Source organism: Pseudochaenichthys georgianus, chromosome 5, assembly GCF_902827115.2.
Source record: "Pseudochaenichthys georgianus chromosome 5, fPseGeo1.2, whole genome shotgun sequence".
Taxonomy (NCBI): Eukaryota; Metazoa; Chordata; class Actinopteri; order Perciformes; family Channichthyidae; genus Pseudochaenichthys; species Pseudochaenichthys georgianus.
Genome location: NC_047507.1, coordinates 17,977,427 through 18,047,784, shown reverse-complemented (window position 1 = coordinate 18,047,784; position 70,358 = coordinate 17,977,427). Strand labels below are relative to the sequence as shown.

Here is a 70,358-nt window from a genome sequence, read left to right as displayed (position 1 = left end):
ACCTTAGAAGCAATATGTTATAGTGAATCATGATCAATTTTATATTTATTAGCTAATATAATGAGCTTGATAGCTATGTGTGGTGCATTTCCTTTTTTACTTACTGGATGAATTGTGCTGCAAAACCAGTGTTCTTTTGTCTTTCTGATACTACCAAAATAAAATTCAATTCAGAACACACTGTAAATACTGTGTGTTTCTTTTTATATCCCCAACAAGCGATACTTTGTGTTTTGAGTTTATCAGTTTGCACTTATGTTAAAATGTAAAACTTGATTCACCTTCACTGCTCAATCGTGCTCACTGTCCAGTAAATCCTGCCTTATTTTGGAAGTACTTCCTCTCTGTTAACGTCACTTCCTGAGGAGAGAATGAAGATTGGGCCATTCTCTTTAGTGTTTGCCCTGTTCTCCCAATGTCCACCTACTCACCGCCCGCTTTTTGATACAAAAACAACTTAAACTGACTCTTGAAACCTGCCACTAACAAAAGCAAACGTTAGTAAATCAACGTATACTATGGAGTAATTTAAAACCCGACACCAAGGAGCGACGAGGTGAGGTTTATTTTGTGCAGTGACTTATCCAGAGTCGGGCTTAGCTAGCTAGCCAGATAGCATTTACGCCGGCTATTCCCAGACTCCCTGTGATTTATTTGATCTGTACCTATCTTATAAAATAGTGTCAAGTGCTGCTACTAATGTGTTGGGTTCACATCTTCAGAGGGCACCATTGCATCTGCCATTTAGGATATGTTTTTAAAGAAGTGTGCTATTTTGCCCATCCCTGCAACTGTAGTCTGTAAGCTAGTTGGCTAACGTGGTCCTCGGGAAAACTTGCATAATCGGCCTGGTTAAATTAAACGCTTGTTAATGTCCTGCTGACAATAATGTCTTCTTTTGGAGACTTTCATACTTATGGACACTTCATCAGGATATATGCAATCCCATTGTTGGGAAAGACATTCTCTTGTTTGCATATCTGCTGGCAGTGAAAGCTGCTTGCTAGCTAGTTTACCGGCTAATCTTCTTTAAACATCAAGCAAATGTTCAAGTTGACTTTATACTAATAATATAATGTATTGGTTAAAAATAAGTGCATGGTCATTTTGGTTAGATAAGATTAAACCCGAGGCTCCAAGGACCGACAACACCCACTCTGATGGACACCACCCAACTCTGTTACAACATCATTACAAAGTGTGTGGATCAGTAGCATCTTTAATTGGCAGCTAATGTACAGCAAACAATGTTAATGAGGACTTAATATAACCCAGTGGCAGTGGTGGGTTTAGCGTTGGTTTCCATCTGTCCACAGTCCACACGTCACATTTCATTGTTTGGTGGTCCTGGGCTGATCAATACAGTTGCCTCTATGATGTTGGCATTCGGGGTGTCTACCTGTGTTGGGACTACACTCAAATCTGTATGTGCATTTTTAAGGACCAATACAGTTCTCAGAGACCTTCATGAATGTTGTGGAAACACATTTGTGAGAGGCAGTTATCATCCTATCCTGTAACAATACTGCTCTTAAATTAATTTTACCTTAATGTCATTTTTATTATTTTTTATTCTAACTTTTTTTTTTTAAATTAATATAACCATATGTTATTCAATATGCTCCTTAGATATATTTTTATTTGTATTTGTTTTATTATTTTCTCCTTATAGCATTGTGAAGCACCTTGAGATGACATTGTTTTTATAAATGAAATGTATTATGTTGGTGTAATAGTCACAGGGTAAACAAATACTCAAAATGAATTATTTCACAATTGCCACAAATTGATTATATATGTGCAATATTTGCAGAAAGAGTAATGATATAAATATTGTGTATTTTATTTGCATTAGTGCAGAAAACGGAACTCAAATGAAACTTTATTTTGAATATGTTTTATATTGTACAGTAAAGGAATTGACTGTATCAAAGGAAGGCTTATATACTGCATGTATCATAAGCTGGGTAATAATTGGCTCTCAGACCATAGCCAAGCGGTCCAGAAAATGATGTCAGTGGATTATGGTCTCTTAATTCTTACCTGCATGACCAACATTCTCCTAATCCTTTCAAATGTTGATCATTGTATTAAATGATATGGGCCTGTTTCAGTTTAACGATCACACTAATTTGAAAGTGCGTAGTTGAACTTAACTTGCAAAAGCTATGTGTGAAGGTCAGTAGTTAGAAGTGTTGCCTGACAGCAGGAGGGTCTGGTTTCAAGGCTGTCTAGCCGGGGCCTTTCTGTGCTGATGCTGCATGTTGTCCCATCTCTACTTGGGTTCCCTCTCACACCAGGTTCGGTGAACTAGAAACAATTGGTTCATAGACCCAAAGAGATGGAGGAAGACAAGCTAAAGGAAGAAGAGGAGGAAAACAAAGGTGTGGTGTGTGTGTGTGTGTGTGTGTGTGTGGTGTGTGTGTGTGTGGGTGTGTGTGTGGTGTGTGTGTGTGTGTGTGTGGTGTGTGTGTGTGTGTGTGTGTGTGTGTGTGTGTGTGTGTGTGTGGTGTGTGTGTGAACATCAGGCACAATACACAGGGTTGAGGAATATGGTCAAATGTTAATGTGGTATTCATTTGTAATAATTCTGTATTTCTTATCCAAAGAGGGTGAAAAAGCCAAGGACCTGCCAGGAGAGAAGTGGCAGTCGGAGTCTGAGACGGGGCGCGTGTACATTCAGAGCTGCAGCTTTGAAAACAGCACCTACCACGTCGGGGACTTCGTCTATGTGGAGCCGTCTGAGCCCAAGCTCAAGTCGCACATCGTCTGTATCGAACTAATGTGGGAGGATGAAGCAGGTAACATCAGTTACTAACTCATACAGCTATTTATCTTACTATCACACACCCAAGTCAACATTATTTTGATTTATTTTAATCGTTTATTTGGCAGGGACAATGCACAGCGATGAACACTTAAAACATAAAAAATGTGTCAAGCGTAACCGTGCCAGATTTAGCTTTGAGCTCATTTCCATTTCCCTCACATAAAACATTTTAGAAGTTTACATTTTACAAACATAGCAAAAACAAAATACATGATATACAAAAAGTGCGCAAGAGCAGCATACACAATTATTTATGACATGGTAATACAATATAGCAGCAACGACATGTAAAGTGCAAGAGAAGATACAAGAGCTACCTAAAGTGCAAGAGGTGTTAAAGTGCATTTAGTGGTCTGTTTGTTTCTCATCCATTCTTTGAGTTGACCTTTGAAGCTATTGAGAGTGAGACAATCCCGTATCTCAGTTGGGAGGCTATTCCAGAATGAGCTGCCTTTAATGGAAAGAACCTTTTGTCCAAAAGTGGTCCGTCTACGGTGGACTTCAGTCTCCTCTGGTTTCTGACCTAGTGCAGCGTCCAGTGTGCTTTTTGTGGATGAATTCCCCTCAGGTATGAATGTGGCTTTCTGTCAAACACCTGGATAGCTCTCTTGTACAGCTGTTCTATGGGTTTCAGGTTTGTGGCACAAGCAAACGAACAGTTTGTAAAACAGTATTCAATGTGGGATAGAATCATGCAGTGGAGGTATGACTTTGCAGCATTGACAGTTAAGAAAGGTCTAATTTGTTTAAAAGGTTGCAAGTTGAATTTAATGGTATTTGATACTTTCTTAATATGTTTCTTAAAAGTCAAGTCAATTAATAGGTAATTGTTTTTGGAAAGAACACTAAACTAACTTTTTGGTAGATGTTTTTAATTTTTTTACTTAAAGGGCACCTATTAAGCAAAATCCAGTTGTTCATGTCTTTTATACATCAACATGTGTCCCCTCTGTGTGAAGAGATTCTGAAAGTTTCAGGAAAAAAGATTCTCTCTCTTTCTGTCCTGATCCATTTCTATAAAAACCTGTCTGAAAATGAGCTGATCAGATTTTGGCCACTTTATGATGTTATAACGATGTTTTGGCTTGTGTAACCATTAGCCAATCACCAAGGGAACCCCCCCCCACCTTATCACCTGAATCTCCTCCTAGAGCACCATTGTGTTATCACATTGGTGGCATGGGGAGTGGCTCCTTATTTTCATCTAAAGTAACAGACAGAGAATCAGCACTTTTGAAACAGGGCTGAAACAGAGGGGTTTATGGGTAATGCTACAATGCATGATCTGTTTGGTATTTCAAGCCAAACACTTCAGAGACATGTTTGTATATCTGAGACCTGTAATATATTGATGAAAAAACACTATAATAGGGGAGTTTTGAGTCTTGTATTGATTAATTGTTAATGCTTTATATGTAAAGGTGGGAAGTGGCTCCATGGCTGCTGGTTCTACAGGCCAAGTGAAACCTTTCACCTGGCAGCTCGCAAGTTTCTGGAGAAGGAAGTCTTCAAGAGCGACTACTACAACAAAGTGTCCATCAGTAAGGTTCTGGGCAAATGCGTTGTCCTGTTTGTGAAGGTAAGACACTCTCGAATAACAAACGGAAAGTCGTTTTTGGTTTACACACAAATCTGTTCCACTAACCACAACTCTGTTTCTGTCATCTTTAGGATTATTTCAAGATGCAACCTGAGGGCTTTAGAGCCGGGGACGTGTACATCTGCGAGTCCCGTTACGCTGCCAGGAACAAGTCGTTCAAAAAGATTAAGATATGGGCCGTGCCTCCCAGCACTCTGAAGCTGGTTCCTCGCGAGGTGCCGCTGCCGGTTGTCCGCGTTGCGTCCATGTTTGCCAAGCCTGACCAGGACAAACTGACCATTTCATATGCAGGCAGTGGCGGTTTTATTGACAAGGTGAGAGGAAACGTCAGGGTTAGGACATGGCAATATATACACTTTGTTGATTTGTATTTATCCCTTTATGACATTAAGATAAGATGTATTACTTCACTTGTGTCTTTAACAGGAACATTTGCTCTAAAAAGGTTAATGTTCCTCTCAACTACTTGTAATCCTGTGTTATCCAAATGATAGGTACAGAAGTTGAGGGAATACCAGACTTGAGTATTGAGCAACCTTAGGCATCCCCAAACAGGACACAAGTCCTTTAGTCTGCTCTAGTTCTGAATGAAAAATCCAATTAAATCTGCAGTAAGATAAGAAGTACTTTATTGATCCCAATATGGGAAATGTTTGCATTGCATCAGCCTAAAAAGACATCGCATTGTACATTGCAAATGTAAAGACTAGAAATAAACATTACAAAATGTAATTTAAATGAATAAGACACAGGGAGCTGCTGCAACAGGCCTAGCATGGCGCCAACAGCAGGGGACATCGTCTCCTAGCGAGAGCCCGGTCGACTAGTCCACGTCAGGGGATTCTTTAGCTCACAGCGTGGTAGCAGGCATGTCCTGACATGGGCTGGGGGAGCAGAGGAGTTGTTAGTTCTCAGAATGTTTGTTTGTCACTATATGAATAAACATCCGAGTCCTCTGTGTGTCCTTGTCTATTCGCTCAGGACAGAGAAGAGGTCATTATGGAGATGAGTGGAGCAGAGCCCGGCTGTCAGCACTTTGAACAGCAACGCCACAACAACATGTGGTTCAAAGTGGGAGACTGCGTTTACATCCAGTCACATGGTCTGTCAAAGCCCCGGGTTGCCAGGTTGGTGAAAATACTTCTTTTGTTTTTACCACTGATTCAAATTGATGTGACATGGTCGCTAAATGATTATTATTGAGTTATTGGCTACTGTTTACATGTCTCTCTTTCCTGCGCTGCAGGATAGAGAAGCTGTGGGCGAAGAGCGGATCTACCTTCTTCTTCGGACCCATCTTCATCCACCCTGAGGAAACGGAGCACGAACCTACAAAGATGTTCTACAAGAGAGAAGTGTTTCTGAGCCATCTGGAGGAGACCTTGCCCATCACCTGTGTCATAGGTACTGCTTTATCATCATCAGTTCCCACATCTCAGTGAGCCTTCATCAGGGTTCCTGCAGGGTTCTAAAAAGTCTTTGGGAATCCATGAGTCTAATAATAAGGCCTTAATTGCTATAAACATGTCTTCAATCAATTTTCAATATCTTGCTATGACAAAAGAAGACAGAAATGATTAATTGTTTTCTGGCGTGAAATTAATACATCTCAAAATGTTGGGAATTGTATTTATTCAAAATCATTAACCAAAGGAGTTGCACATTAACGCCATGTATATTCAGCATTTATTTTTCCTTAAGCAACCCTGTTTAATGTCACGCATACAAAAAACATTTTTTATGTTCACGTTGCTTTTTTTATAAATTGACCTCCCATTACTCCTGACTTCTGACTCTACTTTTCACATTTTATGAACATACAAGTTTATGTGTCCCTTCTTCTCTCCAGGCAAATGTATGGTGTCCTCCTTTAAGGACTTCCTGTCCTGCAGACCTACCGAGGTTCCCGAGGAGGATGTGCTGCTGTGCGAGAGCCGCTACATCGACACAGAGAAGCAGATGAAAAAGTTCAAGGGTCTGAAACGCTTCTCCTACTCTTCCAAAGTGGTGGAGGACGAGGTCTTCTACTTCAGGTTGGTCCGTCAGCAGAGCACCGTTTCTATTCAAAGAAGTTTCCTGCCCAGTCTGATTTCCGTGTTTGTTCTCTTTTGTGCTTGATATCTGACGCAGGAAATTGATGGTGCCACAGAAGGAAGCCTCTCCCTTATTGGACAAGAAGATCAGCGAGCTTGAGGTCAAACTGGCAGATGTAGAGGACGATGATATCGAAGACATGGAGGACGAATTGGACGCTCCACGGACGCCTTTGATGCCTCAGATGCAAACCCCTATTACCAGCGATATGGACTCCATTGTTTACACTCCCTCTCAGGTACCTTCAAAGACCTTAACCCAAGAAGTGAGAATCTTATATCCAAATTCTCCTAAAAGTTTAAATAAACCCGTCGGCTTTTTTAATGTCAACAACGTCTTTTTTCCCCCTGAAGACTACTCCCAAGGTGAAGGGCTTATCCAAGAAGGAAGGGGCCAAAAGGAAGATCAACATGAGTGGGTATATCTTGTTCAGCAGTGAAATGCGAGCGGTCATCAAAGCTCGACACCCAGACTTCTCCTTCGGGGAGCTGAGTCGCCTCGTGGGCACCGAGTGGAGGAACCTCGAGTCTACCAAGAAAGTGGACTATGAAGGTGAGAAGAAGCAACTTGTCTGTGTGAGAAAGTTCTCTAAAGTGAACTGAAGTTAAAACAGGATTTGTTTTTATTTCAGAACGTGCAGCCAAAATCGTGGATCAACAGGAGCGGGAGAGACCCCACCCGAAGCAAGTGTCCCCTAGAGCAGGTACCCCTGTAGGAGCACTGATGGGGGTGGTGCCTTCGCCTAGCACAATGGGAATGATAAACCAGACCATGACACCTGTGTCAGGTAACCCCTCTCAGAGAAAGCACAAGTGTTTGACAACAAGGCAGCAGAGAAATAAGGCTGGATCGTTAAAAACCGTAATCCTCTTTTAATTTTCTAACCATTTGAGGCCTATTTGTCCCTAAAACTGCATCCTTCTTTTGCTGCCGTTTCACATTTGTTTTATGTTCTTTTTGATTTATCATTAGCTTCATATCTGAAAACGCATGACATTGACTGCATGAATTGAAATATATACTTTTTTATTTCATTTAACATTCATGCTTGGTTTGCCTGCTAACATTCTTGTTAACATTCGCATTGTCTGCCCCTTTCACACAATGAACCGTAACCATCTTCAGCTCTGGTTATTTGTACGAGGCAGTGGTTTGTTGTTAGCCTCTTATACAAGTCTCCTTTTTTGTCAGTTGGTTAAAAACGAGTTGCAAAGAAAAGTACCACAGAAATAACCCTTCACATTTTCACCTAGATGATTGATTTAAAAATGTTCATTTCTATCAAACAAATGAAATCGTTCGAGAACATTGTAACAACTTGAATGCTTTACACAGGGATATGGTTGTTTCCTGTTCCCATTAGAGTGGTTGTTACTCATTAGTCAAATTCCAACTAGCGCTAAACCAACAATTAAAACGGCCAGAGCTTTTCTGGCTAAAGGTGCATGTGTGAAAGGGCCACTGTTGGCAGAAGTAGTGCATGTTATTATAGAATCAGTTGCATGTCACTTATGCATGGATATGTTGTTGTCCTCTCCTTGCCCTCTTCCCCAAGGCATGATGACAGCTTACGGCCAACATTACATGCCCATGCAGGGCCCCCATGAGGGCTTGTTGAGTGTGGCCACAATGCCACCTTACCATGCAGGGGGGCCCTTCCTGCCTCTCCACCATGTCCAGCAAGGTATGCCTGGGTACCCTGGCATGCCTCATCAGGGTAAGGGTCACTGTCCTAGTCACATCCAGTCGTGTCTCTCCTGCTGGAGGGTTTACCTGGTCCACATGCTTGAAAGTAAGCTTTTGGGTGTGCTGGGAGAGTCACACAGCCTCAGTTTCCTCCAGGAAGTGTAAGGTATGGGGCTAGTACCATCTGTCACTGAGCAGTCAGAGCTCTCTCCTCTCAAACAATCACATGTCACACCAAAAGCATACAGGATCCATACACATTTACAGATATAATGTATGTATGTAGCCTAGCCACTAACATCAAACAGATATTCAAAAACTAACATCTTCACTTGTCACTGTAAAACAGGGTTGTCTGTCTACTAAGTTACAGAGTCACTAAATGCAAACACACTAACAATTGTCCTTTTAACAGGTATGATGGGTGCTGGTATAAATGGCATGGCAGGAAGTCCTTCTCAAGGAAACTTTATGCAACAGGTGAGCCCAAGTCCAGAAAATACTACAAAGTTCTATACTTTTCAACTTCATATGACTTTCGGTCACTGCCTTTTCATTGATGGATGTTACGAAATGGAGTAAGATTTGTATTGTGTGATTTATTGTCATTGCCATGTTATTTTTAGGATTCAATATTAAGCATTTTGTGAACATACTTTAAAGTACCTATGCATTGTCACATTTAGCCCGGGATGTTCAGCCCAGGACCGCAGGCTCCTCCACCGTATCCCGGACAGGGCCAGCTGGGCCAGCCCTCACACCTGCAGCCCACCACTCCCATGTTTGTGGCCCCACCACCAAAGACCCAGAGGGTGCTCCACTCCGAGGCCTACCTGAAGTACATCGAGGGCTTAAATGCAGAGTCCAACTCCGTCAGCAAGTGGGATCAAACACTGAGAGGTGGTGTTTCTTAAATCGTCTTATCATTTGATTTGTGTGTGTAGAAGTGTTTTTGTGGATAAATGTTGATAATACTGAAACTTTATATAATACTACGATTCCCCCCCAGATTATCTGATTAGATTTGTTCATGCCTCTCGTGTGCTAAAAATATTGAGATATCATTCGACAAGTGAAAATAATGTGCCTGTTAGATAAGTACTTTCATCAAATAACCCTGTGTTTCCGGCACAGCTCAAAGACGTGATGCTCATCTGACCAAAGAGCAGGAGAGCCGGCTGCCAGCTCACTGGCTGAAGAGCAAAGGAGCCCACACCACCATGGCGGATGCTCTGTGGCGCCTGCGTGACTTGATGTTGCGAGACTCTCTGAATATACAGGCGTACAACCTGTAACCTGTAGGACCAACCACTATAATCAGCTCACTCACTGCTCTTTCCCTCAGGCTATAGAGTTTAAGAAGGATCATAGACCTTAGAAGCAATATTTTATAGTGAATCATGATCAATTTTATATTTATTAGCTAATATAATGAGCTTGATAGCTATGTGTGTGTGCATTTCCTTTTTTACCTTACTGGATGAATTGTGCTGCAAAACCAGTGTTCTTTTGTCTTTCTGATACTACCAAAATAAAATTCAATTCAGAACACACTGTAAATACTGTGTTGTTTCTTTTTATATCCCCAACAAGCGATACTTTGTGTTTTGAGTTTATCAGTTTGCACTTATGTTAAAATGTAAAACTTGATTCACCTTCACTGCTCAATCGTGCTCACTGTCCAGTAAATCCTGCCTTATTTTGGAAGTACTTCCTCTCTGTTAACGTCACTTCCTGAGGAGAGAATGAAGATTGGGCCATTCTCTTTAGTGTTTGCCCTGTTCTCCCAATGTCCACCTACTCACCGCCCGCTTTTTGATACAAAAACAACTTAAACTGACTCTTGAAACCTGCCACTAACAAAAGCAAACGTTAGTAAATCAACGTATACTATGGAGTAATTTAAAACCCGAACCAAGGAGCGACGAGGTGAGGTTTATTTTGTGCAGTGACTTATCCAGAGTCGGGCTTAGCTAGCTAGCCAGATAGCATTTACGCCGGCTATTCCCAGACTCCCTGTGATTTATTTGATCTGTACCTATCTTATAAAATAGTGTCAAGTGCTGCTACTAATGTGTTGGGTTCACATCTTTCAGAGGGCACCATTGCATCTGCCATTTAGGATATGTTTTAAAGAAGTGTGCTATTTTGCCCATCCCTGCAACTGTAGTCTGTAAGCTAGTTGGCTAACGTGGTCCTCTGGGAAAACTTGCATAATCGGCCTGGTTAAATTAAACGCTTGTTAATGTCCTGCTGACAATAATGTCTTCTTTTTGGAGACTTTCATACTTATGGACACTTCATCAGGATATATGCAATCCCATTGTTGGGAAAGACATTCTCTTGTTTGCATATCTGCTGGCAGTGAAAGCTGCTTGCTAGCTAGTTTACCGGCTAATCTTCTTTAAACATCAAGCAAATGTTCAAGTTGACTTTATACTAATAATATATGTATTGGTTAAAAATAAGTGCATGTCATTTTGGTTAGTAAGATTAACCCGAGCTCCAAGGACCGACAACACCCACTCTGATGGACACCACCCACTCTGTTACAACATCATTACAAAGTGTGTGGATCAGTAGCATCTTAATTGGCAGCTAATGTACAGCAAACAATGTTAATGAGGACTTAATATAACCCAGTGGCAGTGGTGGGTTTAGCGTTGGGTTTCCATCTGTCCACAGTCCACACGTCACATTTCATTGTTTGGGTGTCCTGGGCTGATCAATACAGTTGCCTCTATGATGTTGGCATTCGGGTGGTCTACCTGTGTTGGGACTACACTCAAATCTGTATGTGCATTTTAAGGACCAATACAGTTCTCAGAGACCTTCTGAATGTTGTGGAAACACATTTGTTGAGAGGCAGTTATCATCCTATCCTGTAACAATACTGCTCTATAAATTAATTTTACCTTAAGGTCATTTTTATTATTTTTTATTCTAACTTTTTTTTTTTAAATTAATATAACCATATGTTATTCAATATGCTCCTTAGATATATTTTTATTGTATTTGTTTTATTATTTTCTCCTTATAGCATTGTGAAGCACCTTGAGATGACATTGTTTTATAAATGAAATGTATTAGTTGGTGTAATAGTCACAGGGTAAACAAATACTCAAAATGAATTATTTTCACAATTGCCACAAATTGATTATATATGTGCAATATTTGCAGGAAAGCGTAATGATATAAATATTGTGTATTTTATTGCATTAGTGAAGAAAACGGAACTCAAATGAAACTTTATTTTGAATATGTTTTATATTGTACAGTAAAGGAATTGACTGTATCAAAGGAAGGCTTATATACTGCATGTATCATAAGCTGGGTAATAATTGGCTCTCAGACCATAGCCAAGCGGTCCAGAAAATGATGTCAGTGGATTATGGTCTCTTAATTCTTACCTGCATGACCAACATTCTCCTAATCCTTTCAAATGTTGATCATTGTATTAAATGATATGGGCCTGTTTCAGTTTAACGATCACACTAATTTGAAAGTGCGTAGTTGAACTTAACTTGCAAAAGCTATGTGTGAAGGTCAGTAGTTAGAAGTGTTGCCTGACAGCAGGAGGGTCTGGTTTCAAGGCTGTCTAGCCGGGGCCTTTCTGTGCTGATGCTGCATGTTGTCCCATCTCTACTTGGGTTCCCTCTCACACCAGGTTCGGTGAACTAGAAACAATTGTTCATAGAGGTGAATGTTATGGTTTGTCAGTCCTGTGATGGGCAGCCGGCCCAGTGCTCTCTTTGGCTTGCCCATCAGGAGCTAAGGACTCCAGTATATGTGAAAGTGACAAGCAAGTGTTATTTTCTTCAAACTTAATAATTGGTACATCTTACCTAATTATCTCATATCCTCATTTTCCTTCATTTTCCAGGCAGAGCTTACATCCACACCTCCTCAATCAACAGTTCCTTTCACCTCTGGCATTCACCTTTGCTGCACTTCAAAGTTCTTATCCTGACCTCGTCCTACTTTACCCGTACAAGGATGTCCCAGCTCCAGTTTCAGTGTCCCACAAGTCCCATCCCTGCTGCCTCTGCCCCCCTGCAGCTGGGGCAGCCTCAGCTCGGCTACAGCATCCACTGTGCTGCCGGCACTCTGCCCTCGGAGAGCGCAGGCCAGCCAATGAGGAGCTCCGCTCTCCCTGCCGGCTCAGCCACCCCCTACAATAACAACACAGGTTTGTTTAATATATCTGTTTTTACAAGATTATTGTTTTTTGTTGTCATATATATATTTTTTTGTCACAGTTATCAGAATCAGAATACCCACAGAGGGGACATTTACATTTGTTAGAGCAGAAAAGCAGAAAAGAGCCAAAGACAGCTTAATGTTAACTAAGGAGCATGCATAAGAAACATATTAAAGATTTAAAAAAAATAATAATTACACAAAATACACATCCTGTAACAGTTCTGAAGATGTAGCAGCAAGGTATATATTACACACAGGTATACGTACCCTTTGTTTAGCCACTATAATCATGTATTTGATTGCTACTTTGTATTTCAAACCCATATTTTACTGTATAAAAGTCTGTACCCCACCAGTGCTTTGGAAATCTTTAGGTTTTTATGATTTTAGTTTTCAAATGTTAATAAAGCCCCGTGTGTCCCAGCAGTCGGTTTTTGTGTTTATGATCATGTCCATTTGCTCAGTTGTGAGTATTCTAAACCTTTTTTCTTTTCTCACAGTATCTAACATGGCAAACCCTAAAGAGAAGACCCCCATGTGTTTGGTGAATGAGTTAGCCCGTTTCAATAAGATTCAACCTGAGTATAAGCTGCTGTGTGAGCAAGGGCCGGCTCACTCTAAGGTACTTTGGGAGTCATTCTAACAAACTAACAAACGGTGCTGTTGTCTTCTTTGTCACATGGCGGTGCCAATGAACACAAATCTATTGTATCTCTGCATCTGCCAGATTTTCTCAGTGAGGCTCACACTGGGAGAGCAGCACTGGGAGGCAGAGGGGACCAGCATCAAGAAAGCCCAGCACTCGGCTGCTGAATCTGCCCTCGCTGAGACAACACTTCCCAAACCTACCATGAGGACGCCTCGCAACACAGGCAAGAACCCAGGTGGGCTCCTCCCACTGGCCCTGTCGCACTCTTTGTAATGTTTGTTAGCACCATGCAGTAATAGTTTTCTAACTTGTTGTTTTATCTGTGTTTGCCTTTCAGCAGATGGCATGACACATACCATGGAGTTAAATGCACTATGTATGAAGCTTGGTAAAAAGCCTATGTATAAACCTGTTGACCCGTATCCTGGGATGAGACCTCCAAACTTCAATTACAACGTCCGGGCTCCAGGACCTTACCAGCGCCCTATGCAACAGTGAGTTGTCCTTTTTTTGAAAATAAGGAAATATCTTGAATTCTTCTCCTGATGGTATGTTTGTGAGATAATACAAAAATGGTTTCATTTTAATTTTGTGTGTGCAGGTATTATTACCCATTTCCTCCAGTGGGACCAATGCTATACCACATGGAGCTTTCCATCGGAGGCCAGCAGTTTATTGGAAAGGGACGCACGCGGCAGTTGGCCAAACATGAGGCTGCTGCCAAGGCCCTGAACGTTTTATACAAAGAGCCAATACTGCAAGAGTTACCAGAGGTGAGAAAAGGAAGCAGAAACCTGGCATTAAAAAGTGCTACAAAGAAATTGGATTTAGACTTGAATGGCTTTTCTTTCTTTAATATGCTTTCTGCTCCTAACAGATGAATGGAGAGCCTGAGGAGGAGAACCTCAACAAATCAGAAATCAGCCAAGTGTTTGAAATTGCACTTAAACGCAACTTACCTGTCAACTTTGAGGTGATTACCTAAATGAAATACATTTGAGCATCAGTTTAGTGATACGTCGACAAGATGTTTGTCCTAGCCCTGTTTCTTATCAAGTTTAAATGTAGAACATGAATGCTCCTCTCCATCATAGTTTGTCACTGTTGTTTTTCAGGTTTTAAAAGAAGACGGCCCCCCCCATATGAAGAGTTTTATAGTGCGCGTTGCAGTCGGGGAGTTCACTGGAGAGGGTGAAGGAAAGAGTAAAAAGATTGCCAAGAAGTTGGCAGCAGCATCGGTGCTGGTGGAGTTGAAAAGGCTACCACATATACCCAGTGTGGAAAAGACGCTGCCACGCATCAAAAAGAAAACCAAATCCATCATCAAGGTAAAGGGAGCTGTGAGCAGCAATACGGAAAAGCACTAACGGACCCTAAAAACGCTTCGCTCACTTTTTGTCCTGATCCATTTATATAAAAACCTGTCTGAAAATAAGCTGATAAATGGTTTTGCCTTGTGTAACCATTAGCCAATCACCAACCAAGGGAACCCCCCCCCCCCCTATCACCTGAATCTCCTCCTAGAGCACCATGGTGTTCTTTTTAACCAAATATCTCTCAGAGGGGCGTGGGGAGGGGCTCCTTATTTTCATCTAAAGTAACAGACAGAGAATCAGCACTTTTGAAACAGGGCTGAAACAGAGGGGATTACGGGATGCTGCAATGCACGATCTGTATGGTGTTTCGAGCTAAACTCTTTGTATATATCTGAGACCTCTAATATATGGATGAAAAACAGGATGATACGGGACCTTTAAGTGACTTTTGACCTCACAGCTGCAGACCAGCCCAGAATATGGCCAGGGAATGAATCCCATCAGCCGCCTGGCTCAGATCCAGCAGGCCAAGAAGGAGAAGGAGCCGGAGTACAGCATGGTGACGGAGAGAGGTCTGCCTCGGCGCCGGGAGTTCGTCATGCAGGTGATTCAACAGCAACGGATGCATTCCCTTAACTTCTGCAACTGTCTCTGATTTCCTCTGCTTCGCTTGTGGATTTCTCCCCAATCATCTTTTTCATGTGTTTTGCTGCATGTTTTCTGCCACAGGTGACGGTGTGCGGTCAGACTGCAGAGGGAATGGGGCCCAGTAAAAAAGTGGCCAAGAGGAACGCAGCAGAGAAAATGCTGGAGCTCTTGGGTTATAAAGTGCCTCAGCCTCAGCCCCCTAAACCGGCTCTGAAAACTGATGAGAAGGTACTGCCTCGCCTCCTGTCAATCATTGTAAACCTGGCAGACAAGGAAGATTTCATTTGTGACATTCTTTTGTATTGTTTAGACCCCAGTGAAAAAACCAGGTGATGGGCGCAAAGTGACCTTTTTCGAACCTGGCTCTGCAGAGGAGAGGACATTGAGTAAGTATCAACATATCTGCTGGACTGAAATATTTAGCTGAGGTCATATTCATTTATTTCAGTCAATAATACAGCCCTTATAAATGTGCTTTTTCCTTTGAAGTGACCAAGGACCAGGACTTCCGCCTGCCTTACATGAACCACCACCAGCAGCTTCCTGCCGGTATCCTTCCCATGGTCCCTGAAGTGGCTCAGGCAGTCGGAATCTGCCAAGTGTCCCAGGACTACAGTCGAGCTGCACCCAACCCCGGCATGGCCACCATCACTGCTATTATTGCCAACGAGCTGCTCTACGCAGGGACGTCACCGACTGCTGAGACTATCCTACAGAACAAGAACAACCTGAACCAACTGCCCCACGGACCCCTCACCAGGCCTTCAGAGCAGCTCGGCTTCCTTTCATCGGTGCAGAACCTGCAGGTAACTGACGGCATGTTCCACTTCGGGGAGTTCAATAACGCCCTTAGATTCAAGGCGTTTATTGTCATATGTACATAGCCACAGTGTAGTTATGACAATGACATTCTTAGGTCACAGGCTCCTCCAACAGTGCAACACAATAAAAGAGATAATAGTGCAAAATAAAATAGAATATAATAGAAATTGTATAAGTTACAACCAGATGAATGTTATGGATGTTCTTTCAACAGTTCTTAGTGTGCATGCATTTGATTTGGACAAAAACATGTTGAGATTTATTGAAATATTGTATTTTCTGCAGGTGGAGTACAAAGATTTCCCCAAAAACAACAAGAACGAGTTTGTGTCGCTGATTAACTGCTCCTCCCATCCTCCGCTCATCAGTCATGGGATTGGGAAAGATGTAGAATCCTGTCATGATATGGTGAGTGTTTTTCTAAGTGTGAAATGTATTGTAACCATTTATTATCTATAGCATGTCCCTAAACTTACAATGCAAGTAATCACATTGTGTTTGAGAGAAATGATGGAGGCCTCAGATTGGGCCAGGATATCCCACTAATAGGAGAATGCTGGAAACAAGGGGCTTCAAGAGGGGTCACTCACCATAACAACATCCAATGTTGACAAAGCTGGACGGATTAGTTCTCGGTGCATCATATGCTGCCAAGCGTATCATTAAGCCCTACCTTTTCCACAGCTAATTACTGCTCTTGCACAGAACAAAGCAAGTGTTACGATAATAGCTGTCTGAGTTTTCTTTTATTTCCTTTTGTACAGAGTAGCATTTGGGACAATGCAATAACCTTTAACCTTTACTGTTCTTCACCTCTTCAGGCTGCATTGAATATATTGAAGTTGCTCTCGGAGTTGGACCAGCAGTCAAATGAAAGGACAGGAAATGGACCAATGTCTCGGTAAGCTGTGACCAACACTGTCTCTCTGGCTACTTATAGCTGTTTAACATAAACCTTTCATCGTGCTAATGAACAGAATCAGTAATCAAGAAAAGGCTACATGTAAACACTTCAATCAGCATTAAATGGTTTGCTCTGAAGATGTTGCTTGTCAATTTTCCAAGTGCTGCATGTTTCCCAGGGAACCTTAGGAGATCATCTATTAATGTGCTGAAGATAGCCAGACACAGCCCCTGCTTAATAACCCACAATGTATTCTGCTGTTATTAAAGAAGTAGCTTGTATGAAAAGCACAGTGTTAAACTGGCAATCGTTGTCGGTACTCAACACGTCTCACAGTCTAAGGCTGCATTTGGTGGTGTTGCTGTTTATTCTTTAAAACATGACCCAGCGCACATGTACATGCTACACACAGGTGCACGGAAACACAGCTATCAAAGTCATATGTTGGGTCAGATGAACTGTTAACACTGACTCTGTGTGACTTATTCTCCTCAGGTGTGGCAAGCAGGAGATGGAAGGTGACTTGCACCTGAAACAGGCGAACTCAAGCACATTGACACAGACTCTGGACGGCACCGTTTAGATGATCAGTGGTCTGTAAAAGCACTAGAGAAAACTCTGACACTGTGTTCTTAGTTTTAGACGTTTACAGGAAGCTTCCGGGTCTGTAGACGCTAAACCATCACTGTTCATATTCACCTTTCCAAGATGTTAAACAAGATCGATAGGAAAAATAGGTCCCTCCCCTTGATTTTGTTTAATTTGTACACAGTATTTATTTTTTTGCTTTTAGAAAAAGTAGCTGCATCCTAGCCAATGAGTGTGGGGTTTATTTGGTGGGGGGGAAAAGACGCGACTAACTGTGAATTCTGTTTTGTTTAGCCTAGAACTTGTTTCCTCTCTGTAAGAACTTTCTTCTTGTTTTAAGTATTTTACGTTTGATCCCCTGCTGAGGTAGTTCATTAAACTAGCTCTCATAAAGGTCACAACCCCATCTTTGTCTCGGGTGCAGCTGGCGAACCTCTGTTGATTTTCCTAGAGTGCTTTACATAAACAACCACACGTGTTATTGACATTACCATGTAGGGCTGGGATGAATTTGTTACTAAATGTAGCGTTTGATGTAATGTGACGTTGTCTCTGCTGTGTGGCAGCGATGTTTCCCTGATGCTTCCTCTCTCTCTCTCCGCTCCCCATGGTAATAAACTCATGTGCTTACTTGCACAAAACTAAGTCTTCTCTTCTCTTTTTTCCTTCTTGACATGGGTAGTATTAAACCGAAAAGTAAATGTTAGGCTGTGCGACAATTCAATATTTATTTTTGCATAAACCTTTTGATGATTCGCTTGAATTGCTTTGAACAGCGTTTGACTATTTAACATGTTATTTTGTATGCATTTGGCATATTACTGGTATTAGTATTGGCAAAACTATTTTAGATATTGCTAAAATAAGTTGTTCTGAAAATGGCCCCAGAAAATCCTTTGTTTTAGGAATTGTGATAAAAGTAGAAAAAGGCACTTTTTCACCTCATTCATCCTTACCATGGTTTTCGCTCATGTATGAGTCATGTAAGAGTAACAATAAGCACACAAATCACAAGCACTCGCCACACACTGAGTTTGGAGAACTGTGGTTTTTCAATCATTTCATTTAATGTAAACATAATACAGCGCAATATCCTGTTACATTATTAAATGACAGATGTTAATGACACATCCCCTTGGCCAGTCCAGCATCCAGTCACTTTTAAGTGCTCATCTTGCAGGTTTATGGAGACATCTGTTTGAACTGTCTATAAACTTCATCTGAACATTGATGTGTGGGTGCTGATGGTCACTTGGCTGAGTTGTCATCTCGTACACTTCTGAAGCTCACAGTCAGCTTCATTCGGCCTCAGTATTACATTGGTCCAATCGGTTCTTAATGTAGCTGGGCAGTTTGGCCCACTGTTGTCCACACAAACGGAAGGATATTCTTATTTAATTTAATGGTTTTGACTCCAAAATTGGCTTCAGAATGAAATGCATGTTTCACATTTGGCCCTAATCCTCTTCTGTACAAAGGTTTTCTTAACAGTACTAATGTGAAATTATTCAACCTTAACGGAGTTATTCAACAATAGTTGCTTCCTAGCCTCAATGAAGGGGTACATGCACTTGTCAGAGCCCATGAAACGATATGTAACCACATTGGATTCCCATGGCAACAATCTGAAAAGAAACAAACATCGTGAACATCAGCTGCTGAGCAGTGTTGAGTTATTTATAGTCTCTGATTGGTCTGAAGGTGTAGCTCTGTACTCACGCTCTGGAGAGGAACGGCAGGTATGTGAGGCGAGGGATGCACACTAAGGGCTGGTCCACCAGGATGGCGTTCATGGCCTGCTCCACACAGTACTGGGGGTCCAGAGGGGACAGGAGGAACTGTTCCACCTCCTCCCTATTAGTGGCACCAAAGGACAAACAGGCAGTCACAGATGAGTAAGTGTGATGGAAACTTCTGAAGCAATGGAGACGAAACTCAGAGAGACACAGGGAGAGCAGGAACTTTGATGGTTTATTTGGAGTTCGGCCGGAGAATTCACAAGACATGTCGTGTGCCACGAGTTGACACAGCGGTTGCCAAACCAATTCTGAAGATCTCTACCCCAGACCCATGTATTTAGCCGGTTCTGAGAGAATCATCAACATGCTGCATAACAAGATAAAACAGGCAAAGCACAATAACACCTATCAGCTGACGCCAACAGGCAGGCATAGGGAGACAAAACACTGAGAGCATAGCCTGCGCTCACTGAGGTCAGAACAAACTGATAAACTGGGTCAAAGTTGTGGACCTAGGAAAATATTTCCCCAACAGTAAGTATGCAGCACTTTCAAAGCACACACAAACCAAAGCATCCACTCGTAGACCAACCTACCCTTATCAAAGTGTATGGTAATAGACAGGAGTTTTAATTTAGAATATCAACAGAATAACCCAGGGTCATAATAGAAAGACTTGTTATGCATCTAAACTAGTGACTGTGACTGCCAGGGACTGCGGTCGTCTTTCAATCAGGAGGTTGTGCGTTTGATCCCAGCCCTTGCAGTCAACATGTACCCTTGGGCAAGATACTTAACCCCGAGTTGCTCCCGGTCTGTGTGACAGAAATTGAACTTCCTAGAGCAAGTGGCACTGTGTTCTGTATGAATGAGGTGTGAATGAAATTGGGATTGAATTATGACTTGTATTCTTTAAGATAAATAAGATAAGAAGTATTTTATTGAACCCAATTTGGCACATTTTTGAAACAGTACTTTGAAGCACTTTGAGGGGTCGTAAAGACTGGATAAAGTGCTTTATGAATTCACTCCATTTACCAAAGTGAACAAGCAAACCAGGAACACAAATGCTACTGTTGAGCAGTTTTTCCACCATACTTATTTAGGATTTTGTTATATATTCCAGTTTCGGTCTAAATTGCTAATTATAATTATCCGATTTACAGTTTAATGACATGCTGTGATTGGATAAGGTGCTCTTTTTGTTGGCATACCGTATCTTGCAGCCGCTAAACATGCCGGTGTCTACAATGTAGGGGCACACGAGAGTCGTCTTCACTCCATCAACCTCGTCAGCCAGCAGCTCATGGGCCAGAGACTCGTGGAAGCCCACTGCTGCAAACTTACTGGCACAGTAATCCTGTCTCAAACAAAAACAAATTTGGGGGGGGGACATTTACAAAATGATTTACAATTTGATTAGTTTACTTAAGCAGAGAAGTGTGTGAACGTCTGTAAAGTGTAGTTTTCTTAGTGTTGCAGTGCGGTGTTTCCATGTCCATGGTTCACCTCGACACAAGCTGTGCTGAAGAGACCGAGGACGCTGGCGATGGTGACGATGTGTCCATGATTCTGGGCCTTCATCTGAGGGAGGAAGGCTTTCACTGTCTGAGGCACACACACACACACACACACACACACACACACACACACACACACACACACACACACACACACACACACACACACACACACACACACACACACACACACACACACACACACACACACACACACACACACACACACACACACACACACACACACACACACACACACACACACACACACACACACACACACATTCTGTTAGATTGCATCAGGATGTTATGAGGCAACTAGTACATGAAAACAGTTTTTACTTAAATGTTGCTCAATGCGAAGGAAGCTTATGTTACACGAGCAGCTTCACCTGAAGAGGATTTATGTGGGAAACAGTATAGGCCAAAGTGCGAAGGGGATAAAGCTATTAACGCAAAACATTTTACACGTCACACATAACACTGTGCACAATAACCTGCTCTGTACAACAGCTGATGCTGCAAAGCTTGTGTATTGTGAAAAGTTGTATTTCCAGGTCTTAATTCAGGCAGTGATGAATCATTGTCTGTGTTCGACTAAGAAAATGTGCCAACTGCAAAAAAAAGGCAGATTTAATTTTGAGAAGTTAAAATTGGTGCAAATAAGGAAACAGAATGAAAAAAGATGGCAGACAATCAAACCAATCATTGTGTGTGCAGCTTTATAATTTTAGTAAAATCTCACTGCTGTGATGTTTCTGCCAAAACAAGAAAAGTGTTCAATTTTCATACAAACCAATCAAGACAATGACTGAATTCCCTGAAGTGTTTTTCATTGTCTTGATTGTGTAACACATGATTTGCTGCTAAACCCCACTCTGACAATGGTTTCAGTATTATATTTTAATAAAACATGAAGCTACACAAACTTACACACTGTTTTGATCGTTTGCCACCATTTTCCACTCACTCAATGGTATTGAGACAAATTATTAAGTCAATGGCAGCTGGACATCCTGTCTGAACCTAAGGAGGTTTCATCTGGGGGATTCAACACTTAAAGTTTATTTGTTCATATCTCTTTAACAAATGTCATATAGACTAAATAGTTCTCACCCAGAAGAGAGCATGGCAGTTGACTTTCATGCTCCTCTCTATCATTTCATCAGGACAGTCCCACATGCGCTTCCCAGCCACCACTCCAGCGTTGTTCACCAGCATTGTAACGTCCCGGCCCAGATCCCTCCGCACAAGCTCTGCGTTGCGATACACTTCCTGCCTGTCGGTCACATCCACCGTGTACGTGTACGCCTTACCCCCCTTCTCCCGCACCAGCTTGGCTGTCTGCTCGTTGGAACTGGTGTTGATGTCCCAAAGCACCACATCTGCCCCATGCTTGGTGAACTCCTGAGCAAAGATCTGACCCAGACCTCCACCTGCTCCGGTGATCAGCACCAGCTCCCCATCAATGGGCTTGGTGCGCGGGCGCAGGACGAGCCGTATAGAGTTGCGAATGATGAAGTAAATCACATCCAGTATCATCATCTGGAGGTCCATTAGAAAAATCATCTCGATCTTCTGTACTGCTGACGGTCTTGATTGTAGGAAGAAATGTCTCAGTAGTCCACAGCGGGTTAGACTTCACACCTGTGAAGGTGTTTCCTGCGACCTGACAATGTGTTAGATTGTGTGAGTGAGAAAGACGCAGAAAGCCAAGCTGGTGTTTTCCTCCTTCTGTGACCATTGGTCTCCGTCCGTGGTTTATTTAAATACTCTCCTCCCGGATTAGAGGAAATACCTTGAGCTCCTGATAAAAAACACTTGTGTTGCAAGCTTCAGATGTATACTATTCCACTATGACTGAGGGAAATAACACGTGCTACGTTAATACGCCAAGTTAAAGATTCTTGAAGTTCCAGGGTCTTTGTAGGACCCTATTATTCAAAGTGTGCAGCCTGCACATGTGAAACTTAACATAAGCTACCCTTAAATAAGACTACACATTAGTATATAAAAAAGCTTGCACCTTTATCTGAAAGTATATGAGAAATACAATTCCCAATAACTGTGTGAGGATCTCAATGTAGTTTGTCCCCTTGGACTACCAGGACGAATGATAATCTTTCTACTTATATTGTTTAAACTAATTTGGTGTACCAACTTTCAGAGTCAAATGCTGCTAATTTGTTAGTCAGTTCAGAGTTTAGCACTGCGTCCTCACAGCGGAGTTGAAGTAGTGAGATCAAGTTAACATTTTTGTTAACTATTGAGGGACAAGCTTTGGTTCCAGTTCAACCTTGGCACTGCACTGAAATTAACTCATACATCTGAATTTAAGAAGATTATCGATAATGTAAATCTCTGCTTTGTGACGTGCCAAGAAGCCTGCTTACAGTGTGTCACATTTTTGTTTTCTAGGTGAACACTGAAAGCCTTGTTTACCCCGTGTTGGCATAAGAGCCATATTCGGAGAACAATACAATACAGTGTTCTGCATTTAGGTTTAGTGTAGTTATTGTGTGTGATAGTAGAAAATGCTAGTTTAAATGTGTTTTGTTTTTACATTATATTTTAAAGATACTCATATCTAATAATCAACTACATTTTAAATTGGTAAATCTTTATAAAATGATGTCTAGACAAATATTTCTTTATTTAAAATACAGAATATATTTACAGAAATTGGTCATGGCTGTAGGAAGGAGGTTAGATTAAATACTGCCAAGAATGTTGCCCTTCTGTGACATGCTTAACAACTTTGAAACAGTAGCAAAGTGAGCGCCCTATATCTGGTGATGTGGATCCAGCATGGAGCTGTTTGATTGTTTGCCAGCCACATTCTCAATTGGATGTGCTATAAAAAAAGATGCATTTCTGACTCTTTTGCTTTCTACTCATTAGAATCTATCAAAAGCAGGGCAATTTCTGTCTTTTCAGAACTGAGTGTACCGATCCTGCAACTTTTACGACAGAATTCATTGTCCAAATGTAAACATTTGGTTGTAAGAACTGCATTAGAAATAAGATAATTTGTAAGTTTCCTAATGAAAAACTTAGATAAGAAGATAAATAAATCAGGAGAGAACACGTGAGTGGCCCCACGGCTGTAGTGAGATGACTGTCTGTTCAGTGGAGCAGTTAATAGTTGTCATCTCTGCAAGCTACACATTTGTGTAGGGGGGCCACGCTTAGGGAAAAGGATTCACAAATGTCATGTAAATGTTCTCCCTAATGAATCTCCTTAAGAATGGAGCTTATGAAGTTTTGAGCAATATAACATTTCAGTTTCCCCATTTGCCTGTTTCTATATTCTCACTCCGTACACATAGCAGAAGGGAATCTTAGTTTGAGTGGAGGCTTGCATTGTCCACGCTGTTGTTCTTTTTGCATGAATAACCTCAGCCATAGGAGTTTCATTAATCCTTTCTTGTCACATGTTTGAGGCACACATGGGCCTGGGAAGCTGCTGCTTCACCAAGAGAGAGCAAGAGAGGGAGAGAGAGAGTTAGACAATTTAAGTAAACATACTTTTTTACTGCAGTTTGAAGTGAAGGTGGATTTGTCTGTACTGATGGTTTCTTTCAAATACCAACCAAATGCATCCAAGTAAGGTTTTTTTTGTATTCTGTTTCTGCCACTCATTACACATTGCTGCCATAAGCTAATGCAGTAAGGCATATTATCAATATTGTGTAAGGCTGGGCAATCGGTATAAAAAAGCCCATTTCCCGTGGGAGAATACTTTTTTTCCCAGTATTCTTTTTATGATGCTCTGGTTAGATAAGGAAAGCAATGCATTGGTGAGGTATACACAGTATCCTGTAAAAGTAGTTATTGTAAACATTATTATGATACTGTATTTAATAATTTTGTTTATCTAAAGCTAGTCTCATTTAACTTATAGAATGACCATTAGTCATTACCTTGTTTTGTGGGCCACTTGTAATACCAACAGTAGTAAACTGTTCCTTTAAGAGATACAGAGTTGACATATGAATAACTTCCAACTCACTGACCAGCGCCTCAACTGCTGTTGTCCGCTGACCTGAATGACCACAGATGATAAGAGTTAACATATTAAAGAGGACTTTAAAGCACTTTATAGTGAATAACTTCAGACAGGGTAATTAGTAAGTCGTTAACATAGTTGCATGTATGTTGCTGTGGTCCGTCGGGATGACAGTCAGCAGGAGCTCTGTCCCTCTGCTTTGTCTCTCTGTGGCTTTCTTCCTCGTCGGCCCGTGTCAGTCGGGCTGCCGGGAAACAGGACAGTGTTGCCCCGGCCGGGATCCGTCCTGCTCCTGCAAAGGGTGGAGGTCCGACCGCACCTTCGGGACCTGCTACTGTGACCAAGCATGTGTGTCCACCCTGGACTGCTGCCACGACTATGATTCAGCCTGCCCAGGTGCGTATGTGTAAATAAACGGCAAGATATAGGCCACATTAAAAAGGTATTCGGGTTCCAGTTTAAAAGTCAGAATTCTCGTTTAGAGTTTTAAGCTCTGCATTCTGACTTTTCAACTCAGAACTCAATTACATTTGTGACCTTAATCATTTTTCTGTGAGCTACATTCAATTGTGATGGTATTGGTCAAGGTTTAAAGGTCCCCTGTTACTCTTTTTCATCAATATAGGTCCCAGATACAAAACATGTCTCTGAAGTGTTAGGCTCAAATACCAAACATATCACTCATTGTAGCATCCCATAAACCCCTCTGTTTCAGGCCTGTTTCAAAAGTGCTGATGTCTGTTACTTTAGATCATTGGTCTCCAACCTTTTTTAGGATGAGAGTATACTTTCAAAAAATAAAACATGTCGTGAGCTACTTTTTCTCCTCTTTTTTTGTTTTTTGCAGTGTATATATTTAGCACATTTTAACATTATTATACGGTCAAACAAACTCCTTATGAAGTGGTGAGGTGCCGCCAGGGCCGGTCCTAGACATTGTGGTGCCCTAGGCGAGATTATGATTTGGTGCCCCCCCCCTCCAAGCAATACACAATAGAATATAGGAAGAATACATGAAAAATCTCTACAAAAGACCAATACACTACAAAAACGTATTGACATGTTGGTTATATACATAAAGAAGGTTTCAAATGTATTTTTGAAGATTTTAAGTCCAACAGAGAGGCAGCAGCTGCGGGGAAGTAGCCTGCGTACTGCTTAGCCTTCCCTACCCTGAAGAAGAAGTGATCCTTCGTTAGCGTGAAGAGTCTGCTTTATGCGCTCCCCCCTGAACTATCTAAACATTCAGAGTCCTTTACCTCACTGAGCTGTAGTTATCAGCCTCAATCCAACAACAATCCGCGGTACCGATGTGCGCCCTCTCTCTCTCTTGCTCGCTCGGAGGCTCGCTCGCACTTTGGCTGTGAGCTGCGGGTGCCTGATAACTCAACATCCCCCACTTTCATCACTTACAGCGCCCATCGTGCAGGGCAAATGAAAAGTGTAACCGTGGTGAAAAGGATGTTACCTTGACTTAATTATGAATGTTGTTACATCCAGGCTGAAAATCAGGATGAACCTGACTGTTATTGTCCTTGTGTGGCCGGGGCTTGAGAGATGATTGGTTTAAAAAGAACACAATGGTGCTCTAGGAAGAGATTCAGGTGATAAGGTGGGCCAAAAAAACGTTATGACATCATAATGCTCACCACCAGCACACACACACAGTCCCCACCTGTCGAGTACAGCTGTACTGAGGTGTTTTTCCTCCGGAGACGTCGCGAAGAGACAGAGCGGCTCTACCTGTTGCTGCCTGCGATCTGCGATCTACGGAGGCCTGCTCCCACCTGTAGAATACGGCTGTACTGGAGAGGTTTTTACCCCGGAGTCGTCGCGGAGAGACGGAGTGGATCCACGCTTCGGGCTTGGCCTGCTTCCACCGGGGGTGTGCTGCTGTGCGGAGGATGATTTTACCACGGCTGGGGCCTGCTTTCCACCTGTCCTGGTTCTGCTGTCGCAGAGGCCTGCTTTCACCCCGGGGATACCACGCTGCTGCTTTCGCCTGTCCTTTGCTGCTGTGCTGATTTTGCTCCAGGAACATCGCGGATACTGTGTGCTGGTCTGGGAAAATGGCCCATATCGGGATTCTGCTGTGCCTGTTAACTATTTTGGACTAATCAGTCATTCTGAGGAGTCTACTGGATTCAGGTCTGTTCTGCCACCTGCAGTGGGCATCCCCTGCAAAGGTTCGGATGTGTTACACAAACAATTACCGGTTGCCTTGTCACAGTCAATCTGCTCGACAAAATATGTTTGTCTTTTTTGTTTTCCTGCGATGATGGTTCTTCAGGACTGCTTCTTAAGCTCTAATCACACTTTCGCAGACTTTTCCGGTGATTCTAAAGTAGATGACAATGTATGTGTGTCGCTTAAGAGGGAAAGATGCCTGTTTTTGTTGTTGTTATTACTGTCAGGAAATGTACAACCTAACCCTGGTCCGCCCAGTTGTAGTAGTCAGATCGCTACTCCTGCTGATTTTAAAGCTAGATCTGGGTTGGGTTTCATCCACTTGAATGTGCGCAGTCTGTTAGGTAAACTAGATTTTATCCGCATTTGGGCAAGCTCGACTGACGCTGATGTCATTGTTTTATCAGAAACATGGCTAAACAAATCTATTTTGGCCTCTGACCTTGCTTTAAATGGTTATAATGTGTATCGTACCGACCGGCCTAATAAAGGTGGTGGTGTTGCCATTTATGTTAAGAATAAATTCAGTGTAACCGCAGTAGTTTCCAAATCTATCAGTAAGCAATTTGAATTTTTAGCCTTAAATATAGATGTGGCAAAGGGTCAACAGGTCATGGTAGTGAGTTGTTACAGACCCCCCTCAGCTGTCAAAGACTCTTCGCTAGTAGTCTATTGCAACTAGACTACAAGGAAATAGTGCTACTTGGAGATTTTAACTGGGACTTTGTATCTCTTTAAATGTTACTCAGATTGTTGACAGTCCTACTGGCCCTAATATTAAGTCCCCAAATAAATCCTCCCTAATTGATCTCATTCTAACTAATATTCCCTATAAATACTCAGCTGTGGGAGTATTTGCGAATGATCTGAGTGACCACTGTGTTGTAGCCACAATTAGGGACACAAAAGTCCAAAAGGTTAAACCTCGTATTATCATCAAGAGAGACATAAAACATTTTGTGGAGCAGGGTTTTGTACATGATCTGTTTGGGTTTGATTGGGGAAAAATCGATTCGTGTGCTGATGTTGAGACTGCATGGTCTTATTTTTATCTTGGTTTTATGGAAATTATAGATAGACATGCACCCCTGCGTACATTTAGAGTGAAGGGACGAGACAATCCTTGGTTTTCTGCTGAATTATCTAGTCTCCTACATGAGAGAAACAAGGCCTGGGCAAAAGCTAGGAAATCAGGCTCAGAGGTAGAATGGCTGCGTTTTAGGCAGCTAAGAAATAGCTTCACTTCACATGTCAAAAGTGCTAAATCTAAGTATTATCTGTCAGTTACCACAAAGAACCTGAACAACCCTAGACAATTCTGGAAAGCCATAAAATCGATATCCACCGGTGATATCCGTAATGAGCTACCTCCGTGCCTTACCACAGCATCTGGCACTATATCGGATAGGGCCACCATACTAAATTGTTTTAATGAGCATTTTGTGTCCTGTGGCTCTCTGTTTCATTCTGTTTCTAATTCTGCTTCTGTGAACACCACAGTTGGTGACTCAGAACAATGTGGTCTAGAAAACCCTTTCAGTTTTACTCCTTTTACTGTTGATGTTGTTCGTGAAGTCTTAACCAAGCTAGATCCTAAAAAGCAGGCTGGTCCGGACAACGTAGAACCTTTCTTTTTAAAGATAGCTGCAGATTTTATTGCTCCACCTCTCACTACTCTTTTTAACCTCTCTCTCAGCACGAACAAAATCCCAAAAGTATGGAAGTCATGGAAGTCAGCCACTACTAAAAGGAGGGGAGGCCACCTTATTAAACAATTATAGACCCATCTCCTAGTCAGTTCTGGCCAAGGTTCTTGAACGCCTAGTGAGTGAGCAGGTAAAGGTGTTTTTATGTAACAATGACATCCTGTCTAAACATCAGTCAGGCTTCAGAAAACAACATAGCACCATCACTGCCACAATGAAAGTGGTAAATGATATTACGAGTATTTTAGATAATAAGCAGAGTTGTGCAGCTCTATTTGTTGACCTATCCAAAGCTTTTGATACCGTCGATCATCACATTTTGAAGCAAAGGCTGGTCAGTATTGGCATATCCAGCCATGCTGGTGGTTTGTGAACTACCTCTCTGAAAGGTCCCAATGTGTTCATTTTGATGGGCTTTCTTCTGAGTGGTTAAACATCACTAATGGTGTACCACAAGGTTCAGTTTTAGGTCCGCTATTATTCTCTATCTATATTAATAGTTTAGGTGAAAATGTCGAAGGAGCAACCTTAAATTTGTATGCGGACGATACCGTTATGTACTGTGCAGGTCCCTCCATTAAGGAGGCTGTTGTTAAATTACAGGCCGTTTTTAACATTATTCAGGCTCAGCACTCTGAGCTTAAGCTTCTTTTAAATGTGGATAAAACCAAGGTAATGCTCTTTTCTAAAGCTAAAGCTAAAAATACACCAGAGACTGCTTTGGATATTGTAACTACGCAAGGAATACAACTTGAAGTGGTTACCTGTTACAAATACTTGGGTATCTGGCTTGATGACTGTCTCACTTTTAAATTTCATGTAAATAACCTGCTTAAAAAGCTGAGGGTTAGGCTAGGTTTCTTTTACAGAAATAAGTCCAAGGCGGTTTTTCCATCACTTACTGTACGGAGGCTCAGTCACTGGTACTTTTTCATTTACAAAGCCATGTTGGATAAACTACCATCTTATATCTGATCCCTGATCTCTCGGCGAATTGAAAGTACTTATTGCCTGAGATCGCATGCTGTGGTTTTATTAAATATGCCAAGTGCTAGGACTGTCTTAGGGAAGAAAGCTTTTAGATGTGCAGCACCACTAACATGGAACAGTCTGCAAAAAGAATGGAAAATTACCAAGCTAGTACCACTACATGTTTTTAAAGCTTGGTTGGATGCTACAAAATCAGATGCTGTTGGTACTTGTACATGTGGTTAGATATGTAAATTGTAATCCCTGTACATTTTGCTGTATGATGTCCTTTTATTGTTCTGTTGTTTATGTTTTTATGTCTTCTTGTGGAACATACTGCTGCAGGTCTCCCTTGAAAAAGAGATCATTGATCTCAATGGGATTTTACCTGGATAAATAAAGTTTTTGAATTGATTTGAATAAGGTGGCCAAAATCTGATCAGCTAATGTTGACAGTTTTTTTTATGAATGGATCAGGACAAAAAGAGAGGGGGTTCATGAAACTTTCAGAATCTCTTTACACAGAGGGGACACATTTGTATGTATAAAATACATGAAAAAGTGGATTTTGCATAATAGGTGACCTTTAAAGGGGACCTATCATGCAAAATGCACTTTTGTACATCTTTTATACATGAATATGTGTCCCCGGTGTGTCAGGGAACTCACCAAGTGTCAGAAAACACAACCCTCTCTCTTTTCCTCCATACCCAAATCTCTAAAAACGGGGCTGCAACGGAGTTGATTATTATTTGAATTTTTCTGACGTCAGAAAAGGGGTGCTCCGCCTATATGGGCAACTCTCCACTTATCAGGGGAATGGGAGACCGCTCGAAAGCGCTGGAGAGGCTGTAGTACATATGCCAGGCCTGTAAGTGGCGCTGTAGTCTTCCACAAAAGCAGAATCAGCCCCCTGCAAAAACAGGGCTGGAAAAGAGCAAATAGAGCGAAATGAGGCATGGCTAAAATGCATGATCTGTTTGGTATTTTGAAAAAAAAACTTCACAGACATATTTTATATAGGTATGGCCCTACAATTATGTTTCAAATATAGCATGATAGGTCCACTTTAAGATCTGCCTGTTAGGGATTAATTTTGTCTTTATTCCTAAGTGTCAAAGAATAATTCTCCTTACTCCTAAGATATTTGACCTTTCGGCCTGTTGACGTTTTACGACGAAGCCGAAGTCTGTTATCTGTCATAAGGAATGGGAACTGTCAGCTATTGCTGACATTATGAGTTTTGTGACCGGTCAACTCTCGGTCACAAGTCAAATAAGTAATTCAGTGCCTCCAGGTGGTCACGTACACCTTCCCCCCAAAATATGGGTTGACTCTGAATGAAGCTAATTAAAAGGTCTGCCAAGGGAAAAGGGATTCAGAATTGACATGGCAACCCACCTGAGCAGTCTGTGACTTGTGATATGAATTCTCCGGCCGATGCTTGTATTAAACTACCAGTGTTTGACATCAGAACTCCTGTTCGTCCTGTGTCTCCTTCGGGAGTTGGTGACTCCCACTGCATTGCTACACAGAAGTTTCCCTTACACTGCCCACTCCCCTTTTCTCAATACATCATAAAATACATTTTGTATTTAAAGCTTAATGTGTATGCTATACAACCCACACACTTGCACATGTTGATAGTGAGACTATATTAGTAACATGAGGACTATGATACTGTCATTTAAAACTATAATTGGTTGACATTTGCCATTTTTAACATCTGACTACTATTTGGGGATGTATAGGATGCTGGTGTTGGCTTTGTTAGTCTTATTTATCATTCATTTTTTGTTTCTTCCCCCCCAGCACTGTCCTGTGTGGTGAGCGAGTGGACAGCATGGTCAGGCTGTGCTGAGCCCTGCAGGGCCACAGTCCGCAGGCGGAGCAGGGCCATCCTGCAGGGGCCCCTCAACGCAGGAACACCCTGTCCTCACCTGGAGGAGCACGCCGGCTGCGCAGAGTACTGGTCTCAGCAGGGGAACTGTCCCAACCCACCTGGTGAGAAAAATGCACCCGGATCCTAACACACATCCATGTGATCAACTCATTTAAGGTGTTTACCTACAAAGACATTAAATACAAAATATGGCTGGCCTTATAAAAGGTCACTTAGGTAAAGGTGGGGTAGGTCATTTTGGAGAAACCAGCCCGAGTGAGCTAGAATTTGACAATACACAGCCGGAAAAAATCTGCCACTTCCTTACAGAGCCCCTCCTCCAACACACACAAATGCGCACATGACCAATGAGGGCACGAGATAAGTTTGTGCACGGCTAAAATGATTGGTCGTGTTTTTTACAGTACTACGGCTTCCACAGATGACATTTTTTTATGGATTTTTTGTCAAAGCACTTCAAGATATTCATTGCTATCGGGATGTTAAGAGCATTCCATGGAATATAACAAAAAGTGTATCCGAGCCGGTTTCTCAAACTTACCTACCCCACCTTTAGGTAATTATTTATTATTCTAGCGGAATTAGTGTGATGGAATGCGACCCATTTATTGTTAACTTACCTGTGAAAGACATGTTAGTGAACTACTGAAAACCACAACTAAATATCCCTTCATACAAAAAGGTCACACTGTTTTTTCATTCAATTAAAAGTCACATGCAGAAACATTGGCTTTAAAAGAGTATATATATATGGCAACAGTAGATATAAGACACTTACATTTAAACTAATAAACGTTATTTTAATCCTATTGTGCACATGACCAATGAGGGCATTTGGCTAGTCTTTCATAATTTAACCAATATGTCATTATAGTTGCTGCAGTAGCACAGAGATTCTTATTTTGACAACTATTGTGGAGAGAAACGCCTTCAAGCAGACCATTAATTCACACTGGAATTAAGAAACCAGAGCCTTGTTCTATTTACCTCGATTTTTACAATTGTACAAAATGTTGCTATGTTGTTGTCTGTTTCACTGTAAAAGAGCAATGGGGTTGCTGATGCATGGAATCTCCATGGTGTAGTAGTAAAGCAGCAGTATGATGTATAGCTCTCTACTAAATATCTGATATTGCCCATAAGCGAAGCTGTTTCTCAAAGCGTTCCAGGTTGTTCCACACCAGGGAGTTCTAATATACTTTATCAACAGTTTCCTGGCATTTGCTCATTTTAAATGTATGAGGTACCGTAACATACTGTCACATGTAATGTTATCCTGCATGCTTCCTCTGCAGTCCCAGCATTGATTATCTCTGGTGGCTATGGCAACGCCAGGAAGAAAAGAGACATCCCTGACAGCAGTGACATCACAGGGTAACACGACCAGAGAGACTTTTACAATTTGATATGTTCTCATGTGTCGTCAACATGTATGTATTTGAGTTTGGTGTGTGTGTGTGTGTGTGTGTGTGTGTGTGTGTGTGAAATAGGTATTGTGTCCAGTTTCAGTTGACCTCTCTGACTAAAGGGTGCCAGCAGAGCTCGGGCCCACACACTCAGTGGATGCAGCACCTGAGGGAGGGGCACCGTGTGTGTGTCGAGTGCCAGCCGCCCGCTCTCTCTGCTGGACAGACACACTGTGCCGGAGATGGAGAGGAAGACGACGGGGGAAGGTAAGAATGGATTAGATTACTAAAATGTTTATTGGATTGCTTTCTCCATGATTACAAATGGAGAAAAAAGAGCAGAAGTTATTCTTCTTTGAATTCAGAATTCACACATTCAAGGCTTTGTTGTTCTGGAAATGTTAATGACCAGAATAGAAAGATAAAGTGTCTCTGCCAAGGTGTCATCCAACCACAAAATGAGCTTGAATTTAATTTGGCTAGTTAGTAAAGAAACTAAGTGTTGGACAAAACTTCACTATTAAAGGTGACCTTTCCTTATCACCAAAGGCAAATTGGCAAAGAAAAATTAGAGCGCAGTTGCTGCTGTTATTTTTCACATTGTAAAAGCTTCACCTGCCATTAGGTAATCAATTTACACACAAATGTTTATTAGCCTTTTTGCCAAGTAAGTTTGAAACTTGCCTTTGCTGGATGTGTTGACTTTTCTTCACATCCTGGTCTTTGTGCACGAATGAAAAACTGCTCCATAGCGCTACTAGAACCTTAACCCAAAAAACACATTCAACCAAACTTGAACCCTCGCCATATCATCAGGATAAACAATTCAAACTCCAGAAGATCCTGGCCACGGTATCTGCAAAAATCAAGCATGTATTCTGAAACGAGGTGCAGTGGTGGATAGAGTAAAGATATGCGGATCATTTGTGACAGTGCAGCCTGGGCCGGATTGTTTTTCCTCGCAGAACCCTGGACAAATGATCTTCACCTATCTCTTTGATCCGATTGGTAACAATGAGGACTACCACTAGATGGCATCATTGTTTATCACTTGGATTTAAAGTGTAATTGTGTGACCACTAACTGATTCCTCCCCTCATCCTTGGTGCAGAAGACAGTCACTCCAGTGGCAGGCGGTGGGAAACCCTCGATGCAGGGGTGTGTGGAGGCGTGTGGGGAGGATGGAGGCCTGCTCCTGCCCAACAGCCCACAGCTTCCTCTTTATATAACATCCTCCTTTCCTCTGTTATCCTGTACACATCTTCTCAGGCTCATGTATAAAGAACAATCTGCCAGAATAATAAACCGGTCCTGTTAAAGAGTTCTGGTCAATGCTCAGGTGTGCCTTCTTCTCCAGATGAGTGCAACTTCATGTAGATGTTTTATTAAAATGGCTGTGCCGATGAAAATTGCGAATCAGAATCCAATGCATTTGTTGTCCTGACTGCTCAACAAAGATTTTAATAAAACACATTTTTATTTTAGTTTGCATCAACAACAGCAAATTAAAAGCAAAAAAAGAAAGTCAGAAATCCTAATCAAAATGTAAAGTGATCTGATTTATTTCATTCAAGGGAAATTTTGCTTTTGTTGAGAAATAGAAATATCTTGGGACATTGAGACACTTTTTTAACATGACAAGTACTGGCTCTGTGTGAATCACAACCAGTCACAACGCCAAAGGTACAACATGCACAGAACAATAAAACATTGATACAGAAACAACAGCATAGAAATTCAACACGTACAAATGTTTTTTCTTTTTTTGTACAAAACAGACAGCCTCGGGACCTACAAAGAACATTGTATAAGAGCTGGCTACGGTCTTTCAAATATCTTTTTTCACTTCCCTGGAAACAGTGTACTTTACAAAGACTGATGGCTTAGGCAAGGTTGGGGTCAATTCCACTGAGAGCTTAAAACATTGAAAAAATATAGATTATGTTTTAGTTTGTACTAAGTTTTTATTTACCTCATGCTCTAATACTGGTTCCTTTTACAGTGTAATATGTTATTTGTGTTTTACTTTATCAAGGCATTCTGAATAGACCCCAACCCTGTAATACAGTGTTAGATTCAGAGTAAATTGGGCTACTTGCTAAAGCAGTGGATCTCACTGGGTTTTAGAAACTACCACATGTCCTTGAAAAGGGTCCTATGGGGTTCTAACCAAAAAACCGACTTGAACCTTTTCACAAATTTAGCAGCTAGAGCGACAACCAAGTTCTATTGTAAGTTAACTTACGTAAACTAAATGCATTCACTGTACAGTTGGGAGTGTTGTTATGGAAAAGTTAATGAATCTGTGCTCTTTTTCTTAGTTTGTATCAATAAATGAGAAATAAATAACTTGATTGTGTTTTCTTCATCAAGAATAATGGCTTAGTATGAATTTCTCCGTAGTGATATCAGTGAAATAAAAATCCCTTTTAGATTAAAATAAAAACAAGGATGAACATAAGAAAATCCATTTAAAGAATGACCAAATCAATATGTTCTTGTATTATGGTGGTATTATGTCACAGTATCGCAGTCTAGGTATGAAATCACAACATCGTGCTTGATGTTTCTTTTGCACTAGTCTAAAAACGTAAGAGTATCAATACCAGTGTAAGGATTTAAGCACTTGCTTTGTGTCGATGCACATGGGTGCGCTATTGTGTAATATCTTCCCATAATAAATCTCAGTTCTCCACAATAGTGCAGGCTATCTATTTATGAAATATTGATTGTCATCATTGTTTAGAGATATTTCAGTGAAACATGATCCCTGACTGCCATAATAGAAAACCTAAATGATGCGACAGGTGCTCATAGGATTCTTCATGAGAGGTTATGTGATCTGAATGCCCTTTATCGTAGCGTTGAAAATGAAACTTAATCATTCATTTTTTGTAATTATGTAATGAGCTTATTTGACTACTTATTTTGAAATCCACAATGAAATTTAGGTGAGACTGGGTTACAGATATTTGCATGCATTGGCCTTGACTTTCATAAGATAAAGACACATATCTAATGGAGCTTACATGAAGCGGGTCGTACTCCAAATGTGTGTTAAGACTGGTTTTGTCTAACCAAAAATAAATGAAATATAATAGACTAAGCTTGCATTTAACGTAATTTCATATAATTGAAGTTGCCACTTCCACCTTGCAATGGGATATGGAGAATTATAAACATTTATGTGAAAAGACATAATGTACAAATATAATCAACCGAACAGCCATTCACAACAAGTTTTTAGGGAGAAATTCAAAACTGATTCACTCTGAATTTCACCAAAGGCCATCTGGAAAGTGTTAGATAGCTGCAGTCAATTGTTTTGCCATACGCCTTTTACTCAAATCAAATCCTTTCATTTGATAACACCATTGTGTAGACAATCAATTTTTTCTTTCAAAATATTTTCAAGTGCCATTGTTTTCCTTTTGGTGATCTTAACTTCTAAAATAAACAGATACTGTAGTTTGTGGGCAACAAAGGACAATGACAATAAATTGTAAGAAAATGAATTAAACAAATATTTTGTATCATTTGTATGCAGCTGCATTACATGAATTTATCAGCAGCTCAAACCATCAATCCTTGACTAATTATATGAAGTCACTTCTCAGCTTTAAATTAGGCTTCACTCCCTATACAATCAAATGTGTGAGTAATCTAATATGATTAAGGTATAACCTGTGTTACTGCTGTATGTAAGAGTAAGAACTGCAGATAGAATATTTAGAGACAAGAAGCAGGATTCCCCCAACATGCATTCATTCACAAACAGTTCATTCCTTACTGCTCTAATGTTCTGGCCGTACAGCTGTCACACACACACACACACACACACACACACACACACACACACACACACACACACACACACACACACACACACACACACACACACACACACACACACACACACACACACACACACACACACACACACACACACACACACACACACACACACACACACACACACACACACACACACACACACACACACACAGTTTCCTCTGCCTCTCACAGTCATTGTTATTCCCTCCACACCTCAGCTCCTTTCACTAACCGAGAGCAATATGAAATGGTTCAACTCTGTGATTAAAACGGAAAATAAATCAGGATTTGTGATTAGACTCTGGACAAAAACACTAAGAAATGCATGACGATCACCTTCTGTTGACTTTTGTATACAATTGTATACTCAACACCTACTTGTATTATAGAGCAATGTACTATTTTATTTATATCTTCCACTACTATATTTAGGACAGGAAGCTTCTACAGTTTCCTCAGAGTTTTATTAGATGGCTAATCTTGTTAAAGTTAGAGACAGTCATGTTGAGAGATACCTGCACTTGAGAAATGTTAAAGGCATTAAAAAAAGGTTGTACCTTCATAGTTTAAATCACATTTGGGGCTGAGGGGGGAACAGTGGGTTGTTAACCCTTTATAGTTACCCTGCTCATGTAAGAATGGTCTATATACGGGGGTGAAGACAATATTAATAAATAAATAAATTCATATTTTTTAAGTCCAGGATTTTGGTTTAAATACAGCACTTTGTCCCTCTATATGTTGGGTTCTGGTTGTTATGTAAGACTGCTATGTGGAAATACAAACAGATAATAGACAATGCATTGTTGAGTTGTAGTATTTATGGAATACTATAGAGATTTAACACATGAACATAACAAGGCATCATAATGTTGCTTCAGTACTCATAAATATGCACAGTGAGAAGTGGCTCTGGTAACATGTGTCTACTGTGCATACCTGTCACTTTATTGGTACATGCCTGTGTGTGTGTGTTCATGTGTATGTGTTAAACAAACGTTAAATGCAATCAGACTTTCCCGCCCCAATTAACAAACCTTTGCTGAGCTGCAGCCACCCTTAAAAAAAGGCTGCTGTCACCATGGAAACTAAATGTATCGATGTATCCTGAAAATGGTTTTTCATGCCTGTATGTGTCATTAGTGGGTGTGTGTGCTCATGCATGAGTTTTATCAGGTCCGCATTTATAACTGACTTGCCTACAGTAACGTTAACCTGGCAGAGTATATTTAGTGCCATTCAAGTTTATTTGACGATTAAAGGAGCAAAGTAGAGATGGAATATTCCATATATTCCATATTCCATTATCTGAGCGTGAATACATTAGATGCTTTTGTGTTGGTCAAAAGAAGGCCAATGCATGCTGAACATCTGCTCCTACTGTAAAGAAAAAACGATATTATTGGATTTTTATATATTTCATTTTCTAAAGCATCTCATGTTTTTGTATGTTGACTGGTTGGATGCATGCATGCTTCATAAATGTGCGCTTTATGCAGCAATCAAGCTTATTATCTCAGGCTCCTATGTTACCCCATATACAAAATGATTGGTCCACTACCACTAACATCCTTTAAAATCATACTGGGGTGCTAGGACAATATTCACTGGTCAATATTTGAAAGTATCATCCATTCTCACCATGTCATGATAGCATAGGGAATAGCAAAATACTGTTCAAGAAAGAGTGTTCAGTTGATGATGGGCTGGAGCTTTCGATAACTGCTGCTGTGCCAAGACATTTCACCTTACACAAGATTACTCTTCACGTATGAATATGACACAGCAGACTAGCAAATTACATATATTTATAAGGGACTTTCTATATAAAAATAAATCAGATAAGACAATCTCAAGAGAGTGTATCCATGAGTTACCATTAGATCACCCATCAACATTCACACTAACTCACTCACATGCACATATACCCTTACGGTATATGCAGACATGCACACCCCTACAAATGTAAATGACTAAGGCCAGTTTTGGGAATGGAGGGCACAAGTTAGTCGTTTATAGGCTTGTAGGTCCTCTCCTGTATCTCCAAGACTACAAAATGAACTGGGAATCAGTAATGGGTTAGCCGGCAGCTTTATTTCCAGGATTTATTTCCTGGAGAGATAAGAGATATACCCCTACTGCTTAAACTCACCACATTTCTCTGTCGACTCTGATTCCACGGGTATCTCTGAACAGACCCGTAGGTTACCTGGGAGTGCTCTTTTGTTTTGTGTAACACCAGTAGTAGGAATGAGTTGAAGGAGGGGCAGTGACATTCTCCAATGTTGAAGTTTTCTTTCTCCCAGAGTATTCACCACACCTGTTGACCCTGAGCGTAGTGCCTTATGGCATGCTCAGATAATTTGTGAAATGTTTTGGTGAGATCCTATGTCTATTCCTCTTTGTCTCTGGATAAGATAGTGTTTTTAGTCTGTCCGATGTCTCCATCATAAACACTCTGCTCCAGCTCCCTGTTCATTTCTGCTGCACTTGTGCCTCAGAGGCCTTTATCCAAAGTATGTTGACGCCCCCTGTCAACCTTTGGTCTACGTACCATCTCAGGTCCTACATGATTCTCATGAACTACCCTACGAATTCCTTCATTCGGGAACAGACAGTTCTGGCCAAGCATTTTTTGGGCTGTTTCTAAATGGTTGGTGCCCTTCTGGTAATTGATGTTGATGCTGCGTTTTGGGCTTGAACCAGCCAAAAGACGCTCTGAAGGACTGGCTTCAGAGATGTCGCGGAGGTGCTCATCATCATCTGTATCAGCGTCGATGTATTTGCTAATGGAGGAGTCGTGGAAGGTGAAGACAGTTGCCGCCAGGGTCGTGCTCTCTGGGGACTTCGGTGGAGTTCTGCTGCTGGCGGTTGTGTAGACGGAAACTTCCGGGCTTAACAAAGAGTTGTCTGACTGGACTGAGCTGTCTGAGAGCGGGGACGGGCCTGACCCCCTATCGCTGCGACAGCCTCCTTTGGGTATAATGCTTTTTGAGGAGTTGCCAGGAAAAAAGAATCTCCGTGCATTTTCTGAGTATGAGGGTTTTGTGATGGGAGTCAACATGGGCTCACGCTCCCCAGTGATTTGTTGGCCTATTTTTACGTTCCCATGCTGGGAAAAAGCTATAGCCGGACTGTAAGAGAACCTGTTGGTTTCCTGAAGACCAATGTCCATTGCTGGACTATGGTTGAAGCGTGGATTCTCCTGGAAGTCTGTAGCACAACTGATGTAGCTGTCAATGCTGGACAGGCTTTTCATGTCACCCACTCCTTCCCTGGTTCCTAGCACCGTTGGCCTGTGATCCTGGATGGCCCCCAATTCTATCTCGTCCCTCTGTTTGCCAGCTCTAGAGCCCCTGTCTTTAGCATTGAGGTTTGGCTGGGATTGTGTCTTGGCCATTTGGTTGTACATCTCCTCGAGCTTCTGAACATTTATCCTCTGAGAACTGGTGTCTCGGCCCTTGTCGGGAGAGCCTTCATGTGCATTAAAGGAACGGTTTGAGCTTGTCTCCGATGCAGCTCCTTTGGGAGTCCATTTCCAATGACTTGGAGAAAGATGGTTGTCATGAGGCCTCTCGCTCTTCTCTACCACCACATCCATCAATTCTGCACTACGAGCAAATGCCTCTTTTAAGTTCATTGAGACAATGCTACCATTTCTTTTTGCTCTCTCTAGGGCCTCTCTTCGTTTGAGTGCTTTTTCCTGCCTCTTCTGCTCCTTGTAGAATTCAGAGAAGTTATTTACAATAATGGGAATAGGTAGGGCAATAACCAGTACTCCAGCTATGCAGCATAAACCACCCACAATCTTTCCTAGTAGAGTTTTTGGGTAGATATCACCATAGCCTACTGTGGTCATAGTAATAGTAGCCCACCAGAAAGAAGCTGGAATGCTTTTAAACTTTGTATCTTCCTCATCCTTCTCAGCAAAAAACACTAGACTGGAGAAGATCATGATGCCCATGGCCAAGAATAGGATAAGCAGGCCCAGCTCATTGTAACTCCTCTTAAGAGTGAACCCCAGCGACTGAAGACCTGTAGAGTGACGAGCAAGCTTCAGGATACGCAGGATACGCATGATCCGAAAAATCTGCACCACGCGGCGAACATTTTGAAATTGCAGTACACTCTTGTTGGATTCTGTCAGGAAGATGGTAACGTAGTAGGGCAAAATTGCTAGCAGGTCAATGACATTCAGAGGACCCTTGAAGAACTTCCACTTGCTTGGAGAGGAGAGGAAGCGGAGCAGGTACTCCATTGTAAACCAGGCAATACATACAGCTTCCACGTGGGCCAGTTGTGGGTTATCTGAGGACTGGCCAAACTCATCTGTTTCCTGCAGCTCTGGGAGGGTGTTCAGAGACAAGGCAATGGTGGATAGCACAATAAAGAGAATGGAGATGATGGCCAGGATCTGAAAGACAAATGTATAAAAGTAATATGAGTAAAGATGCAGGATCGTAGAATGAAATCAGACTAAAACATACATTAAATATCAGATACACACATAAGAATACATTTCTTAGTCTGTAAATAACACCCTACACATAATACAATGAATGCAAAGTTGTTGTTTTTAAAGGGGTTCTGATTACAGTATGAAAGTGCTATCTGTAAGTCACTCCAATACACTTCCCATTTAAAAAATAACTTAAATAAATGGCTAACTGCGTGAAGTGTGTGATGACTGAGAGCTAATGGATTGGATTGACTTGGACCACTTATTTATTCATGACTCACTTAAGACGTTTATCCACATGAGTGGACTTTGCTTCAGTGGGAAGTGTTGTTGATGTTTAGCATCTAATACACACAAGCAAAATCATCACAAAATACAGTACATTTGACTTGTTGAAAACTATCTCCATTGTCTACAAGAGCCAGGTATTTATAAAAAAAAAGTGTTATTTTAAGGTGGCTGAAGATTGTCAGAGATGGTGTGTATGGGATTGCTAACATGTGCTTATTTGCATTGAAATCAAAGTTAGGCTGAAGCTGATGGAATTTCATTAGATTTCCAGCTATCCATGTTATTTTAGAGTACTGAAAACATGTTTGTTTTTTTAACCTTGTAATGGCACTAGATGAAGAACCTTGATATCCCCAATGTTTTTACAATGTATCCTTATTCATTCATGGGAACCATCTACTAGCTGTTGAGATATTTTAGTCTCAGTGGTGGACCGGCCAACAGACTGATATTGCAATCCTTTGAGCCAAGTAAAATGCATGACTAAAACAACTTTCTAAAGATACTTTCATAAAAATCTCAGGAATTAGTCAAGTCAAATTGATGGTAAATCACAACAGGTTAGGAATCATAACTAAAGTTCTATTATCATAGCCTTGAATGGGATCTTAACCACTTTCCTCTGCACTAAAATTAGCATTAATTTGCAGAGATAATCAGACAAGCCTACTGGTTTCATACAGTGGTGACCCTACTCAGTTTCCACTAAATTAGTGATGGTGAATGCTATAAACAGCAAAGTGAAAAGGCTTCAGGGCTCTGTTTGAGATCACAGGACTGGGGTTACAAAACCTGATCCTCATGATATTTCACACAGATGTATCTCTCTAATGGGCTCTTTAGAGCTAAGGGGACCATTACCTGTCCCTTGTTCCACCTGCAGTGGCACCAACACAACATCAAATGAACATGTAATAGGAGCAGCATGTCCTCAAAGTCCACTTCACTGCAGAAAGCAGAGAACTGCATGGAAGAAAACCGTTTTCTGACACATCCCGACAAGCACACACACTACCCCGTCCCCACTCCACCAATCCTGCTAACAAGCAAGTACGTGGTGGTAGACTACACCTCTTTTAACACCGTATGACAGTTTCCCTCTCATCCAGCATGCATAGTGTAAACACACAAAAAACACTGGGTTTTCTTGAAGCATATTATTTTTGTAACTTGAGCTTGTTTGATCTGAATACACTTCCTTATTCAACCGTGAGAAATACCAAAAGGAATGTTGCACGGCTATCCAGCCTCCGATCAACCCCACTTACAGCTCATACAAAGTCATAAGTCATTTTTATTTATAGGGCTTGTTTGGTGATTAGGAACTGATATGTGATGCTGAAGTTAAGAACCTTTGTTTGAATGCACACATGCATTGATGTCAGATAGTTTAAAGGTTAACACATAAGGTGACAATGTTTTGACATTTCATCCACTGTAATGAAAGCTAATGCTCCAATGAAGGTGAGCAGAATTTCTCTACTGAAGTATGCTCTAAAATTCAGCCTTAGTTGTGTCTTCATTATCCACTCTTAATGCACCTTAGTTGAAGGCTTCCAAAACGGACTATCAAGCAGTAAACTCAGCTAGGGTAGTTTGTCAGGTGAGCATCTGTACCTTTGGTGGACTAAGAACAGGCTTATTTTTTAAACTGTATTCTTCACTTAGTTTAATCCTGAATTACTCCTAGAAACCATAGCACAGGACCAAACAGCACAACTTGGAGGATGAGTGGGAGGGTATACTGTAGCTGGAAGAAAGCCCATTTTTGCAAAAGCCCACACGAAGGACGTAATAATCTTATAAAATGAATTAAATCAGAGAAAAGTTTATTTTTAAACCTCAAAAACAATCGCAGCTTCGACAATGCAGAGTAGGTATAAGACATAATCATAAATCCTGTAGCATTAAATATACATATAATGATATAACATTTGTGTGTTTTAATTACAATTATGTAACTAGTTCTTTCTAGTCAAGCTTAAGCAAAACCTCATCTATGAACTGGATCTACTGGTTAAACAGAAAAGCAGTTGAGTAAACAAGCAGGAAAGCCAGCAGAGAGCACATGATGCGGGGTTTCCCTGTAAATCATCTAGAGGAAATGAAAGCACAGCAGCAGAAATGGGGCAATAGCAACGGTTGTTAGGAGGTGATTGACAACGCGGGCCTTGACAACGGCCTAATTATTCGGAGTCCACTCCCAGGAGTAAAAGTGATGGCTAAAGAGGCAACCTTATCTACGACCAATCAGAGCAGGAGGACACTGTTGCCATAGCGTCACGGCAGACATGAATAATGACCCTATCTGTTTATTTTCTTCCCCTCTGTGCTGCTCTCCTCCTGCCCTAGAGGAAATCTATTAGAATCAAACACATCAAGAGCAGAGAGCAGAGGTGCCGGGGCCGAAGAGCGAAGGTTGATCTAACGAACCTGAGGGGAAGGAGAGGGGGCAGTAAATGGAAAAGGATGTTGTTAATAAAGAGAAAAATATTTTCACAAAGTAAATAATAGGTTACATTTTTCTTTTTATATAGAATAGTATTAAAAGGTTCACATATTGTGTACCAGACATAACAGGATTGTTATGATTCAGTAAAAGGAGGCTTATATCAAATCCCAAAACTCAAAGCTGTTGGAGAACTACAGAAGAGCATGACGAAATAAAGGGCAGAGGTAATAGGATTGAGAAGCTTTACAAAGGTTACTAACGAAGTAACATCAAGGGTTATAAGGTCAAGTTCCACAAGGGAACCCTATTCATTTCCCATTGGCCGATGTCCCTAATGCCACAGCCTTGCTTGTCTCTATCTCTTTGTATCCTGGGTTGTTTTAATGTCATAGGCTGCTAATTTCATAAAACTATTTCCCTGTAAATCTGAGATAAGCCTTACAGAGCACTTGTCTAGGAAAAGGTTGAATGGAGCCCAAGACATGATTCTATTGGCATCAACACAACTACAGGCTATTTATAGTCTCCCAGTGGACCCAGAGGCACATACTGTATATAACGATGGTAATAGGGGTCAAACCCTAAATGATGTTCTCTAATGTCGTGCGAGTTAGGTATGATGAACACTCTATTATTGCAAGTAGATTGTATGGAAACAAAAAGTGACTCCAAGCAAATGCTCCTTGGTGGCCTACTTAAGGGGGGACAAGAAGAAAGGAAGGAGACATTTATATCTAGAGCAGAGGAAAAGACAACACGTCACACAAGAGAGAAACAGATTGACAGGAAATCCCACTGTGACACTAAACAAAGCCAGATCACACTGTTGTGTCTCTCATGGCATATTATTGTGTGGCCCAGCAGACGCTTGTTCACACAGACCCCCCATTTTCTATAGGACAAGGTGACACCAACTCTCAATAGGCTGTTTGAAAAGATATCCAGGACACAATTAATGTGAATGACCTCAAAACCACCCAAACACACACTTCCCTGTGAGGTTCTCCTCTAAGTTACATATGGGAGGGAAATGATTCCTTATAGGGGAGAGGAAACAAGACTTCAGACATGGCAGCCGTTGCACAGGGACTATTGGCTGATAACATACATACACCAAAACAGCTCTACAGAGCTTTGTACACTTGGGGCTCATCGAGAAGAAAAACCTATTCATTTACAATTATTGCATGTTGTACTTGCTGCTGTTGCTCTGCCACCAGCTCTCGCTCAGATATGATGGCCTGGTTTTGTGTTGGCTGTGTCCCAGCAGCTGTGATTAATTTTCTTTGTGCTACATTGGGTTTTGTCAGGGTTTGTTCCATTCATCGGTCTACCGAGCACTAAACTAAAAAAGGACGGAACCGTGAACCTTTTCACGTTTTGTGGAGACATATTTATTTTCAAAAAAGAAGAGTATTATAAAAGATGTTAAATTAAACCATTAAATTGCGGGTGTGATTGTGGGCACATAACTGAGGGAATCTCGGGGACACTGAGGAATCAGCTAATTAAGATTAAAACATTCAGTGTAAAATGTATTAAACCACTAAATCCTGTTGGCATGAATTAAGCGATATCACCAGTTTCTTTTGGCCACTTGGCTGTAGACATAACATATTTTATATACAGTTGTTATTGAGAACATGCCAGCAAAAATCTACCTTCACATTATTTGGAGTGTTGTTAGTTACTGTACACCACAAATACATCCTTTTTTTTCAGAAATCCTTCGGCACCATTTTGGATTTTGAGGCTTTTCAGCTTTTGAGGCTGGAAAACAAGATTGAAGTAATGGCAGCAGTGAGCAGGGTAACTGCTGAGCTAGATGATCAATTTACATGAGTTCACTTTCACATTATACAGTGAGACTATGTTCCTTACACTCCATGGCCGTTATGGTCCCAAGTAAAGATTGTGGTGCAATGCTTGATGCTAAAGCATATTTTAGCAGAATATGGAAACTGAACAGTTAGTCAATTATTCAACAATACAACAGAAACTCAGATTTGTTATAACCAAAGTACGTGTGATCACGTGTTATTCGTATTTCCTCTTGGCCCTCTTGATGACTTGGTTTTATGTTTGAGTTAGTGTTTTATTTGGTTCAGCCCCCTCAGGTACATCTCAGGTGGGTGCCTCACCTTGTATTCCATTTGGTGGATTCTCAAGAGACAGCTGAGGAACTCCCAGACTCCCAGTGCCCCAACCGGCACCTTCTCATTAACAGCAACAACATACGTACATGCCGCTGTGCTTTAGAAGTGGAAACTCCTGTTGCTGTGAATCCCAAGACTATTGTCTGTTAACTCTGCCAGCACTCACAGAGGGACACACAATAACAGGTCTACCTTAGAATGTCTCCAAATCCTAACACTAAAAAAAGAATGGTCAAAAGGGTTTGAGTAAAGGGTTCATTTATTTTTGGGTGAGTAAATGTAGGTCGCACCAAGAACACCAAGATCCCCCCTGACTAGCTGACTTGCTTTCCCATCATCCCTTGAGCCACTTCCGAGGCCACAGGGATGCCATGCAACTCTCTCCCAGCCTCGACTGCCAGCCACTGTCACCATGACAACCCCCTTGAAGCTCGACAGGAGGTGGCTACGTGGACCTGCTTGTGAAAAGCAAGTCTGACAAAGTCTCCTCTCTGCCGCTCCCTCCCTCCCTCCCTCCCTCCCTCGCACCGTCCTTCTCTCCCTGATTTGTACCTTATTCAAAGCTCACCCAGCTTTGAACCATCTGTACCGCTGTAGTCTCGTTCTGTCTCCAGGTTTTTCTACTATTTGTGTCAGAGCGCCGTTTAAATGTAAGGTGCTGTGCTGCTTTCTTTCCATGCATTTGTCACACCGTTCCCTTAAAAGTGAAAGAGTATGCAATTACTTATCTGCCTTAAGGAGAGGCTGTTCAAATTGCATGAAATGCTTAAGCTGTTTGGATTAACAGTCAGCACACAATCACAGTATTGATCTTCATCTTCATCAAGAGGTTACTGTCAGTGGTCGATAGCTTGAGAGTAATAAGATGAGCGTTACATTATGTGGGATAATTCACACCCCTGATTCTGAATGTAGAAGGGCTTTGCCTGTGAAAGAGATGGGGTTTCCATGGAGACGGGAGAAGACTGTGTCTTCCATATTTCCCCCAGTATGTTAGCTAGAAACACACACACACACACACACACACACACACACACACACACACACACACACACACACACACACACACCACACACACACACACACACACACACACACACACACACACACACACACACACACACACACACACACACACACACACACACACACACACACCACACACACACACACACACACACACACACACACACGCACGCACACACACACACACACACACATTTGCAGTAACTCAGCTGTAGTCTCTCTATCATCACTTCTACTGTACCTTTGAACAGCAGAGCCTCATTTATCTTAACCTCCCGTATCTTGCCAAAGTGAATAACACTTACCTTGGAGCCAGTCGTGCTTTCTATACAAATGCATATAGGCCTGCAGACTGTAACTGTGACCTATAATCATGACGTTACTTATCTACCATAAGGGCTCCTGCCCTTTGACTCTCCTTATGTGTCTTAGTCTTGATTCTGTAAGTGTGATGGCTAAGAATCATCTGCTTAAATAATCTGAAAGTCACATTAGTGGATAGATGTATGTCCTTTAGATCAGTGAATTAAATTAAATGTATTTACATTACAGGCCCTGACTTCGCTTCACCCCTGAGCATATTCCACATTTATGCTACACACTTCTGATAACGTAATTTTCAACAGATTAGATGCCTATGTAGGAGTATGCAAATGATCATCCTCAGCAGTCAATAATATATGCAAGCCTATATGGTGTTTGACTCTAGTTTATTCAGTCATTTCCACTGAAGTAAAAGAACAAATGAGGAACAAGAACATTTCGTGGACTTCCTCAAAAGTGTTCCCTTACTCATGAAATGCTTCCATGCACCACATTTCATAAACTTCTAATATAGGTAGGAAATCTATGCCTGGACCATCCACTTCCTGAATGAATCCCCCCTCATCTCCACTGCCTCTCAATTATTCATGCATTTCAGATGAAGAAGAGAATCCAGACTCAGCATCTATATTTAAACTCTGACTGGTCCATGGTGGCTGTATAAATAGAAACAGTATATGGTCTGGTCTAGCCCACCAAAGGAGGCTGTCTTCATCGCACATTTTTACCTCAGAGTACGCTACATTTATTGCAGGGGGGGAATGAAAGCTTAGTCACTTTTGTGTAGAGGCACTTCTGGATTGAGGAAAAGCTTTCCTTGTATGGGTTATTCATTTAATGTCTCACTTTATCCACATGGTAGTCTACCCACTGCACTACATAAAAAGCAATGGTGAACAGTCACACACTGCAAAAAGAAATCACAAGGATCTTATGTATATGTATTGCACAGTATAGAGTACCGGATATATAAGGAGGCAGGTCTATCACATTGTTCCGTGATATTGCCTCTATAGGGTCTAATAATGACTGTATGACGCATTTCACACACCCGTGCAGTCCAGGATAGTTTCTTTATTTCAGAAACCAGAGAACGTCGTATACTTCGCAGGGAGCAGCGAAGAAGGAAAATGCAAACAATAAAGAGAAGCACTGATTTGAAACGCAAAGAAAGATGCAGAGAAAGGCGCACACACACACACACACACACACACACACACACACACACACACACACACACACACACACACACACACACACACACACACACACACACACACCACACACACACACACACACACACACACACACACACACACACACACAGTCAATCAACAATGACGCCTGAATAGAAGGCATCTGCAAGTCTCAGCATCACAGAACTGACAGTTGCCATGGTGATAGTGACAGTGAACTTTTTAACATTTTAGTGACGGCAGTGAAAGGAAAATAAAAGAGAGAGATGAAGAGAGAGCACAGACACATTCAGACAAAAACAAGACTCTCGGCAAGACGCCACACATTGCGTTCACAGAGCAAGAGCAACACAAAGCAAGATGACTCTTAATCCTGAACTCATGCGCATGCTTACTGCAGATGTTCTACTTACTCACGCCTTAACATTACACTGAGTCCATATTCCATAGTTATTTGAGAGCTCAGTGACCATTCAGTGTCAGTGCTGTTAATCCTTTTAAGAGTTAGACTCATATTAACATGCAAATCCTCGGGAACTGGACGGCTTTACGCATATGATTTTTGTACTTAAAACAGCATCTTTGTGTCCTAAAATGATTCAATAACTCTCCTGACTTTGATGCAACCTGTTAGGTCATAGGAAACAAGCGAGAACATATTGTAACATACCACAAGGACGAGCACAATATGCATGTTATCTGTGTAATGAAATTACGGAGGCATGTTCAGGAGGCTCTGCGACGTACTAATGTCAATACATGTGGAAAAGGGATAATTAACCATTCACAAACCCCGCCCCTTTTTGCTGCTGTTTCCAGCTGTCCACTCCCTTCTCAGATTGCACATAGTTTACAATAAAAACACCTTTGCCAATTGTACATTTAAGTAATGTAATGGTCCATATCTGTGATTTCAGAAAGAGGTAAACTACCTTGCTTTCTTGGAACCAGATTTAATCAGCTGGTATGGTAACTAAAGGCAACTATAGATAACCGAGTTGGTTGTTAACGCAGCGTTCCAGCTCACTTTGGCTCCAGAAAAAACATTGTTATTGTTTTAAACTCAAAATATGTGATAACCATAATGATTAAAACATGTACAATAGAATGGTTTTGTTCTTATATAACCTGTTTAGCTGCCTCGCTTACATTACATACTTGGACAAGCAGGGAAGAGGTTTTATTTTTGTCTCACATTTTCAAACAGTATGCAAGCCGCCAACATCAATCTAGAAACTATTATCTTCTAGCATCCAGAACCTGCTACCAGTGGGAGCGTTCTACACCACGGTCTTGCTATTGTGAAAATTGCTTTTATGCTAACCTTTGCAGCTCACATTAGAGCAGACACACCGTTTTGTGAATTGCTAACACTTTTGCTTGTATTTTTAGTTTTAAATTGTCAATAAAGACACTCAGCAATTATGTTACCGCTATCACTTTTACTACAGCCCGAGGCACACTGCTTTGGCATGTGGAGAACTCCAAGTATTGATAAAGCTGACGTGCGTATTTATGGTTAAACTTAGGATATGGTCAATTTGAATTTATAGGTAGCCATTGTAATCGTTCGAAAAACGAAATAAAAGACTGCAATGATACTGCCAGTATGATTCTTTGTATTGTCTTTTTCATGAGAGTGTGTGTGGAAATCCTGAAAGTAGTCCCAGGCCGGGTGAAAGTGCTCATCAAGGTGTAAGGTGCCTCACACCTATGGTCAAGTGCGCTCTCCCCATTCTCACAAGCATGCCTTGGCTTGATGAAGGTTTCTCCTTCACCTTAGTAGAATCTATTTATACCTCTGCCCTTAACACTTTACTCAAAGTCGTTTCTTAACCTTACCATACAAGCTTCAGCATGAAGTGAAATCCTCCAGAGAGAAAAGCTGCAAATACTACAAGTGGAGCAGCTGCTGGACCTGAGAGTATTGACTTATAGAGTTTTTCTTTCCACACATATTGAGAAATATTGGATAGGGTGTGCAGTGGGTTGCATATCACAGTAATGGTGATGTGGACTTTCTGAACGTCCAAGGCCAGCAGCTGCCTCAGGGCCATTCTGCTGTGTTGTGTGGGTAAGAAATGGTTAAAAAAAAAGTGAAAAAATAAACTATACCTTTTACTGTATATTATATAAATTGCATAGCACAGACATAAAAGGTAATAATATACGTCTCAGGACTTCCGGTGCCTGAGCCTGTATGTCAATTGTAAGTACATCCTAAAATAAACCTTTCCACATGGGTTAATTGACTGAAGTGGTTATTTTCTACTGCATTGGACAGTGTGCAATGAAACAGTGAGGAATGACATGTGACAAAGGTTACATATCAGGGCCATATACTGTATCTATCACAGTGTGCATCTTCAGCGACCAGGATTTCCCTCGAAGTCTTCTGTATTTTCATTTGCTGAGCAGGTGATTTTCTCATTTTAGTTCATTATACTTAGACAGGAATGTTGATTTATGTGCACTGTCCCCGTTAATTAAATAAACAACATGGCAGATCTGATTTATATTCTGTAGTGTAAATGATCCTAGATGAGTCCCAGATTTGACTTGGCGTTCAACTAACTTTGCTTTCTTCTGTATTTTGTTTTGAATTTAAATGATCTTTTGCTAACTCGAGATCTGAGTTCACTTTAATGATAGCACTGTTTTACTTAAATTGCTTATAGGCTCCTCACTCCTCACATCAAGCACACCTTCAAGGATTGGCGTGTTGGTTTTACCCTCGATGGTCACAATCTTTGTGACGTAGCAGAAAACTATTGCTGCTAACCATTCAGAGCTGTGAAATGAAAAAATAGGATTTTTAGTTTAGGTACTTTTTTCTGATGATGGTCTGAAAAGGGAACATTGTTGCTCCAAGGTTGTAAATGTTTTACAGTATACCGTGTCATATGCTTGTGTTTGAATGAAAACAGTTGTGACAGTCAATAATAAAAAGCTCCTTGAGGGTTTGCACCAGTTGGGAAAAACTGACACAGTATAATTGTTTACTCAGTATTAGTCACTCACTTACTGACTCGCTGATTATACTTATGATGCTTTGATTTAGACTGCATGTGACTCCAACCGTGAGACTAGAACTGCCGTCTCTTGAATAAAATATGCTAAATTCTGCACTACCAAGGTCTCAATGTATCATAGAGGAAAAACAAAATACATAATATATATGGTTTCAAACTTCTTTATGTAAGCAAAGACATTAAAAACTAAAACGCCAAGCTTCTTGTTGATGCTCAAATTGCTTTAGTCTTTTATCTTTCTACCCTATGAACAGAAAACAGAATGTCATAACTCATGAACACAATTCATTTAAACATTTGGGTCCTCGATGCTGAACTTTTGTTTCTGCTCCAATTAAAGAAACAAAATACTACCCAGATGCTTTTATTTGTTTAGCCTCTGGCCAGGTGAGAGATTTAATCTCATATCTTCCTCATTCTTTGGAAATATAGATACTCTCCATTAAAAGGACTATCAAATACTTTGCACACACTTTCAGGTTATTCTAAATTCAACAGTTTTTTAGTATCCAGTATCTAGACTAATATCTAGTAGCCAGGACAGTTGATTATGTTACTACTAAGTTCAAACATAATTGTTATAATAATAATAATAATAACAACAACAACAACAGAGAAACTCTTAAATCAAAAACTTGTGAAATGCTAAAATTATGGTTTTGTAACCATAATAACGTTTTTTCTTCATAATATAAACATATTTGTTTGTGATGAGAAGATGAAAACACCATGACTTAAATGTCACCTTGAGGAATTAAATGAGGAATTTGTTAATCATTTTGAATAGAGAAAATATGAAACACATTTGTATGGTTGTTCTTGTTAAATACAAGATGCATATACCTAAAATAACTAGACACGTGAAAAATGCTACAAGGCTACAAATTAATAAACCAGAGTTAAGAGTGGTTTACCCACAGGCTTAAGATGATGGAATATTAAACAATCATCATATGCTAGATGTCCTTTAGTCATCAAGCTGCTTCTTTCTTTTCTCTTTTAGTTTCTCAGATTTAGTCTCCATGTGTAATCTTCGAAGTATTTTCACAGCCCCGAACCCTGCAGATCTCTTGATCTATTGTTGATTGTTCTCCTTACAGGCATCCTTCTCATGGGGACAGTAAAGTCTCCGTGTCTTTCACTCAGTGCTCACGTAACAGCTCAACTCTAAATTAAAGAACATAGGAGCTGTCGAGCTTTGCAGTGGCACTTCTTTATTATTGACCACTTCCACTATACAATCCAATTTATTTGTGTTCGACCTTTCTTCTTGAAATACGTGTCCAATCTCTTTGCATGAACTCCAAGATAATTGCTCATATGACCACAGTTATGTAACCTATAACACACTTTAGTCACCAATCAGACGCAACATGTCCACTGAAATAAATTCTGCTATGATAAATAGAGCAAAACGAGCAAAGTGTCCCTGCTCAACAATGTTCTGCAGCAGAAATATACTACAGCTGTGCCTCAGTAAAAGCCTGCAAAGCTGTAATGATATTACAAATCCAGAACCATCTACTGCAAAATGCATGACATGACTTGTAAAATACTCAAAAACACGACTCAACCACTAGAGAATCAGACCTGCACAGTGAATGAGCATTAAAAAAGAACAGCACAATGTTAAAATAGATACTGAAGGGTCCCAAACTCTTTGGAGTTACTGTTGAACAAAACCTCTGTTCAACAGTAACTCATTTTTAGAAGAAACATCAAACAAAAACACAGTGAAATATAGCATGGACTAATCCTAATCCTTCGCATTTTGGCTTGGTCTTTTATCCGTGGTTATATGGCCTGCACTTTTCACACAAGTTACTTCAAACACATCAATTATAGGCTTTGGGTTTGTAATAACTTAAATGTCCCTGTTTGTTTGTACGCTGGTTTATGTGTGACTGAATAAGCATCTCCTTCTTTATTGCAACAATGAGCCAAATATTTGTTCTAACTAGTGTGTCTCCTGACCTGAAGCACAATATTAGTGATGCATTATGATGCTGCCGACAGAGAGAACCCCACTGAGAAACACATGACCTTTCCCTTACTGTCACAATTAGACCAATTCATACTATCGTGTAATCTGCCCAGTGGACTGGTGACTGTGACAGTAGCAGTAGAGGGGATTATCAGGCCTTAGTGGACATCTGCACTCGACTGAGTGTTCTCCCAAAGATGTTCTTTCCTTAAAGATATATGTCGTATAACGTACAATATATTTGTAATATGTGAATTCAGGATTCATATCTAGGTTGATGCAAGTCTACGCGCATAAATCTCACAACTCTGCAATTCCTCTCAGCATCTTTTAGTTTGTTCTTACACCTACACACCATCTACCTGTCCATCACCAACAGTCAACTTAAAGGGAGATGTTTCCTTCATGTTTATGTAGAGAACACAATTGGTTGCCAGAAATATGAGTCAAATTGAATGCTAATGCTGCTGTGTGTCTGCTGCTGGATGCAGGACTGTTTGCTCACACTTTCACCACGTTAACTCCAAACTGTGATCATACCTTAATCTTATGTCTACAGTTTGTTCTGCCACACCCTAGGGGCCCAAAGAATAACATGTAATGCAGGTTTCTTGGATTCCGTCGTGTATTTGCGACATGGACTTAAAAAAAACATGTTCTTGTCAAATTTCACCAAAGTTATTCTGGTGCCACGTAATTGTCAAAAACTCAAAATGTCAAAAACTCAAAATGAATTTAATACCTACTTAATGTGAAGAAAACAATATTCTGGTTGTCTTCTTCATGGCATAGAAACAGAATGTTGATTTCCAAAGTTATGTGAAAGCAACACATTTTTTGTAAAGATGATAAGGAAGCCATCTCTCCGCAGATCATAATTGCTCATACAAAAGAAACTTGATTTTCCACCATTGTTCTGGCTAAAAGTAAAGTCACTGTTCGCTATCATAAACTCCAGGGATAGTGTTTCACACCATTGGAAACAGTATAAAATGCAAATATAGGTGTGCGTGCGATTGTGTATCTTTATGCTTGTGATCTCTTAACAGTGACAAGAGAAACAGGTCGTAGGTGAGAGCTTTTAATCAATTCCCTGACAGGCAGGGAGACCGACGGGCATGAAAGCGATCTTTAAATCACTCAATCTCCGAGCACACATGATCCCGGCGTAGATCTCTGCACCGCGCAAACCAGGATAACATGGACAAATAACCTAGCAGGATCTGATGTGTTATTTTCTTCCAAATCCCCTATCAAACACAGAATTGTGACCTGAGCATTGTCTGATAGTTGCATGAGATACTTGATTCTCACTCTGATACCTACCCTCTTTTTAATGTGTTTGACATTGGCATACAAAAGTTAAATCCTAGTGCTACTTCAAGAACCATTTGCAGTCAAAAATCCTTCGGGATGAGTCTCGGATATGTTTTACATTTTGGCATATGATGTCATTAAGAAGGAGTTATAATGGAATTGTTTAATTGTATTGTAACTAATAACTGTGTCGTCATATTGGGTTTTTAATCATCATACAGAGGCAAAGTATTTAAACTGAAAACAACAGCGTGCCAAGAATGGACCCTTGAGGTTAAAAATGAGGAACAGAAGTATGCCGTTAAAAAAGAGAAGGTAACAACAACTGTTTAATTGAGACGTACCCACATATCTTTCTAGACTCTTCTAGACTCTATGATGCAGGAAATCAAAGCGATGCATAGCTGAACTTGAGCATCTTCCCAAATGAGGCTGTCTCCTCACATACAAAAAGAAGTTGAGTAATTCCTGAATGTTGCTACCTCCATAACATAATTTGTGGGATTTTCCAAAAAAGCTTTAAAAACGATATATACTATTTGATAATGGGACAGGTAATGTCAGTCTTTCATGAGTTACTCAGTCTATAAATGTAGACTCTGGGTGATTCAAATACTGAATTGGGACACAGCATTCTCGTCTGTTTTTTTAAAGACTTCATAAACATCATCTTTCATTTGACTGGCTGTGATTTTCCAACTGTCAGAAATAGTGATGGATTAGTCTGGTTTCTGCACGTGTTGGATTCAGCTGCGGACTACTGATTTATGCGGAGGAATGTAGCCAGACCACATTTATATGACATCTTAAGTGTGAGAGCAGCATATTTGGAATGTGTTGCCTGCCATCTGTAACACAATATCCACTAAAAGAACAGGAAATGCTAATTATCCATATTTTGATTGCCAGAGGCAAACATGTACAGACACCTTCATGTTCCTCTTTGGTTCTTCAGTAAATTGGGTAAAGCCAAAGTTGGATATGATTGATTTGATCAGCATCAAACATAATCTTAAAAATGTAAGTGAACAATATCTCCAATGTGATTATGGTATCTGGGATTTCAGTAATTGATAACAAAATTCAAAATTGTACTCTTACTAGGATATTGTACTGAATTATTCAAAGGTTATTATATGCTTGTCAAGCGATGGTCTCAGCATCTTACTAATTTCCAATAGCTGTGGAAACATGTTGCATTATTAATGACAAGAAACCACCCAAAATTGAGATGAAATTATATAAATGCCACTGCAGGTGAAACTGGACTTTTCTTGGCACCAATCTCACTGTTAGGCTCTGCTTTTCCAAACAATGTTATATCATGGTGACTCGAATCCTATTTGAGCAAGAGACAGACAATGCTGTGGCTTAGAAATAATGTAAACAGAGAGGGAGGGAAGCTTCAAATTGGGCCGGGAGTCTCCTGGAGAATAATTAACGTGACATTTCCCTGACATTTTGTTGGAGGTATAGTGGAGGATCCTGAAGAAAGGGAGGAAGGACGAGAAGATATGAGCCAGTGAGGGAAATAGAGACAGGAAGGATGACAGGGCAGAAGATTTTACCTTGCAAGTGTGGACAAATATTTCATCTACTACTTTCTTGTGTTGCTCTATGCGAACATTTGAAAAGGGGAACTAAGCAGGAGTGCGATTACACTGCAGCAACTCAAAAAGACCTACTCTCATGTTCATTACCTACTCCTTCAGTGATGATAAAATGATACTTTTGTTGCTTGGCAACCGTTTGTTTTGTACTTAACTGTACCGTTGGCCATCTGTTTATGGGCTGTAACATACATTTCCATCTCTGACCCCTGATAGGAGCGCAGAGCTGATGAGCTGTGGTCAGAGATGGTCTGCCCGACAACCCACAGTGTGCTCCAGCTAATTAGGAAACGACTAAGACAATACATCAACCCCTATCAGTGCTTTTAGTAGTTTGGTCGGTGGTTCGCATTGCCCTTTCAAGCTAATTAGGAATTGATCAACTCTGCCTCTTGCTGTGTCAAGGTAGCTCTTTTTTCTGTAAACCTTCGCTCTAGGCTTATAATGATGCCAAAAGAGTAGATGATGAATACCTTTTTAATGGAACTCACTGTATCCGCTTATCAAAAGGTTGTTATAGAGAGCTATACATTCTCAAGAAACAATAAGCACAATCACTTTATTCAAAAGGTATAGCACCCGTCTACGTTACGCACTTCAAAACGTTCCTCCAGTGATGCCCTGATAAATTGCAGATATCAGGGTGCGATAATGGAGACAGCAGCGCATGGTCAAGTCAGAGTGGTCATCTCCTTTTTGTAGGCTACAGCACTTTCTCAGCTCTAACACAATAGACATTGATTTTAAATCGCTTTGATTCCCACGAAGAAGACGTTTCACCAACAGACTCGCAGCACTCATCTCAGTCTGTTTGTGGGGTAGAGCTGACAGTTCTCACCACAGAGTATCACCCAGCACACACTGCTAATAGTTTCATTCCTATACCTTTCCCAAACAAGGCACTCCACTCACTTTAAAAACAGAGTGGGAAAGAGATAGCATCTCCTCTGATCCCTTCAATCCAACCTGGAGGAGTGATCAAAGGCTGCTCATGTTTAACACTGCTGATGCCTCCCAGTTTGTTGTTGCAGGTGTGGCTCTCTGAGAGGCCTGCTGAGGCTAACTCGGTATTTTTGCACTGAGTAAAGGTCGGATATCTAATAGAGGTCAGCATGCTCAGGCATGGCTTTCTGATTGAGAACTACAAGCTGACTAACAGAAGGGTGAGAACATAAACAATTAAATACTATAGGGACGTTAAACATACAGATATTACTGAGAGGCTGGGTTACATGCTCATTCAACCAAATAGGTCAAAACCTTAATACAAACATTCTAGCAAGTTATTATTTTTTTTAACCTAAATTCTTTGCTAATAAATATTTTTAGTCCGACAAATCAATTAGCTGGCTTAGTTATGAGATAACTGTTACAGAAGCAAACTCGATTAGTCTGGGTTTCTATCATTTCTCTCTTACTGCAGCTGTTTGTTGAAGTGTGCAATAATGACATGTCACACAACCATCCGCTATAAATGTCACTAGCATCCTCTGTTGATAAAGAAAAGTGCTCCTTACATGCCTTGATTAATCCGAATGATTCAGACAATTCTAAATGATTTGTGACTTGTTGTTCATTCGCACAGCAATATAATTCAATATATCAGCCTTCTGCCAAATATCTCAAATGCAATTGGCTCAGGGCAATGCTAGGCACAGAAACACGTCTAACAAAAATAGAGAGGACAATCAAAAGGAATTACTTTTATATATTTCATGTTGAAAGCAAGGGCAGCTAAGTAAGTAAGTGTGTGTGTGTGTGTGTGTGTGTGTGTGTGTGTGTGTGTGTGTGTGTGTGTGTGTGTGTGTGTGTGTGTGTGTGTGTCTCAATGCTTTTGGATTTGTTCATCGATGTGATTGAAGGTGTTTTTGTTTGCTGTGTTTATAGTTGTGAACAGATATACTACTATACTAGTAAATGATACTAGAAGCATTACAGGAGATGCATATAATGGACTTTGTGTTGTATTTAAGATGCTTGAGAGTGATGTATCCTGAGAGCTGCTTTCACAGTGAGAGTCATGACATGCTTTTTCTAGTTCTTGAACTATAATGGAAGATAATATCGGACACATCCCACACTGGTAAACCACATCCGCTGGCTTATTTTATAAGTCCCCCTCTTTTCTTTGTGTTCCAACCTAGCACCAATCACAATATCAAGCCCAAAACACAGAGGTGTATTAAATTGTCTCATGTTTTGCAACTGTTAATGGCTTTTGAAATGTGTTGATAGGTCTGAAAATTGCAATCTGTGCACAGTTGCTCATATTACTCACACTAAAGCTTAGCAGCAGTGCACATTTTAAGATTGTGCTCTTGTGGACAGGCATTTTTATGGTAGGCCAATTCAAAAAAATGATGTGGTCTAAAAACTAAAACATCCCATCTTCATTTCAAAATGCTACAAACAGCCAGAGGCAATTACTCACTAAAAGAGAGAGAGTATAGCGTGTATCATATATCAATATGGCAAAGTAAGAAACACTTTGAAAATAAGAGTCTGCAGCCATGCTAGCATCTCTGTGACATAATATATTTAGGCTAATTGGTGCGTTGAACTAAATGTTGAAATGTTAACACATTCACAATGATGGTGCTGACATAATGTGAGCAGGTATAATGTTCACCAATTATCTTAGTTTAGCATGTTAGCAACATATGCTGACTCACCCTCACAAAAAAGGATGATGGGAATGTCATTATGTTGATTAACCTTGGATTGCTCCAACCAATTCCACCCCAACTCTCACCCCCAACTCCATTACCTTTGCTGCAACAGATGAGCCGGGCTTTTCCAGGAGGTCCCAGAGTTTCTTACGTTTTTCTGCACAACAGGTGTTGTCAAATTCGTCTCCCTCTCTGTCTTTCATATTGTCGGCCTCTCGTTTGAGCTCCTCATTCATTTGCTCTTTTTTCTGGTGGTACCTCGCCTGGCAACAGGACTCCAGGTAGATCTCGTCGATGCCCCAGTAGTCAAGCTCTTGACTGAAGGACAGGGCGCACATCTCTTCCATCATGTGCAGCTTACCTGTGCGGAAGAAGTTCAGAATTGAAGTAAAAGCCCCAGGATGTCGGTCAAAAAAGTACTCATTCTCCTCGAGGTTGTAGTCATCGCACACTTCCATCAGAGAATCATGGGTGTTGCAATCTCTTAACTTTCCCAAACGTGTCCGTGGTAGCCTATCTAACGTTCGCCACAAGACCTCATGTGGGAGACCCCCAACATTCAGCCGTACTCTGCGGTAACATGACTTGCTGCGAATGATGTCCACCGGTTCAGGTGGTAACGATGATGTTGAGCGGGAGGCATCTTTGTTCAAATCCAAGGACTTCTCCATGATGACTTTAGGTTGAGGAATCAGGCAAACATCCAGGGCTATGGACTACAGTTGGTCCTGTTTCCTTTCATTATTGTATCTAAAAGATGACCCAAAAAAAGCAAAAGCATTAGTACTCGCCCTAAGGTTCACGCCCTAATCATTCGGCTTTGAAATAATGTTGTATTAGGTCTGGGCCCCATGGGCAGGTAATAAGAGATTTAAGAAGAAAAGTAAAACAATTGAAATACATTTGTATCAAAAACAACTTTAGATGTGTCTGATTTCCTAATATTTGCTTTTTCTTTATGAAGTATTGGATACTCTACCCTTTCAGGTCTCTAAAATATTTAAATCAAACAATCCAAAGGGGCCAAATCCATTATTGGTTGAACTGCTCACATTTCATGTCATCATAATGAGGGGTGCAAAAAAACACTACTTTCAAGAAGTGTTTTTTTTTATTATCCTGGATATACCTGGTTTACCTGAATATAGTGAAATATGCATAATATTAAATCCAAAGTAAATGTACACTTATATATGTTTCTTGTGACTTATTGTAAGAATTAAAATCATTGGCGTAAAGGCAGAGAAATAAATAACAGAAGATTGTTTTTATTATTATTTCAGGTTAGAAAATGATTCCCTGAATTACCAATCTTAGATTGGGATTCTTCAGATAAATATAGAGATAACAAGAAAAAACTGTTGAAACATTAATTATTATTGTTCTGTTATTGGCTAAACATGAACAGAAGACTAATTGAATGGAATCCTAATCCAAAATCTACTTTTCCACCAATATAAACACGACTTTAACACCTCTGGGAACCCAGCATGGAACTACAGGCTGCTTTAGGAAATAATTTAACATCATTGGCTTAAAGAGCTCCTGCATGGGGAGTGAAATGTAGCACTGACAAACTGAATTATTATCTCTGGATTTTCAACTGATCAGATGCTGTTATTTATTTATAATCATGTCCCTAATCTACAATAAACATACTCTAAAATGTGTGTTCTTGAGATGACTCCAGATATCAGTCTGAAGAATCTTACAATTATATTTGGGGCTGAGTAGAAAACATTTGGAACACCTTGAATTCTTTCTACCAAAACCTTTGAAACGCTGACTTATTATTATTTTTCCAATACTTCTTCTTGGGAGCTGATGTAATGTTATGACCAACAATAACATCGTTTTCTTAATGAGTGTTTGGGCTGGTCACTGGCCGTGTGACGCCCATGCAGTGCTGTGGGTGGGGACGCAGGCCACCAGTGATGATGAGTGTGGTACAAAGTGAGCTCTGTCCACTCTAATGGTGCTGAAACACCAGGAAGTGCTGTTCACTGCCTGAATCACGGCGAGCTCCCATGGGGGGAGGCAAGCTGACTGAGAAGAACATATAGCCTCTATCATCTCCTGTAGAAACGTACGTCCCCAAAATCATCTTATTCTGATTTGATACGTGGCAAGAGCAGCATATGTTTGCTTGCTGATCATTATTTTGTATCTGATGAGAGCTGGAAGCCCTAAACACCTCGGGCCTTAAGATGTGATCATTGGTCGCTGTCACACAAAGTTTCTAACACTTTAACAACACAATCAGGCCTGAGCAATATGTCAACATAGATTACAAAAACGTAGGAAATAATATCAGGAACACAAGATGAGGATGGAGACATTGTTATGTGAGATTTTGAGCATGCAGTAACAGGCTGCGGGAAGCAGGGAAAATACATGTTAATTTCAAGGAGCCTCCACCCTCCTGTTTTCTTGAAATCAAGGCTTCGATAACACATTTCAGCAATAAACCAAACACTATAAAAAAAACACAGTGTGTACCCTACACTGTGATATTATGCGCAGCTTAATTGAGATTGAAAATAAGCTTATTAAGATATTTAATCATCTACAACTGCAATATTGTGAATGCAAATCCATAGTCGTTGAGCATTTCTCTGTTTTTTGGAAGGCTGCCTGCTCCATATCGGTGCAGTTTAAATGCACAGTAGTGTCAATGTACCATTGACAACACATTACAATTGATAGGTTACATATAATGTAAGTGAAAATATGGAAATAAGCTTACAAACAATACCGTAGTGAGTTGTTGTCATCCTGCACTGAATCAAACCAGCACGTAGCGCTCTGTGAACAAACAATCCGCTGGCACAAACGGAGATGAAGCATTTAAAAAAGGAGGCGTCGTTATTGGTTGACTATTGCCAGGGTCTAACCCAATCCATTCCCCCCTCCTCTGCCTCCGACATGGCAGAGATTTCCTCAGCACGATCTACTGCTCACCCGCCGGTTTCCTGCTCTGCATTTCGCACCAGTGGTTCGCCCGAAGATCAACAAGTCTGCCGAGAGCCCATTCGGACACTACCTGTGTTCCAGTCAGCTGTGCGAGGCGGCGCCGCATCCTCTGAAGGTGGGTCCATGGCAGCGCAGCGCTCTCCTCCACATCTTATTAACTCTTTCAGCACCGCTTGTGTGTACCAACTGAAATAATGGCCACTGTTGTTGTCTTCAGGACGGGGTGTACTGTAAGAAAAATAGAATTATGTAATGAAAACATTAAACAAAGAAAACATACTTGTATGATCTCGGGTTGTATGGTTTAAATGCACCTCGGAGCCCCAATCAATGGTAAATGTGAAGAGAGGATTTGAACAAACATCTCATATGGAAGTACATTTCATGATGCTAAATATGAGGGTACGGCTTTACCCTTCTCTTATCATCACATAGGGTATGAAAGTTCCCCTACATTACATGCATGAATGATGTAGCAGCAAGAACTCTACTGAAAATGCAAATTGGGAATGATATAATTGAACTGTTTATCTGTAGTAGTTAGTTTTAACTATTTCATACAACATAAGGTTAGGTAATTCATTAGTTAGACCGTATGGTAGAGCATTGATTAACAACATATTGATCGAGGCTTTCCAAAAGCAAGACATATCTAGGGACGTAGGAAACATGAGATCTCCTATACTTCACTTACCCTTCAGGTCTACTTCCAGATAGTGAGCTGGACGGTTTTCAATTTCTGTAAATGGTCTAAGCATCCGAATGAAATAAAACAACAAGCTAAACATAGGTTTGAATGAAGCATAGAGTGTATGGAAGAATAAATGAAAATTAAAAGTATGTCAGGTTTACTTTTTATTGAAAATATTAATAACAATCAATTTAAAATATGCAGTCAGTGAATAACACGCTGAATAAATAGTGCTACATTACGCATAATCAAAAGCTCAATACAGTTATTTACAATTAATCAAATTATCAAGTCAAATTTCATTTTGTGTGTTCTTTAGTCGGTGCCGGACCTGCAGGTCTCCGTCCGGCTGCAGCATCCCGAAGCCGTAGCGGCTCGTATTGACTGGTGGCAGTTTGTCCTCTGGGTCACACATCTCCAGATCCAGATGGGTCAAGAGCAAGATGACAAACCTAGAAAAAACAGGCAACAGCAGTTTAGAACAAGTGTTAAACCATCCACTGGTAGACAGGATTGTTAGACAAAATGAATGTTAGTTTTTCAACATTTAGTGCATTTATTATGTGAAAATCAATTCAAGAAATTAACAGCAAACAGCCTCAAAATTACCTATTTCTGAAATATTCCCAGTTTACACACCAACTAACCCATTCCCTTTTGTGATTGTTGAGGATGACCAGTAGTAAACGTAATGGTATGATTAACCCTTAACCAACTGGATATGATGTCTGACAGACACATACAGTATACTGTCCCGACTGACTGCTAATTATCCTTAGCTGTTTTCATATAGTTCATTGCAAAGTATAAGCAATTACCATACAGATAGTTGCTAATGATCGAGGTCATGAAAGCAGGATGTACATGGTAATAAGGGAGAATGTTATGTAGAGATGGATTTTGCCCATCTGGTAATTGGGGTAAAATTGCAGGAAATGCTTTGATCAGGGATGTATCATTCTTTTAAACTTAAGTTACACCATGGACAAAATGAAATTGAAAAAGAAAAAAAAAGGCGTAGGATTTTTACACTCACTGTTTAATGGCCGTCACAGCAAACTCTTTCCCAACGCAGATGTTGCTCCCTGCACCCCAGGGCATGGTGTAGTACTTCAGCCTTTTTCCGTCTTTGTAGAATGTATCCTTCATTTTCCTATCAGTTAAGAAGCGATCGTACTTGAAAATCTGTTTAGACGAGACAAGAAAAAAACATAAAGGCATAAGATGTGTGCATTCTACTATCGTGCACATTGACCGTATATATCCTGCTCTGTATCTTTTGTTACAAATGGTATTTAATTATCACCTAACCGTTCAAGATAAATCATGTGAGGAACATTGGGAATTGATCTCTCTCTCTCTTGCTAGTCAACTCCTACTTGTTTCATTTGTAGGCATTTAGCAGCTAATCCCAAAGGATGTATTCTGTCTGCTTAATCCTGCCTCATCAAGAGTGCTTTGTGAAGTACAATATGGTTTTAAAATACACAATGAAGGTAAACAGCTATATGTATCATGATTCATGACTGTTAAGGCTCCTTATCGAACAAAGTGTTACATCTCATGCACTTATCACAAGAACAGTTTTACATGTTGATGTTGTTAATGCCCTGGTCTCTCTCACACAAAATCACCTGTGGTTCTTGGTGTATCTGCGGGTCCATTTGAGGGCTGAGGAAGGGGAACAGACACACGATGTCCCCCCGTCTGAGGTGGTACTCCTGTCCGTTGGCCATCTGCAGGACTTTGCCATGCACTACCTCTCTGCGGATCATCACCGCAGCCGTGAGTCGCAGGGTCTCGCTCAGAACGCTATCTGTAGAACGGAGAGGACAGCCGAGGGGATGGTGTCAGAGGGGTGTCAGCGAGAGTTATATCAGCGAAGCCCTCGGGCTTAATTTAGAGAGGCACAAACATTTCCCCCGACATAAATATATATGGAAATCATTATTTAATTGAATCCCACATCAAACTTTAATTGTCACTGTGTCATTGTGAATGTTTCAGACTGATGCACTTATCTTCTTGTTCCTGACAACAACAATTTAAATAGGCCTTTGTTTGAACCTCAGTGGACTGGCTCGACCCCAAGTTAAAGGAAGTGAAAAGGAGCAGCTAGCAGGGGTTACGTACCGAGCACAGGTGTGCTGTGTGCTTCCAGCGGGTTGATGGGGGGGCGCTGCAGGGAAGTGTCCTGCAGAGCAAGGCCTCTGATCTCTGATTTAACTGCCTCCATGGCCTCAGGGTGAGTGAGCAGGAAGCCAAGGAGCCAAAAGGCAGCAGGTCCAGCATTGCACTGAAAAGGAAAAAACAACTTAGCACTAATTCAGTCCTTTATATATAAGTTTCTAGTTTAAAAAACTGTGCAAAAGTCGACTTTTGTATATTTAAACTAGCAATGCAGATATACTTCTGATTGATACTGATTATTTAGTTTTGGGAAGATAATGTTCTGCTGAGCTTTCTGTAATGCTGCTGTCTGAATATGACTGATATGAGAAAGTCCCTGAATCAGTTGGCAGTTTGTAGACACTGCTGTCGGCCTCTCGGGAGGAGACACCTGAGCCTGTCAGACAGTAATTGCTATGGGTTAAGGGAGCTGTTCTTTCCACCCCTGCATGTCTCATTTCAGCTCTCCATTGACAGCCAGGGCAAACACCCAAAAGTGACCAAATATGAATCACAGTGACTTTCCAACTTCTTAAATCTTCAGATCAGCAGAACTGATGCCACAGATAATGACATGAACACGGTTACCAGGACCCAAAGGGGTATTTTTAAGGGAATAAATTGGCTTTTGGGAAAAATACTTTGAGTGTTAGATAAGAAGTTTCATGACACTTGCATAACGTTAGGCTTACGATGTTACTGTAGATGTTTTTAAGAATCACTTTTTGAATAGAACAAATGAGATGTCCAGGGAGGGAGGCTGTGGCGTAGTGGGTTAGTGCGTTGGTGTTCAAATCAGGGGAGCACAGGTTCAAACCCCACTGCAGTCAGGATGTTGTTGTGTCCCTGGGCAAGACACTTCACCCCAAATTGTTCCTGTAGGGATTGCCCACAGTATTGAGTATGTAAGTTGCTTTGGATAAAAGCGTCTAACAAGTAACATCTAATGTAATGTCAGTGAGCAATCTTTAAGGGTGCTTGTTGGCCATTTTTGTTATCGTCAGAGAGTCAGGCTAGCCATTTCCCACTATTTATGCTAAGCTAACTAGCAGCTGTCTCAAGCTACATGTTTAGTGTATACTCATGAGAGTGGTTTCATTGTTCACACATTGCAACTCTGGAAATGTGCATATTTTCCAAGAATGTCAAATATGAGTACTTTAGGGTATAACTACTGGGAAATGCACTAATATGGCCAGTGATTTGCTTTATTTTCCAAAAAACAACTTTCTAATTATAATCAAGACTTATTTGTGTACTAAAAATACATCTCTGCGATTCAGAGTGTAACAAAAACAAGGTCCTTATCTCTCCTAAAAAGGAAAACAACCAATAACTCAATTTCAGTCGATGCTGTATATGTTTCAATCAATAACATTGATTGTTTCTAAATAAAACATCATATATTAGCTTCTGCAGCACTCATGAGGAGGTGGTAGGTGGCTCGAGTGAAATCCTAGCACTCTGAACTACCTCAGTCTGCCTGTCACACATAAGCCACATTGACTCTGGCAGGTCCCACTGGACTGCCAGCTAATGCCTCTATTCTCTGCAGCCGTGCTCCAGTTTCCATCCAGACTGAGACTGTGTGCTCCAATATCCCAGCAGACACGAAGAAGCACAAGCAAACAGTCTGGAGGAATAGAAGTCTTTCCCAAACCAGCAGAGCCTCTTGAAGAGCCTGAGGCGGGTCGCCTGGTAGAAAAGGATCCTCTGTGTTACTGGGTGGCTGCCTGGTGCTCCAGTGAGACTGGCAGGTAGACAGAGGTCTGAAGATATTACAGCGAACATGTAGCATAGCATACATAAGGACATTCAAACAGCTCACTGTCTCCCCCACCTGGAAACACTGAGCAATGACACCCTTTGTTCTGAACTTGTCTGAACTGGTGAGGTTGAAGAAGCACAAATTCTTTTTTCACACCTGTTCAAATAGTGTTAATAATGGAGACTTTGTCCACACTGAGCCCAAGAAGATGGATTTGTGTGTGAGGTGTTAAGTCTTGCACAAGACTAGCTAAGTATCCAAGACAGTTTTATTAAACAACCTTCTTCATACACAAAGGTTAAATAAACAACTTCAATACAGCTGCAGTGTGAGCAGCAGAACCCCTGGTTGTAAGCACAAATTCTGCGTGCGAGTGCATGTCACTCTGTAGCTTCAGTGTGAAATGGGAAAAAGAGGAAGCTAATTGGGTTGACTCATGCAGTTCTCTTATGTAATTACTAAACCTCAAACAAGATCATGGAAACAGATTTTCATGACCCTAACTGAAAAAAACCCCATTGTGTGATACAGGTTGAGGCAGGTTGCTCTGAGTAACCGGCAGAGAGGAATCTATGGCCTTCACTACTGCATTGTTGGCAGTCAGAACACCTGAGTGAAATTCAAGCATGGTGGAACGTTTTATGTTTTGGAAACATTGTGTGATCTTGTTTGTGTTTGAGATTGTTGTGTGTGTGATGAGGCGAGACAGACCGACAATAAAGCCGCTCTCACCTGTGTGGTCCACAGCTGCAAGAGTAACGCTTTTTTCTGCATTTCTGCATCTATTCCCTCCTTCTGCAGGAAGTGATGGTAGCTCTGCTGCCAGGAGTTTGACTCTGAGTTACCCCTCAGACATTCGGGGGTCAGCAGCTCCCACAGTCGCTCCCGGGATAGCTTGGCGGTTTTGCTTTCATCTGTTGAAGAAGGGACATTCATTCATTCATACCCTCTGAGCTTTATAGGCATGCAGTCTGATAATACATCTGTAAGATAACTTTACTTTCATTCACTATAGTGCCGCTTACCTCGTCTGAGTGAGCAGTAAGCCAGTTTGGCGAGAAGATCGTCAAACTTGCGGAACTCATTATACACTTCAGTAGCGTTGTCTCTCTTCTCAAACAATGTCAGGTATCCCGCCCTGGTGAGCACAATAAAAGTGACACAAATATTCCTGGTATTATAAACACTGAGATTTGATTGATAGTATGTACTGTGTTGAAATGCTGTGAGTTACCTGAAGAGTAGGCTGTAACAAAGGTTAAAGAGTCCGTCCTGTCTCCACTCTGAAGGACTGCAGCCGCTCGGATCGCTCAGCAGCAGCTTCTGGAGGTTAGAGGTCATCGAACCGCAGAGTTTGGAAAGATTGAGACCTTGAAAATGCCTAAGAAAAAATAATTGATTGTGAGATTTGCTCATTTAAAGCAGATGTAAGTGTTATTGTTCAGTGAGTTCTAAACGCTATGTGTAAAAGCATGGGTAATTAGCCTACTGTTCCATCCATTGCCTCTCCACTGAAGGTTTGATACTCGGCAGCTGCAGACTGAAGATCCTTTTAATGACGTGGTTTCTGCTGCGGGTGAAGTCCAAGCAGACTGTGTCGTTCATTACGCCATCGAAAGAGTTTGGATCCAACAGCACCGTCACGTATTTGCCAGCAACACGGACCTGGGACGACATCACTTTATTTAATTTTCTTTGTACCAAAAGTTATTGCTTTCAAATGCATTATTTTTCAACAACTCTGGTCAGTTTTTTACTAAAAGGCTTTAGTGAAATATTATGAATTGCCAGGAAAGTTTAATTGTGTTTATGTTCTTATTATGATGGCACATCTACATCTGCTATCACAACACATGCATAATGGTGTCTTGTTCAAATGAACAACTTGTTGCTGCTGTGTGGAAACCTGATTTTCATATCATAAATGTGATCAGTTGACAGACTTGTTGCTCCTGTATGCAAAAGCATATTCAAACTATTTCCTTTTCCTTTATTCAAGTTTGCATTGCAAAATTCATCAATGTCAAAACCACTTATCATTACTTTAAACAGTGCCATAATCAATAAGCTGTACATGACCGTTAAACCGTCTGAATCTGAACTTACTGTGAAGATATCCCCATATCTGTCTTTCATCCGGGACAAAAACGTTGCAGCATCTTTTCCAAACTCAAGAGCATGGCCCAACCACGGAAGGAAACCTTTGTCCAGAGGGGGCTCATTTTTCTGTCTGTCCAAATAAAGAAACTTTTTCAAACCACAACAGTTCATCTCCAGTTATTCATTTTAACCAACAGGTTTGCAGTTAATAGTTAGTAGTGCGATTTCATTCAGCTTTTTATCACGTGGTAAAAAAAAGCTCTGCAGCACGTTATAAGCCATAATTATCATTATTGTTCAGACATCTATCATTCAGTGAATTAAAAGGCATTCCTATGTACATATTGACTAATATCTATGATTCATATTAAATGTACTAAACATTAGAAAATAACACATTTTTTATAAATTACAGTATATTTACAAAATATGATTTTTGAGACCTTTAGACTCAACGTATTCCAATCCCTGAACAGCCCCTTTTGATAAGAATATCATATCTATAAAAAGCAACATATTATTGAATGGCTTTACCTTGTGCGAGTGGAGTAAAGGAGCACTAGTATGAGCAGTCCATTAAGTAGGAAGAATATTGTCCATAACATGATTCTGTAAAGTTGGATACTTGTCCAGTCCTGCAGATTTATTCCATCGTTGCTGGCAACTCACTTATGTGTTTGAGCCGGGGCTCAACTGTACCTACCACTTGATAAGAGGCGTGGAAAGGTGTGGCTTGTGACACGAAGAGTTACACAACACTTACATCCTGAGTAAGAAACTGAAACTGAAATTCATCAAAATGCCATAGTTTTTTGTTTCAGTTCCTACCATTTAACAGCATTCACCGGCTAATTCAAACATATCCAGGAATCTCTGCAACATAAAATACAGAGCATGGAAAAGCCCAGTGACAGAACATTTCTAAGCAGTGACATCATTGTGGTTAAGGGACTTATTTGATTTCGTAAAGACACATAGGCACACATATTTCCCAAAGTGTGTCATAGAATGAGTTCACAGAGTTTGCTTATATAAAGTCCTATAATCCTACAATTCCTATGGTCATGCTCACACACTGAAACTGATGATTAATGTTTCTAATCAAAGATAATAGCGGTTTGGTTCAGGTGATACTGGGGCTCTGTCTTACTCAATGAATGGAAAGTGTAATGCACATTTTCCTCACCTTAAAAGGCATACATTACAACTCTTGATACATATGGTCATGCTCATAATCCTATTTATTTTTAAACGTTTTCACATCTCAAAACTAATGTCCAAATGCCCAACATTTCCCGCAATGACGTCATGTTTACTTTATATGTGTTTTGATCTGTTTTAAATATATATTTTTGGTTTATATCTAGCTTTTTTGTATAATCCTGCTTTCATTTGTATCTTTTTATTTAGTTTGGTTTGTGTCATTTTTTTTGTTTTATATAATTGTGTCTTGTGCTTTTCTGATTTTCGTTTGTAAGTGTTGGTTTGAGACACCCTTGAGAAGGAGATACTAAGTTAGCTTATCCTG

At 40.7% G+C, this 70,358-nt stretch overlaps 6 protein-coding genes across 10 annotated transcripts in view; 3 read left to right on the top strand and 3 right to left on the bottom strand.

Moving 5' to 3' along the window:
- pbrm1l (polybromo 1, like) overlaps positions 1–9,764 on the top strand; it is a 25,822-nt gene extending 16,058 nt beyond the window's left edge. The window contains exons 20-30 of the mRNA XM_034083894.1: positions 4,502–4,744; positions 5,412–5,557; positions 5,677–5,834; positions 6,280–6,463; positions 6,561–6,762; positions 6,878–7,076; positions 7,156–7,311; positions 8,080–8,241; positions 8,626–8,690; positions 8,897–9,110; positions 9,345–9,764. Coding sequence (XP_033939785.1) covers positions 4,502–4,744; positions 5,412–5,557; positions 5,677–5,834; positions 6,280–6,463; positions 6,561–6,762; positions 6,878–7,076; positions 7,156–7,311; positions 8,080–8,241; positions 8,626–8,690; positions 8,897–9,110; positions 9,345–9,505 — 1,890 coding nt within the window. The 3' untranslated portion in view covers positions 9,506–9,764. The remainder of the gene's footprint in view (positions 1–4,501; positions 4,745–5,411; positions 5,558–5,676; positions 5,835–6,279; positions 6,464–6,560; positions 6,763–6,877; positions 7,077–7,155; positions 7,312–8,079; positions 8,242–8,625; positions 8,691–8,896; positions 9,111–9,344) is intronic.
- A 192-nt stretch (positions 9,765–9,956) lies between these two features.
- Positions 9,957–17,985, top strand: stau1 (staufen double-stranded RNA binding protein 1). Of its 3 annotated transcripts, none has more exons than XM_034083301.1 (15): positions 9,957–10,139; positions 12,094–12,399; positions 12,914–13,035; positions 13,141–13,285; positions 13,403–13,556; positions 13,664–13,835; positions 13,940–14,035; positions 14,178–14,390; positions 14,839–14,982; positions 15,108–15,254; positions 15,337–15,412; positions 15,516–15,832; positions 16,134–16,256; positions 16,670–16,749; positions 17,248–17,985. In XM_034083301.1, the coding sequence occupies exons 2-15, from the start codon at positions 12,207–12,209 to the stop codon at positions 17,333–17,335; spliced, it is 2,070 nt and encodes a 689-aa protein (XP_033939192.1). In that variant the 5' UTR covers positions 9,957–10,139; positions 12,094–12,206; the 3' UTR covers positions 17,336–17,985. The 3 variants fall into 3 exon arrangements, with proteins under 3 accessions (XP_033939192.1, XP_033939191.1, XP_033939190.1); XM_034083300.1 differs by having other exon boundaries at positions 13,400–13,556; XM_034083299.1 differs by having other exon boundaries at positions 13,141–13,297; positions 13,400–13,556.
- Positions 17,986–18,430: 445 nt separating this feature from the next.
- rdh20 (retinol dehydrogenase 20) lies at positions 18,431–22,168 on the bottom strand. The gene is made up of 5 exons (XM_034083886.1): positions 21,716–22,168; positions 20,589–20,687; positions 20,294–20,439; positions 19,060–19,194; positions 18,431–18,965 (listed from the first exon to the last, which is right to left on the bottom strand). The coding sequence occupies exons 1-5, from the start codon at positions 22,166–22,168 to the stop codon at positions 18,845–18,847; spliced, it is 954 nt and encodes a 317-aa protein (XP_033939777.1). The 3' UTR covers positions 18,431–18,844.
- Positions 22,169–24,622: 2,454 nt separating this feature from the next.
- On the top strand, positions 24,623–36,631 carry LOC117447022 (somatomedin-B and thrombospondin type-1 domain-containing protein). Its single transcript, XM_034083592.2, has 5 exons — positions 24,623–25,004; positions 31,283–31,474; positions 32,669–32,747; positions 32,864–33,046; positions 33,891–36,631. Exons 1-5 carry the CDS (start codon positions 24,755–24,757, stop codon positions 34,006–34,008), a joined length of 822 nt encoding a protein of 273 aa, XP_033939483.1. The 5' UTR covers positions 24,623–24,754; the 3' UTR covers positions 34,009–36,631.
- A 136-nt stretch (positions 36,632–36,767) lies between these two features.
- On the bottom strand, positions 36,768–62,209 carry kcnb1 (potassium voltage-gated channel, Shab-related subfamily, member 1). Of its 3 annotated transcripts, none has more exons than XM_034082217.1 (3): positions 62,091–62,209; positions 59,228–59,879; positions 36,768–41,027 (listed from the first exon to the last, which is right to left on the bottom strand). In XM_034082217.1, exons 2-3 carry the CDS (start codon positions 59,798–59,800, stop codon positions 39,111–39,113), a joined length of 2,490 nt encoding a protein of 829 aa, XP_033938108.1. In that variant the 5' UTR covers positions 59,801–59,879; positions 62,091–62,209; the 3' UTR covers positions 36,768–39,110. The 3 variants fall into 3 exon arrangements, with proteins under 3 accessions (XP_033938108.1, XP_033938107.1, XP_033938106.1); XM_034082216.1 differs by lacking the exon at positions 62,091–62,209 and adding an exon at positions 61,885–62,089; XM_034082215.2 differs by lacking the exon at positions 62,091–62,209 and adding an exon at positions 61,876–61,920.
- A 744-nt stretch (positions 62,210–62,953) lies between these two features.
- Positions 62,954–69,511, bottom strand: ptgis (prostaglandin I2 (prostacyclin) synthase). Its single transcript, XM_034082205.2, has 10 exons — positions 69,365–69,511; positions 68,837–68,960; positions 68,220–68,395; positions 67,965–68,111; positions 67,756–67,868; positions 67,463–67,644; positions 64,927–65,089; positions 64,428–64,609; positions 63,830–63,978; positions 62,954–63,245 (listed from the first exon to the last, which is right to left on the bottom strand). The coding sequence occupies exons 1-10, from the start codon at positions 69,433–69,435 to the stop codon at positions 63,086–63,088; spliced, it is 1,467 nt and encodes a 488-aa protein (XP_033938096.1). The 5' UTR covers positions 69,436–69,511; the 3' UTR covers positions 62,954–63,085.
- Between the last annotated feature and the right edge of the window lie 847 nt (positions 69,512–70,358).

What these genes read in the sequence shown, in the direction of transcription:
- kcnb1 (XM_034082217.1), bottom strand. Translation starts at nt 59,800, where the DNA reads ATGGAGAAGTCCTTGGATTTGAACAAAGATGCCTCCCGCTCAACATCA. An exon ending in GCTCATCTGTTGCAGCAAAG is followed by an intron (nt 41,028 to 59,227) that starts GTAATGGAGTTG and finishes TTTGTCTTTCAG; the next exon opens with ATCCTGGCCATCATCTCCAT.
- stau1 (XM_034083299.1), top strand. Translation starts at nt 12,207, where the DNA reads ATGTCCCAGCTCCAGTTTCAGTGTCCCACAAGTCCCATCCCTGCTGCC. An exon ending in AAGGGCCGGCTCACTCTAAG is followed by an intron (nt 13,036 to 13,140) that starts GTACTTTGGGAG and finishes TGCATCTGCCAG; the next exon opens with ATTTTCTCAGTGAGGCTCAC. An exon ending in CTCTGAAAACTGATGAGAAG is followed by an intron (nt 15,255 to 15,336) that starts GTACTGCCTCGC and finishes TGTATTGTTTAG; the next exon opens with ACCCCAGTGAAAAAACCAGG.
- rdh20 (XM_034083886.1), bottom strand. Translation starts at nt 22,168, where the DNA reads ATGATTTTTCTAATGGACCTCCAGATGATGATACTGGATGTGATTTAC. An exon ending in TCAGCACAGCTTGTGTCGAG is followed by an intron (nt 20,440 to 20,588) that starts GTGAACCATGGA and finishes TGTTTGAGACAG; the next exon opens with GATTACTGTGCCAGTAAGTT. An exon ending in TTTAGCGGCTGCAAGATACG is followed by an intron (nt 19,195 to 20,293) that starts GTATGCCAACAA and finishes TGCCACTAATAG; the next exon opens with GGAGGAGGTGGAACAGTTCC.
- LOC117447022 (XM_034083592.2), top strand. Translation starts at nt 24,755, where the DNA reads ATGTTGCTGTGGTCCGTCGGGATGACAGTCAGCAGGAGCTCTGTCCCT. An exon ending in CTATGATTCAGCCTGCCCAG is followed by an intron (nt 25,005 to 31,282) that starts GTGCGTATGTGT and finishes CTTCCCCCCCAG; the next exon opens with CACTGTCCTGTGTGGTGAGC. An exon ending in GACAGCAGTGACATCACAGG is followed by an intron (nt 32,748 to 32,863) that starts GTAACACGACCA and finishes TGTGTGAAATAG; the next exon opens with GTATTGTGTCCAGTTTCAGT.
- ptgis (XM_034082205.2), bottom strand. Translation starts at nt 69,435, where the DNA reads ATGTTATGGACAATATTCTTCCTACTTAATGGACTGCTCATACTAGTG. An exon ending in GATATGGGGATATCTTCACA is followed by an intron (nt 68,396 to 68,836) that starts GTAAGTTCAGAT and finishes ATGTCGTCCCAG; the next exon opens with GTCCGTGTTGCTGGCAAATA. An exon ending in TTACTGCTCACTCAGACGAG is followed by an intron (nt 67,645 to 67,755) that starts GTAAGCGGCACT and finishes CTTCTTCAACAG; the next exon opens with ATGAAAGCAAAACCGCCAAG.